Source organism: Toxotes jaculatrix, chromosome 6 (genome assembly GCF_017976425.1).
Source record: "Toxotes jaculatrix isolate fToxJac2 chromosome 6, fToxJac2.pri, whole genome shotgun sequence".
NCBI classification, from domain to species: domain Eukaryota; kingdom Metazoa; phylum Chordata; class Actinopteri; family Toxotidae; genus Toxotes; species Toxotes jaculatrix.
In genome coordinates this window covers 10,556,335-10,622,201 of record NC_054399.1, presented here as the reverse complement: position 1 = coordinate 10,622,201, position 65,867 = coordinate 10,556,335, and the positions used below count along the sequence as shown (strand labels likewise).

The 65,867-nt window shown below is 41.0% G+C and overlaps 3 protein-coding genes across 6 annotated transcripts; 1 reads left to right on the top strand and 2 right to left on the bottom strand.

Annotated features, from left to right (window-relative positions):
- Window positions 1–18,630: 18,630 nt before the first annotated feature.
- Window positions 18,631–29,570, top strand: ncln (nicalin). 4 transcript variants are annotated; one of them, XM_041039903.1, is made up of 15 exons: window positions 18,631–18,908; window positions 19,632–19,822; window positions 20,435–20,579; window positions 20,787–20,881; window positions 22,647–22,727; window positions 22,983–23,086; window positions 23,819–23,907; window positions 24,357–24,496; window positions 24,851–25,029; window positions 25,582–25,669; window positions 25,765–25,803; window positions 26,103–26,263; window positions 26,593–26,646; window positions 26,866–26,944; window positions 27,733–29,570. In XM_041039903.1, exons 1-15 carry the CDS (start codon window positions 18,734–18,736, stop codon window positions 27,793–27,795), a joined length of 1,683 nt encoding a protein of 560 aa, XP_040895837.1. In that variant the 5' UTR covers window positions 18,631–18,733; the 3' UTR covers window positions 27,796–29,570. The 4 variants fall into 4 exon arrangements, with proteins under 4 accessions (XP_040895837.1, XP_040895836.1, XP_040895835.1 ...); XM_041039902.1 differs by having other exon boundaries at window positions 26,100–26,263; XM_041039901.1 differs by having other exon boundaries at window positions 24,851–25,077.
- A 3,524-nt stretch (window positions 29,571–33,094) lies between these two features.
- cers1 (ceramide synthase 1) lies at window positions 33,095–57,175 on the bottom strand. The gene is made up of 7 exons (XM_041039904.1): window positions 56,052–57,175; window positions 39,993–40,152; window positions 37,726–37,906; window positions 36,801–36,962; window positions 36,426–36,573; window positions 36,142–36,296; window positions 33,095–33,798 (listed from the first exon to the last, which is right to left on the bottom strand). The coding sequence occupies exons 1-7, from the start codon at window positions 56,289–56,291 to the stop codon at window positions 33,756–33,758; spliced, it is 1,089 nt and encodes a 362-aa protein (XP_040895838.1). The 5' UTR covers window positions 56,292–57,175; the 3' UTR covers window positions 33,095–33,755.
- Window positions 57,176–58,272: 1,097 nt separating this feature from the next.
- cope (COPI coat complex subunit epsilon) lies at window positions 58,273–65,026 on the bottom strand. Its single transcript, XM_041041239.1, has 10 exons — window positions 64,907–65,026; window positions 64,672–64,734; window positions 64,429–64,529; window positions 63,532–63,684; window positions 63,134–63,187; window positions 62,761–62,842; window positions 61,816–61,971; window positions 60,495–60,563; window positions 59,264–59,338; window positions 58,273–58,617 (listed from the first exon to the last, which is right to left on the bottom strand). The coding sequence occupies exons 1-10, from the start codon at window positions 65,006–65,008 to the stop codon at window positions 58,564–58,566; spliced, it is 909 nt and encodes a 302-aa protein (XP_040897173.1). The 5' UTR covers window positions 65,009–65,026; the 3' UTR covers window positions 58,273–58,563.
- Between the last annotated feature and the right edge of the window lie 841 nt (window positions 65,027–65,867).

The following is a 65,867-nucleotide window of genomic DNA, read 5'->3' as shown; positions in this document are numbered from 1 at the left end:
ACGCTATCATTTAACAATTAGCTGGATCAGAACATTCAGTTCCACCGCCTGTCAAGCTTTTCATCCTTTCATAGCAGCACATAATTATGGTGGGAAATTTACCACTCGAAAGTTTTAAAACAATGGATCCTTGATTTCAAACAAAGGCAAACATTTTTAGGTAGCAACTGTCAGTTGTGCCCATGACATTTAATCTAATGTTAGCAACACAACTTGCACTAAACACTAACAAAACACTGTCTCTTGTCGACTTTCTTATCTCTTATCTCTGCAACTGGCTTCATACACGTTAACATGCTAAAAGATCCATGCTAAGGCTGCATAACCCAGGAAAAAAAACTTAGCATCCTCACCAGTTTATGATCCATCTACAAGACAAAAGAAATAAAGAGGCTGATTTGTTTTTGTATTGTAGGGTAGAGCTGGTTAGAGGGAAAAATGTAAGACCAGACTGTTATTTAATTCTAACATAACTCTGTATGGCTGTTTAGCTCACATACTTGTTTTCACTTTTAACATTACAAGAAAAACAACCTTTAGGACAAAGACTAACCAGTGTGTGACTCAATCTCAGATAATATTTGCCAGGGTTGATGGAGTGTTAAACTTCCCCATGTCCAGGAGCAGTACAGTACAGAGCTGCTAACGCTAGCTCAAACAATATATATACAGAATACAGGATGTGCTCATCATATTTTTTCTTTGCTTTTACTTCTACATTACACTTGTAACCCCAGAAAGTAATATAATTAATGCTGTGCTCCCTGGCTTTTAAAACAACACTTGGTTACTCCTGTAGGTAATAAGGTGGTTAGCTGGACATGCTATATGCCTGCGTCATAGGTTCAATACACTGTTGAGATTAACTCTTACGCTTTTGTTCTTGTGTTTTTGGTCTTTGGGCTATAGGAAACAATACAATCCATTTTCTTTCTCTCTTATTGCTTTGACTAAAGCCCCATGTGCACCACTTCGACATGTGGATGCTGTGCCTAGTTACGGTTGCTAAGCTATGATCGAATAATTGTTGTTCATGGGGAGGGTCTTAGCAAATAGACAGCTGTAAACCAAAGTCCATTTTATGCAACCAGAAATAATCAGTCAGGTGTCATTCATCATAAAAAAAATGTTAAGAATAATTCTAGCACAGAAATTTATGAAAACATAAATGTCAAGAGTTAAGAAAGTCACATCCTCTCTTGTCTCAAAAGCTCAGGCATCAATATGTTCAACAGAGAAAATCACTCTGTCAACAAAACCAGTGGAGGGGTGACACTGTTTCATCAGCAGGCAACAGCAGCAACAGCTTTGGACTTGGCCTTTAAGTCTGACACTGGAGAGTGACAGGAGGCCCAGTGGGGAGAGTGTCCTGTAAGTCACAGATTTTATCTCCACAACAGTGAGTCCAAAAAACAGCTTTTCTGTCCTGCTGAAGTGTCTTTAAAAGCGCAAAACTTTCACACTCACTGTCCAAAAAAAATCTCTTAGGATAACTCCACTGGATGACTCCACTTTGTTAAAGGGTAGAATTGGATGTCATTGTAATCCTGTAGAATATGTGACAAGTTAAAGAAAAAAACAAAACAAACAACAACACTCAGCAGGGACATCCTAATGATGTCCCCCTGAGGCAGAACCATGGCTCCCGGTGGCTCCAACTGCTCCCTGCTGTAAATCTAAAATGATTAGAGGGCAGCAGCACAGATTAGACTGTATTTCAAAGACTATTACATGTCCAGACATAACATTCATTAATTAAACTCTTGTGTTCTGTTTGAAGTTAGATAATATCTTACAAAAGCAGTTTGGGGAAACAAGAACTGCAGCCCCTGCAATGTTCTTGGAGCCGTTTGTCCATCTCATAACTCAGCTACTTTATCAGTGCGATCTATCATTTCGCTGCACAAAATTAGACTTCACTGTCTTTTTCTGGGCTTGGTTTTCTCAGTTTCTGAGCTCAGAGCAAGGGAGGCTAATGATGCATGAGTTTCTCTTAACAAATGGCCTGGGTGTGATAGGCTAACTACAAAAAGACATGTTTACCTCAGCCTCATTAAGACCCTCTACCTTGGATCTTAATGTAAAAAAAATCAGATATATTTATGGTGTTGAGAGCTATTAGTTTGTACAGTTTGGTGCAGAACCTGATAATAATCCAAATCTGGTGGAAAAAAATGCTGAATCTGCTTTACATGCAGGGTTGTACTTACTAAATTTTATCATAAATAAATCATTTATGTTATTTGACTACTTCCTTTTTTTCTTTTATTTTTGGTATTATAAGCGCTAGATAGACTTAAAGGAGATGTGGCTGTGGTGGAGGTATGCGCTCTACTGAGCGCTAGTCTAGTTTCTTAAATACTTCTAAAAGTACCCAGCCCTGCAGAAAGTTCAGGTGTTTTGCCCTGGTTTTGAGATGTCTGTCTGAGATTGATGCCTCCACCACAATTCAGTGCAGGTTAGCAGCATTTGGATTCTGGTGCTTAAAGCTGCATTAATTAATATTTGATCTTAAAGTAACATTGGATCATATGACTGTGTATGATGTGAAGGAGCTCAACTGAGACTAACCCACAGAAATTTAACACCTGACTTGTTCCCTTCAAAGTGTTTCAGCTTCTTTCAGCACATTGGTTTGGGTTTGCAACCCACAACTTCACCCATAGCTCTCAATGCTTTCATCAATCCCATTTACAGCAGCTGTTTTCAGTGAAAAAGCTTTACTGTACACTACTTGCATAGCACCGAACAGCAGACAGACAAAGTTAGCAACTAGCTGGTGAACATAGCAGAGCAATCAGCAGCTATAGTGCCAGATATTTCCCTCAGGAGTTGGTGGAGACCAAAAAAAGGGCTAAAAGGAGAATGATTAGTGGACTCACATTCATCAGGTGAACAGGAACACCACACAAATTTAATGTTCATGTTGCTCCATAACAGCTAAATGTTCACAGAGGCAAATGTTTGATAAAACTGTTTTTTATAGCCAAAGAAACAGCCTCCAAAAGGCACAACATAAGAAATATTTGAAACTGGTATCAGGCTTAAAGAAATGGACCCTGTTAAAAAGGCTGACAGCTCACTCTGTGGATTATCCTGAACAATATATGAGCAATATTTCCAGAAAGAGATGTAAAAGTAATTTTTCAATGCTTTGAGCACCACAAAGAAAATTCTATTTGCCTGTACTGTTGTGGAGAGGAGGCAGGAATCTTAGCCGCGGATAAACCCTGGGCAAATAAAACCTGCCTGTAAGAAATTACTGACCCCTCTGAAAACTGCAGAAAATTAATCAGCACTCATGAGAAGAAAGCTTCACAGGAGGAAAACAGACGTGGCATGACAACATTAATCATAGATCATGTAGGTGATGCCGTCTCAGCACAAAACAGGCCATCTTTCAAGGCACTAATGGGTGCTCATTACTCAAGCCGAGGTGCTGATGTTTGCCTGTATTTCTCATATTTTCCCTCTGGGGTTATTTGTTTGTTTAAACTAGTCTGAAGCGTTCAGACTTTCCAGCAGCCTGAGCCAGGATAAAGCAAAGAGGCAGGGTGACCGACTGGGATCAAACCCTCATTTTCAGTGACTAAAACCAAACATTCACAAAATACCAAGCAGATTGGTTTCGCTGCATGCAGTGAGTTTTACTTTGTTTCGCATTTGTATTTTAGAGCTTATACAAAATGTCAGATACTGTTTGTATGATGTGGCCTTGTTTGAAGAAAAAATATGTTAATATTTTGTTACTGCATATCAGGACACTAGAAACATTAATTCCAGCGTGATTTGAATTGGGGCCTGCGTTTTTAAAGGTAATGTCACATGGTTTAAAAAAAAAAAAACCCTTGAAATGGCAGAGCTGTCATGTCTTTTGTGGCAGGTCCAAGTCAAGTCTTACATCTTGTCAAACCAAGTCTCAAGCCTTTTCTAATGTATTTTGGGCGACATTTTACACCTTAAACAGATTAAATTGGTTTTTGACAGTAGAGAGATGCCAGCAAATGATGAGACAAAGATAGGAAATGACATGCAACACAGGTTCCTGTGCAGGTTCCTTACACACAAAGAGTGTGAGTAAAATGTGAGCTGTTAAGACAACTGAAAAATGACATGCCTCCTGTAAGCCCCAGGGGCACTACTATGTCTAGGTATCAAAGCACAAGGCTTGAAAAACAGCAGCAGTCAAATCCAAATCAAGTCTCATGTCCTAATTTTTGTAAGTCTCAGGTCTACAGTTCTGTTTTTTTTTTTTTTTTGGCTTGTTATTGCTGAACGGTTGTTTTTGTTAAGACTAATGATATTTGTAAGTCTCAAAGCAAGATTTATGCATTTGTTAGGGTAAATATTTTTGCTGCATGTTGCTCCTGTCCTGACCGTCTTCATGTTTTGATATTGAACCGCACACTGCCAGAGCGGAAAGATCGAGAGGTGAGGCTGATGATAGACTGAAGGAGACAGACAGCCTGGCTGCCTGTCTTTGACTTTTCCAGGGTGGGCTGAAGACAGTGCCAGCGGGGATGCCATGCATGGTGCTGTGCCGGGAAAAGAAGCCTACGCAAGAAATGAGGGAGGGAATGTACACAGACACACATTTATGCACACACACAACAAACGCTTGTTATGTCGAAGCATTTCACTGAACAGGGGCATGAACCCAAAATTTGCAAGCACACACACACGTGCACAAACCGACAATAACACAGACACACATGCACACAAGGACATTTCCATGGACACCCAGCTACAAACTAAACCCTTATGCAAACACTCACACACACATACACACAACCTATGCAAATGAGCTCCAGAGGCTCCATGGCATGTGGCAGATGCCCAGTTCTCCTGCCCACATCCTGTTTCCAGACCGAACCAGCACTCGCCTCTTCACGTAGGGCAGCAGAATGGCCCCAGATGAAAAATGACACCGACAAAAGAGTGTTTTTAAATGTTCATAACTTCTTTTCCTCTCTAAATATGAAATTCTGATTACTTCCAGTTCACGAGTGGCTCTATACATCCCTCCCTGTAAATGCTACTGTACGGAATGAAAAATATTTTTTTGAATTTTTTTTCTCCTCTCCCTTTTCTGCAGAGGTGAGAGTGCTTGATTCAGTTTGTTGCTCAAGGGCACTTTAAGCATGGTGGAGGTTTGCTGAGACAGGACTCAGATCTTATACCTAAAAGCAGGTTTCTGACGCTGTAGAGGTCCAGGTTTTTACAGTACTGCACCTTTTTTGTTGCATCAATAACTTCAGTGACCGTTAGAGCACGTTCTGTGAAGCTGCCCTCAATTGTTGACCACATATAACGAGAAAAACTCAAACACAAGCCAATACATACAGGCATGCTAGATGACTCTTGAGTGAAAATAGACACATATGTTCCCTAAAGCTCAGGCACTTTTTGCTGTAAGCCTTTAAAGAGAGGGATTGTGTGTGATGCATGCTGCCTTGAGGGCTCTCGGTTAGAGTTCTCGCTCTATTCTTTCCCATACTTCACAAGCATAAGGTCAACTGCAGCTCGGCTTACAGCAAACTGTACAGCCACATGCATGCATCTTCCCCCACTCTGTCTAATGCGATGGATTACACATCTTTTTTATATTTTATGAGACCATTTTCTGTTTCCTTCAGTCGACTTTTTCCACAACAGAAATTTTGATTTGTCATAGCAGGAGAAGCACAGGTGTAACTAATAACATTAACAATGGATCAGTTACAGTTTGATGTCTCAGTGAGCCATGACAGTGAGCCAGCATGCACAGCACCAGGGCCCCGGGCATTATGAATGTTATTAATTAGACGTGTGCTTCTCCTGCTATGACACGAGAAGAAGAGCTATTGAAAAAAGGGGTGGCAAGATATTTTATAGACAAAGAAACACACAGTGAAGTGAAGCAAATTAGCCACAGGAGAGAATCCCAAAGGTTTTTCTACCCCTAATCCAGTACAGTACATCTTTATGTAATAACTATATCCAACTGAGGATGTAGAAAATCAGCTGCATTGGGGATAAAATAGAAGGAAATAGAAGCAAACAGCGGGAAGCAAGTGGAAGTGGGGAGTAGAGTTACAGAAGAGAGAGTCATACAGGAATGAAAGGATGAGGAGAAGGAGATGGTGGAGTGACAAGCAAATAAAGACACACACACACACACACACACACACACACACACACACACACACACGTCAGCTGTATGGCCCATCCCAGCGGCCCTGCCTGTGCGAGGGGCTCAGGGGGGGGAAATCCCCAGGGACTAACTGAACTCTTCGCTCCTCCGCTGCCACATCTGGATGACACACCATTGCCCAGCATCAAAGAAAAAGGACGCAGCATACGGCCAGACAGGTGGCTGAAGAGTACGGCTGGGACACACACATACAGTATATACATATAGAAGCAGGAAAGAAAATATGTCCACAGGCCTACACTTATATACGTACACGTACATGCACACGGGTTTAAAAACAATAGCTCATGGTGTTCTTATCACTGGCTATGTAATGTGTGTAATTTGTGATCTGTTTTTTGTTTTATTATGAAGGGGGTTACACTTGTGTAGCACTTGAGTCCTACACAAATTTCCCCATGGGGACAATCGTATCGTATCGTATCATATCGTGTTGTATCATAATGACAAACCAAACTTTCCCCTGGCACTGAACTCTTTTAGAAAACAAGAGCTCCTCACCTGAGACTTCCTCCACTGCTTCTAAGATTTTTTCATCTTAGATCACCAAAACACTGAGTCATAATCCAGTAAACTCAGTCCTGTAAAATGCAACTGTCTGATTCATTCCTCACACCCTGGCTTCACGTTGCACCTTCCAGCCCCTGAGATGGCATTAATAGATTTGCTGTAACCACTGCCTATTTTCTGTTTTTACCAATCTATCACCTCAACACATGGACACTGCACAGGCTGAACTAATCACTGCACCGCAGGAAGCTCTCTGAAGCGCATGTTGGACTGAGCACCCAGTGGGGCACTCTGAGCAGAGTCTGGGGCTTTCACCCAGCCCAACGCCTGCCGTTGGTGATGGATGACCTGTGAGGAATGATGAATCGACTCCTGTCACGTCCTCAACACATCCTCATCTGGGATTCAGCCGTAAGGAGAGCAGAGCATTGCCATCAGACTACATTGTACTTTTAAAATACAGCTCATACTTCCTGAGTAGAAATGATTATCATAGTAACACGTTGTATTGTGTATTGTACTAATAAATAAGTACAGTATGAATTATTATTATTTCTCCTGTGGGTGATGTTACTGTATTCTGATATGGCATTCTGATATGGCATATATATATATATATATATATATATATATATGCCATATCAGAATGCCATATAATATATATATATATATATATATATATATATATATATATATATATATATATATATATATATATATATATATGCCATATCAGAATGCCATATAATATATATATATATATATATATATATATATATATATATATATATATGCCATATCAGAATTTGACTTCTGTTTAAACTTTTTTGAAGATAGAAAAAAGTCAAATATAACTTTCCTGGATGCATTATAGGCACTATTTATCCTAGGGGTTTACATGTGGATTTTAATATAAGCATTTGGCAGAATGCACTGAAGAGTTTTGTAGATACTGCACTTTATGACAGATTTCCTGGTTCTTGTGCAATATTTCCTTCCCTTTTATTACTTCGGATATATATTTTCCATTATTAGATTTCCTTTCGTTGCCTTCTGTATTAATTTATCCTCAGTCTTGTAATATGTTGTATTTGTGGAGTATACAAAGGATGCACTCTAAAGCTCGACTGGCACATTGCTCCTTTGAACTCGTCGGTTTCCACTCCCTTTCAGATCTGGTGTCTCTGTGCGGCAAAATACCACATTTACCGACATATATTTTACATGGCTTGTAGTGGCTGAATCCAGACAGAAAAGCGAATGCACAGTCTCTGCCAAAAATAGTGAACAGATTTCTACCACCTGCTGTTGTTTTAATTATCATCTGACAGAGATTCAACCTCATATCTGCCAGCTGCACTCCATTTAACCAGGTTTTCCCACCCTCTTCACTGCATTTTCCTTATGTATTTGTGGTGTGCTATATTTGTTTCCTTTCTGTCAACAAATATATAAGAAATATTTAATGTACATCCATTGACTGAAAGCTTATTGTCTTTATCATTACAGTAAAAGCTTTGCATGTAGCTGAACTATAGAGAGCCTTCTTTTCTCGATATGTGAGGTTTTTCTTGCACTTCAGTGTTGTGGCCGGTCACCTTTTTAAAAATACCTGTAGAAGGCCTCACCTGAAAAGAGAATTGTGTTTTTGAACTGATTTCAACAGAACTCATGGGTTAATGTCACAGTTAAGTGTATTCCTGAATTGAAACAACATTTTCAGTTCTGTCAAGGTAACACTTCAGCAAACTTTCATATTCCGTACATTCTCTGTGGTATTATATATAAAGTAAGTCATCACTCTGAGCCTACAGCTGACACAAGCCCTGTTCACACACCAGATCAGCTCTGGTTTAACTGGTTGAACTTCACACTCGCTTGCTTTCCTCACTCATTTCATCACGTTTTCTTCATTTCCTGTGTGCAGCAAGCAGATGGGTCTGAGTTTTTTTTGGCTAAGGCCTGAGTGTTATCTACGCTGAGTGAGAGAAGGGCTTCCTGGTAGCTTCAAAGCCAGCAAATTTTTTTTTGAGCTCCTTCAAACCAAAGAGCTTCTCTGCTTTCTTTAATCCAGTTTCTCACTGAGGTGGTCAGTTGGCTTTATGAGAGTCAGCGGCACAGATGTTTTGTGTTTGTGTGGAGAGATCAGGTTAACGCCTCGTTTTGATATCGTGTAAGCAGCTAGATCGATAAGCTGTGGGTCAGTACTGAGACATCCACAGAGACAGACTGACTGAGAGTGTGGGCCATGTGGCGAAAAAGTCTCACTTGACACAAATCTCACTGCAAGTGCAAACAGAAGCAGACGGAAACCATTCGCTCTCTCCTGCGTGCCCCGGCCCAGATTACTTCCTGAAGGTTCGCTAGAATTTCAATCATGTCCCCCCTCCTCCTTACTCCCTCACTCGTGCATGTGGCCAGCTGATATTTATATTCATAACAAACAATGAATCCACACAGATAAGACAGGATGATAAAGAATAACTCAGGCAGTGTTGCTCAGGAGACAGATACCACACTGGAACAGCCATGCTGTGACGGACTGCTGGCAGATATTGGACTTTCCTCATAAACTTCAACCGGCAGGCTGGATGGAACAACACAAAGTCTTCAAGACAACAGACCGTTCAACCCTCTACATCATCCTTACAGCAGCATGGCCAATTACAAACCAGATGTGGTGAAAGCCCGGGGATCAGGCCTTCCTGATTGGACCAGATCGACATCTCTGGTTTGATTCTGCTGAGTGAATCTGGGGTCGGCCAGAGAGAGTACCTCTATAAATATCATCCTGTTGTTTCAGTTGTGCTCTCATGTTGGTCTAAAAACATGTTAAAGGAATAGTTGGGCATTTTGGTAAATACACTTATTTGCATCGTTGGTGAGAGTTAGATGAGGGAACTGATATAGCAATCATCTCGTCATCAAGTGTATTTCCCAAAATGTCGAAATGTACCTTTAAACAGAATAATTTGGATGAACACTGAGATTACTGTGATGTTCAGTTCATTACAGAAGTTACTTTAGTCAGTAATAAAGATGTGTAATTTACTTTTCTTGTACTTTTCTTTCAACTTGCTTCATCTAGCCTCAAACACCACAAAGTAAAGCCCTACATGTCCCAGAATGCTTTTCAAACATTTGGCTGTTGGCTTTATGATCAGTTTGAAAAATGGCAATTGAGGCAGCACTGAAAAGTGTTTTTCTTTCAACAGATGGAAGAAGACTGATCACAGAACAATCAGACTGTTTGCAAGAAGAAGCAACAGCCTGCTGTAATAATAATGTATGAACAGACATTGAGATCTAAATACGAGAACACACGCGACACTAACCCCTTTTCTTGATTCCTGTTTCTCTCCCTTCTTCTGAACCTGGCTGGCAATCAGTCAGCAATCAGGCCAATCAGGCCGGCAAACAACCAAAACAAACAGCAGGAGGGTGAGTGATGGTCGAACAGTGCTCCCGTGGGCCCGACGTGACCTCCAAACGAGGCAGCCTCATGACTAATTGGTGTTTAAGCCCAATCACAGTTAGCACACTTCCTACTCCTGTGAGCTTGCTAAATGGTTCTATTCTCTCTGTCCACCCCCCATTTCTCTCTCTCTCTCTGTTTTAGCTCCCATTTCTTTCTCTTTCTTTCTCTCTCTCTCTCCCACCTGGGTCTCTAACACACACACCCCCCCTTCATTCTGTCTGTCTGGGCCAGAGGGAGGCACCGTGGGAGTTTAATTGCCTCGTATTTCCATGAAGCCAAGTTCATTACATTAACAGCTCCGGCCCACGCTGCATACTTCTAACCTGCTGCAATTTGTTTTTGTATTTATTAGGCTGGCAGAGAGGCGGATTCCCGCTCAGCTGGGTAAGAGAGAGAGAGCGAGAGAGAGAGCTGGATGAGGGAGAAGGTCAGAGGGAGCTCGGCAGGCACAGGCGTCCATTGTGATGCACCAGCCGGGCAGATGAAAACATGACAGGGAGGCACAGGCGAGGAGCACAAGGCCTGCTCGGTCTGGGAGAAATCAGGGTCGCTCAGGTGTGGATGCGAAGGTATGAGGTAGTGAAGGAATGACGAGGAGAAGGTCAGACGCAGTGTTGACTCAAGGTGTAAATATCACTTAGGGAAGGATGGAGGAAACTTTTAGAATAAATTGCCACCAACCTTTGTCAAGTGACCACCAAAAAAAAACCCCAAATGAATTAAAATGTTGCTCTCTGTCTGCTGGAGTGTAAATAGGTAAGTTTGCAAACAAACTTGCCACAACAGCTTTATAAGGTGATAATATTTAAGTCCCCACCAGGACATAAAAACATAAAAATGTCTTCAGTTCCACGGCCCCAAAGTTTCCAAAAAATGTATTAAGGCCTCTTTATTTGCTGGATATCAAAGTAAAAACAACTGAACATGTGGCGATAATTGTTTAAATTTCAGCCACTGGTGGCCTGCAGTCAAATCCTGCCAGGATCTTTCATCCTCTGCTTCCCCTACCGACCTTTTTGTCTTCCTGCTGTGTAACCAACAGTAAAACACAGCACGTTGTTCTTAGAATAATATGTGCACATGATGCAGAGCAACAGTACTGTGGATGGTGAGCAGTGAGGCTGACTGGTCATTTTTATACTCGTGTGCACAGATAGATATATTGATTGTTTGGCTGTCAATCCAGACTTGATGGACAGACAGAAAGAAAGACAGACAGGAAAGCATTAGACAAGATTCTGTCCCATCACAATACAGTGCTTATATTCCCAGCATAATGCAGAAAGTTATTGCCACATACGCACACACCCATGTCTCCATTCATGAATTTCTCTCTGTCCCCGCCCACTAAATGTACAGTTCAGACAGTCCTGACGGTCAGTCACAACACGCACACCTCTTTCACAATCCCAGAGTTCCCAGTTTGCCACACATGCTGCAGTGACATGCTTATATAGGATTGGAGAAGCACACAGGTTTAAAAATAAGCTTCTAAGAAGTCTGTATTGCAAAAGTGCGAATCAACCACAAATCCTTCGATGTAATAATTCAGAGACAATATGTACCCTTGACTCTTGTGCAATGACTGTGATGATACTGTAGGAAAACCACCAACTAATCTGAAACAGCAACACTAAATGAATCCACTCAAAACCTCACGTCAGAGAGAGAGGTATCAAGACAGAAAGCGTGAGAAGGCAGAAGAGGAAAGAATAGAGAGAATGGAGCAGAAATAGAGAATAGAGTAGAAAAGAATAAGAAACGGATTTATACTGTTAAGAGAAGAGGAAGTTAACAGTAGAAAGGAAGACAATAGAGAGCGCAGAAGGAAGAGCAAGAGATAGGTTGAATCCACTGGTCAGCATGAGTGAGCGTCTCTGAAAGTGGATATGAAGGCGGATGAGCCACGCCAACCTCCTCTGACCGCATTAACAAAACCTAATGGAACGGCTGGCTCCAAGAAGCCTCGTCATCCATTATCTGACTGTTGCCCTGCGCAACCAAATAGGTTCATGGTCTCGGTGGCTGCAGCTCAGCTGTCATACACTATGTTCTCCCTTTTTCTTTGTCTTATTTCCACTGGCCCTAATGAAAATGATTGGTAAATCAATTGCCTGGTACGTAAAGAAGCCAGGGTAATATTGCCTCCACCAAGCCTGTGGCCACAAATCACTGCAAATCAGCAGGAGGGGAAAGGAAAATAATGGTCATATTTTGTCTTGAGGCAGCTGTTGTCTCAGCACACACACCAGATCCAGCATTACCAGGTCATGCTGAGAGAACAAGTACAGTTCAAACCCTCAGACTGAGCTCACAAATAATATATACATGTATATTTTTTTTATCTTGCATATTCTTTTGTTAAATGAATAGCAACTATCCACTATAACACAAAGACGATTCAGGTTCTGCCTTCCTAAGTTTGTTAATCAGGCTATCAGTATGTGATTATATTTACCAAGTGGTGGTTAGTAACATAAAAGTATATTTACTCACACACTGTACTAAAATTCACTTTTGAGGTACTTGTATTTTACATTTAAGTTACTTTATTCTCAACTTCACCACATTTTAGAGAGACACATTGTTCTAAATACTCCATTCCCTATTATTTGGAAGCTGTAGTTACTAGTTATTTTACAGATTTATACATTTATAAATTATATTTTTGTGCTTTACACCCACCCATCTATGTATACAGTGTTAAAAAATTGCTCCACTTTGACAAGCTACAAAATTAATAATAATCCAATGATTACAAAAAATAGGGGGTCAGTCTACCTCCATAATGAAGGCTTTTTTGATGCTTTAAGTGCATTTTGCTTATAAAAGTTAAATACTTCAACTACAGTAAAATTTCGAATGCAGGAATGTTACCTAGAGTTAGGCATTATTCAGGATCATTTTCACTGCAGATTTTTTTTTCATGTTCTTTTGAAATAGAAATACACTGTCTGTAATGGGAAATACAGGTGAATAGTGCGCACATGTAGTACCAGTACGGTACAGGTGGTACAGGGACAAAGACACAGTCTCTACAGAAATGGAGAGGCTGTCTGCACACTCTCAGTCCTCATCAGGGTGAATAAATCACAGGTTGTATATACAGATAAAAAAAAATTACAGTTTCACCTACAATTAGGATTTTCAATTAGGAGGTCACACCATACAAAAACATCCCTATCAATTTTATATTTACAAAAACAACACACAGCATAGCCCATAAAGGACATGTGATACTCAACATTTAAGCATGCACAAAATACACAAAAATATTTAATGAGCTATCGTTTTTTGCCCTGTGGACAGTATATAGTCTGTTTTGTTCACGTGGATGTTTGCCTCACAGAGACACAATAAAATGGGGCCAGGTTCAAAAAAACTGATTTAGTGTGAAGTTACTCTCTGGTTCACACTCAGATTCAGATCCATCTTCTGACCACTCTGTCACCCCGTTACTTGTTCGCAGATCTATCCATCAAGCAAGATCCTGAAGCTTCTGTTCATTTTAGCAGCTGGTGTTTTAAGGAGTGAATGACTCAGACGACCTACTCCATAGATCTTAGTTAGAAAGGTCACCATTGTATGGTGATAGGGGAGAGCTCAGGCCAGAGAGCACTCCCTCTTACAGTATTTCTTTGGTATTCTGTGATTTTTTTTTTTTAATTCAGACCTTGTCGTTGCGCGGTTTAAGCACTTCAGTGTGGCCAGTGTTTGAGCAACCTGCCATTGTGGTGAGAAAATGACAGCATCCTCTAAGAATGGGAAGGGGCAATAAACCAGGGAGGGAGGGGGCTACTTACACAGGCATGCTACACAGAAATTGCTTACTTACTGCTAGGTAGCTAATCTCTCGTTAATCCATGGTACTTACCCACAAACATACTGACTGCACCTTTTGTGTGGTCGCACAGAGAAAGTGTTTTTCTGTGGCCGGGGGTCAGGAGCAAAGGCTGGTCTGATTCAGGACATTCCCAGGAGCACTGGAAAGAAATGAGGACACTGAACAGCTCATTCATTGTGTCTCCCTCTCGCTCTCTCTCCCTCTGTGTGTGGGCTTTTTTTACTATATTCCTGGGGACCAAAAACCGAGAACCAGCTACAGTTGTGGGGTCCTACAGATTTATGAGGACCATGATGCTGGACCCCATAAGTTTAAATGGCTGTTTGAGAGTTAAGACTTGGTGTGTGTGTGTGCGCGTGTCCGTTTGTCTGCTTGTTTTTATGTCCTGGTGGACTTAAATCTAACCTGATATGCACACTAACCTTCCGTGTCACTGTGGGGGCGAAAATGGAGTGGGGTTCCCTTTGACCGTTTCCGCATCACACAGGACGAGGCAACATCAAGAGAAAAATGTGACCACATGCATTTTTGTGAGCCACTGTGTCTGATGATCCTGTGATAACAGGATGTTGTGAATTTTTAGGAATTAGACTCATGTGATACGTCCTCTGCCGTGCCGCTCACGCACGATCCGCACAAGAACATTATTTTCCTCTCAAAAACAATTGTTCTTTTCTACTTTTGTCTTTATATTGAACAGTATGTGTTCCTCAGACCAGACGGCAAGTCATCTGAGCGGATCTCCAAATGATAATTTCTTAGTAATGTGAAATCATTACAATGAGTTTCAACGTCCACGCTAAATTGGTTTTGTGCTTTGTGTGCTGCTTGCCCTCTCACAAGCCTGGGCATGGATTACTCATGCAACAGGAAATAATGACGCCAAGGTCCATTAAGTGGGATGGCAGGACATCATATCAGCATTAATCTCCCACTTAGCAGAGCTGCCCCAGGAGAGAGAGAGGCAGGGAGGAGAACAGAGAACAGAGAGAGAGAATATGATTTTCAGCTCTTCCCAACTGGAATTTTAATTTTTTTTTTTTTTGATCTATAAAACTTTGGTCAGAAGGTTTGATGGAAACAAATCTCTTCACCTGTTAGTCACAAACAAACAAATTTCGCTGTGCATATTAATGCTCCCAACAAGAGGAGCCTTTTAGATCATTTTATAATCCTCTTACTTTTCCCTTAAAGTAACAGTGAATTTCTTTTTCTTTTTTAGTTTATCTACATGCCCCCAAGTGCAGGATGAGTCAGCAAAAATATTTTCATATTTTACAGGAGGAGAAAGCGAGGGATTTATATATATAATGTTTTCTTACACTTAACTGACATATGCTGACATGGAGCAAGACACTTAAGGCAGTGCCACAGATGGACATTAGTCTAAAATACATAATCTGGTACAAAACATCTCTTGAAACATCTTGAGATTTATGCATTTGTACATGGTCCCTGCCAAAATAAATTAATAACATGAAATATATTCTGTATTCCACTGTGTCTTTAATGTCATCTCTAACTGTGCTGTCATATGTAGTTCAATAATGGCAAAGTGGAGAACTGAATAGGTCATGAGCTTAGAGGGAATGTGAGGGTTTCAGCAATTTGTTGTCAAGTGTAACTTACAATTATGGTGGAAATCGGGTGTGGATATAATCCTCCAGGATACAGATCAGCTTCATTTTAAGATTCTGGCTTTGGCTCCAATGTCAGCTCCTGTGTTGGACAAACAGAACAGGACAGCAGAACTAGGGCTGTAATTAAGAATTATTTCCATTATTGATCAATTTGCTGACCATTGATTAATCTGACTGCTCCTAAGTCTATAAAATGTCAAAAAACAGTTAAAAATCTTTCACAGCCTAAGGTAACCTCTTCAGGTCTTGTTTTGGTCTGAAAAAAGTACAAAACCCAGACATTCAGTTTACTGTCACATATGATGGATAAAAGAATCTAAGGAGCAGTGACCAGAAAACATTGGGCATTTTTGCTTAAAAATTAGTTGAAAAGAAAATTATTCGATTATCAGAATAGGTGCAGATTCATTTTCTAATCATGGCAACTCAAAACAGAACCCTTTCCTATGGTGCAAGTGGAAGAAAATGGCCACAGATACCATGTATGATTGATAACATAAAAACTATGTTGAATACAATTCACTATCAGTGTTATTTCAAGGGTCCTGCTTTTCTGTTTCTTTGCACACATTTTTTTGTGCATTTATACAAAAAAAAGAAAAAAATGTTTCTGGAAGTTGTCAAACAGCCAGATGAAAGCCTGGTGGGTATAACCTAACCAGACACAGAGTAGGTCATGCAGGCCTCATGACCACAGTACTTCTGAAATCCTGTTTATGGCCCTCTATGTGCTTCGTCTGAGTACTTTTGTGTGTGACAAACGATAAAGAAATTAGCTGATGCAAATCACTTTACATGAGGAGGATTACAACCAAAGTCTGAACCTTTATATCAGTATCAGTTCATTATAGTCCACAATTGAAAGATGAAATGGACTGACTCGAAACCCAATCATAGACACTTTTGCCAGTAAGTACTTCAATTTGACACCATAATTAGAAACCTTAAAAATAGAAGGCTATGAAAACACAGTTTTTTTTTTTAAAAACATGGTATAGACACATATTTAATGATTGACCTATGCTTTATTTGTATGTTTTAATGTTCTGGTTTGTATGAACAGTTTCGTTTGTACATAATGTTATGTTAATTAAATGTTAACATGGGAAAAAATGGGGGGGAAATTTAAAAAAAAAAGATTTAAAAAATTGTCTAACCGACCAAAAATTTCACGACACCCTTGCAGTACTTCGGACCCCCTAGGTCTCACGGACCCCCTGTGGTTCAACACCTCTGACCAATACATTACAGCATAGACTGTATAAAACATGGACGGAACACCCGTGACGTCACCCATTGGTTTCGGGGAGTCGGTTTTGTGACCAAACCATGGGCATTTGAGCTGCGCCATCTTGGATTTTAGTGGGAGCGTACATTCCATATTTGGCGGAGAGGCGTTTACGAGGGTCAGCCGGCCAAGAACCCGGCCACTTAGCTCAGAGCAACCGAGCTAGCCTAAGGCTTATTAGCTAATCAGCTAGGCTAACAAGCAGCTACACGCAGCTACATCCACCACACGACAGTCCCCGAATCCGACCCGACTAGCTCGACCCCGTGTAACCGCGACACACAGCATACAACAGAGACCAAAATGTTGCTGCTGTGTTTAAAACATGACTGTTTCAGATAGAGAGGTTTTAAGTCGAGCTGCAGGGTTTGGTGGAGTTGTGGGGGAAATTTTATTTCTAGCCTATTATTTAACTGTGAAACAATCATTATTATTTCATATTAATAAAATATATTAAAACGTTAAAAGAATATTATTATTGTAATAATAATATATTAAAATGTTTAATATTTACCGGCTTTCACCGCTGCCTCCATCCACTACTTAGTTACAGCAGCACACAAACAACAGCAGCCGCTTACTGACGGAGCTGCTCTGTCCATGCAATGTCTGACTTTTTAAACAGAAAAATGAGATGAAATAAAATTGTAGCCCAGTACTCCCGCAATAAACGGACTCTGAGAGCACGGAACACACCGCAACAGCGTTCCTAACATTAGCTGCTCCGGTCTTCTATCTGTATCAGCAGCGACCATAAATCGGCAATTAAGTCATAAGCCAGCGGCAAATACGCTAATACATGCTAATTAGTGCAAACATCCAGGTAAAATAGTGAGAAATTTACTTACCGAAAAAACTGCGACACAGACTCCTTCAACGGTCGGTTAGTATAGTCTACACTACAACAAGCCCTATATGTCACAGAAACCTATCCGAACATTGGCAAACAAACACGGACACTGCAGCCCTTGTCAACCGCTGGGGGTAGCCGGAGGCCTCTGAATGTAGCCGCCTAGCTCAGCCGATGCTTTAGCAAAGAGCAAACTGCCAGTGTCTGTCTATGGGGCTGTCACTCAACGTAACCACGCCCTAATTTGTGTACGAATTTTAAGCCTTAATAACGCTAAAACGGTTGTGGTACAAAAAAAACAAACCCACAGCGTTCACAGAGGTGGAAACTATCAATTGAGACCAAAAACAAAAAATGTACCAGGCTGTTAATATGTTTTTTTAGGCTGTAAAGTTGGCTATTTTAACATGAGGGTCAATGCAGAATTGCTCACTTCTGGAGCCAGCTCCCAGCGGCATCCGAGGAACTGCAGCTTTTTGAACGCGGAAGTGATCCTCACTGCTGAGACCTACAACTCCCCCCTTGCATTACAGTTGTGGTATAGTGCGCCATCTAGTGACATTGACCGATACTTGTCCCTTCATTTGTAGCTGTCCTAGAAGATCCCTGAAGGACCGTTGATTCAGTTTTGAAATTGGATAATCAGACTAATATTTTAAATAAATATTTACCTAAATATACATTAAAATCTAGTGGTATGTTAAAAACAAACAAAACAAACAAACAAAAAAACAAAACAGTAATTGTGCTGAATTTGCTGGTGTCCTAGTCCAGATTGAGAGGTGGCCTAGTTATTTGCCTGATTAGAAGCATTAGCTGCAGCTGCGGTCGGTTAGCTGAACTCGGTACCCGGCTGTCAGTGCCTGAGAGCGGTGACAGCTAAAAAAATATTGTTCCATCTCGAGCTGTACGGTTAAGACAAACGCCAAAATGTTCGAGGAGGCCAGTGAAGTGTTTGACAACATGTTTAAATCTTCGTTTCCCCTAACTTTCATCGTGTTTATCCCCGCGGTGCTTATCCTGGTGTCACCGCTCCCGGCCGAGGCGGCACATGAGTTCACGGTGTACCGCATGCAGCAGTACGACCTGCAGGGACAGCCGTACGGTGAGTCGGCTGTTTCTCCAGTTGATCACCCGGGATTAAATGTCAGGGTTACTGAACTGACTTGGCCAGTGATTAGATCGGTCTCCAGCAGCTATTTCAACTTAGCCTCTTAGCTGAAATAACGTTTAAAATGACTGCACGCAGGGTAGCTACAGCTAACTAGCTGCTAATGTAGCTTAGCGTCAATGACCAAATCGAGATCATTACTACTTAAAATGAGGTCAGTGTGCAATGCTAACGGGTGTTTCCCCTTAATGTAAGTATTAAATCACCATTAGCCTAACTACACTGACAAACCCTACCTACACAGAGACTAGGATTAAATGTAGGCTCACAAGTGTGTTGACTCCTCTTCCTCTTACTTTTTACTCTGATGACAGGATGTGTGATAGTTGATAGTTTATCTTATTTGATCGTTCAAATACTGTATAGCTGTGAGAGCAAGTTTAGTCAAGATCCAGCTTTCTAACCTGAAGCACAGTGTGGAAACCAGTATCCTCTTCCTCTCTCCTCAGTCCACGCAGTGGGACACATTTTGTCCAGCATTTGTGATGAGATTGAATGGAAGCTACCAAACTTGACGAACAGATCACCAATCCCAAGCCTCTTCTTTGTCAAGCAGCTGATTCGGCGTATTTGACTATTTCACGCCTGTTCCAGTTGACATAAAGACAGGAATCCATGGATGAGGGGTGATTATCAGTGTCTGTGTGGTCTCCTCAGGTACCAGGAATGCTATCCTGAACACCGAGGCCCGTACTGTGGAAGCAGAGGTACTAAGTCGTCGCTGTGTTATCATGCGACTGGCAGACTTCTCCTACGATAAGTACCAGAAAGCTCTGCGCCAGTCAGCGGGAGCTGTGGTCATCACCCTGCCCAAGAACATGTCTGCTATGCCCCAGGATATAGTACAGGTACTCACACACACACTCGCCATTGTTACAAATGAGACTTCCTGAACCAGAGTCACACAGTCAGCTACAAACCTGTCTGCTTCAAGTTGATTTGTTTGGGCTAAGTGTCTTGTTCAAGGGCACATCCACAGTGGTAAGAATGAAAAGGCAAGTGGTGTCCCAGTTCATAATTGGTTTTACAGTGCCACCTCTCTTATCTCTGCGTTCTAAGCTTTTCCAAGCTCAGTGTGACTCTGAAAGGAAGAGAAGGAGTTCAAAGAGAGAATTGTGACAGAGCCCCCAGTTTTTAGGGTACAGTGTCATCTTAAGCTGTAGCAGAGATTTAGTACTATCTCAGTAAGGCAGACTGCACGAGTTGTGACTAATTAGTCTTCCCACTGTATGAGTGGGATAATTAATCCTTCTGGAAAGCAGCACTAGTAGGCATTTGATGAGTTACTCATTTGGTTACATAACTTAAAACCACAATTGGTGCATTTCATGTTCCACTCAAAATGTGAGCGGGCAACACTGAACTCTTACTGAACAACTTTAATCCATCAGCTTCTCACTCCAACAAAATGGTGTCTTATTTCGTTAAACATGATGTTCCCCTCTGTTCATCCCATGTAGCAGTTCATGGAGCTGGAGCCGGAGATGTTGGCTACTGAGACCATTGTCCCTGTGTACTTTGCCATGGAGGATGATGAGCTGCTGTCCATCTACACCCAAACCCTGACTTCCTCCTCCTCTCAGGGCTCTTTGTCAGCAGCTGAAGGTAGAAATTCATCCGCTCCTGCTGGTGTGATCTTGTGTTTGTCTGCATTGTATGCACTAAACCAATTGCAACACAATTTACACACATTAAAAAGTCAGGTCAGGAATGATGGAGTGGGTTGGACACTCTCCATGATATGTCAATACACAAATCAATCCATTAAATCAACATTTACAGCTTTCATGTTACTGTTTGTTCTTTCTGCAGTGCTGCTGCACACGGCCACAGCCAATGGCTTCCAGATGGTCACCAGTGGAGCTCAGAGCAAAGCCATCAGTGACTGGGCCATCACCAGTTTAGAGGTGAGAAACTGAGGATAAGAAAAATGATCTCCCAAGTTGTCAGTTGTTTAGTCAGTTTATTCATATTCATTATTTATCTTTATCTATGGGTCTTTAACATTGTCATTTTCTACTCAAGAGCTAATTTGAAATAGAAAACAATAGTTTGTACACTGTTTTCAGACAGAGGCCTGCAGGATAATGTTACAGTAACATCAGGCAGAACAGTGTCTTGATGGTTAGGACTGTTCCCTCACTGCAGGAGGAGCTTAGATTTAAGCCTCTGTCATATGTGTGCGTTGTTGTTGTTGTTGGCATAATTGTCCTCTGAGTGCTTGATCCAGTTTCCTCCCACAGTCAGCAAGCACAGATAAACAAAAAAAATAATTGAATGAGACTGTGCATCATGGTTTCATAGCCATTTGCAAAGTATTGAAACAGTACTCTTTATTCTCAATATTAACTTATAGTTCTGTATTTCATTAAAAGAAAGATCATGTTTTTAATAGGTTATGTCATTGAATCACTGTGGATGGGGTTTGTTCTAAGATACCGAAAAAGGTGCAGTTGTCACCTCCCACGGTTTGTGCCTTAGTCACAGGGCTAAGCATCTGATCTCCAAAAAAAAATAAAGCGGGCTAGCTGTGTTTGGAAAAAATCCCCAGAAGGTCATTCCACAAGATTTACCGCTGTTTTGAAGGTATTTTTTTAATCATTAAAGACCCGTTTCTCAAGTCCAATGTGTTAAAAGGCTCTGTGACTAACATGTAATGGTAAAGGTTTAAAGCACAAACTTTACCTGGTGCTAGGTCTCCACTTTTTTTGTCAAGGTAAATAATTGATAACTAGACCTTTATGGTTGTTTTGTGACTTTAAGCTCTGGCAATGTACTATTGTACTGTACAATGTACAGTGTGTCGTGTGCTGCCTGCTGCAGTATCTTACTGCCCAATGTGTGTTTTCTGTGTTTGTGGGTGGTCTTAAATCCCTGAACAGAAACTGTTGTGTGGACTGAAAGCCTGGAGGTTTGAGATCTACAACAGTATTTTGTGTTTATTTGGTGTTTGCGTTGTTACACAGTGACGACTTAAATCTGTGGCAGTGTAACTGTAAACAATTTCAGTTTAAACTAACACTATATTTGCATTTACAAATTCTGTTGCATGGTGACTGACAGGACTGATCACTGCTCTGCGCTACTGTTTTGTTTTTGTTTTTTTGTTCTCAAGGTTGAATTTTAACTATAATTATTTTAATCCAACACCCTTTCACCATGAACAAGTAGATTATTTAGCTCAGTGTGAGACCACATGAATGTCACTGTACAGCTGTTTTCATTCAGACTTGATTGCTTTGGTATTTCTGTGCCGTCTTCTCTTGTTATGGCTCATCAGGGGATTTGGATGGCATTGCTCAATGTTTTAAGGTAGTGTTAAATCACACAGTTTGAGTCACAAAGTGCACAAAATAATAAAGCGGTGGAGGCGTGTTAGTTCAGGACTTTCTAATCTGAGCTTTGTGTAAAAAACCAGGGGGGAAAAGTGGTTTAGTCACACTGCAGCGGATTAGGAGGCAGACTGAGGTTTTTCTCACAGCTCTGTGGTCAGGAGGTCGACTGTGAATGTAAACCCACTTCAACTCTGCACAGTCACGCTCCCAGGCAGTTTAATACACACAGTAGCGTTGTTTTAGCTGAAACCATAGCTAGAAGTATTTCGGTTTATGCTCTGTTTGTATTTCTCCCTAGTCTAAACACTCTGTTGTTTTTGTTGTTGTTCTTTACTAGGGTCGTTTGGCTGGAGTCGGTGGAGAGGACCTGCCCACTATCGTCTTGGTGGCTCACTATGACTCATTTGGTGTCGCTCCAGTATGTTCACCGCTTCTTTTTTCTTACACATCATCCCTGACACCTTCAAATCATTCGGGGAATTTAGAAGCAGAAATGTTATGTCTTCAAATATCTGTAGGATTTTGTTACATTGGACGACTTATCTTCCACACGAGTCCAAAAACTCAAATTTCATACAATAATAGTCCAGGAAGTAACACAGCTGTCAGTAAAAAGAGAGCAGGCCAGAAAAAGGATCTCACCCTCTGTCTGTGTGTGTGCTGTCGTGTCCAGTGGCTGTCTTACGGAGCGGACTCCAACGGCAGCGGAGTGTCCATGTTACTAGAGCTGGCTCGTCTCTTCTCGAAACTCTACACCTACAAGAGGACGCACGCTGGGTGAGTAATGACACCAACACTCACATCCATATTGTCCAACCTCAAACAGCCCTCACAGCAGTTTAGACTTTTGACTGTTTTAGCTGCATAACAAGCACAATATCCTATAATGTTACACAGTAATGTTAGCACAGACACGTCAGTGAGGCTCCGTGCCGCTCACTCACTTTATGCACTGTATACATGATGAAACAGGAGAAGCCGTATTGATTACTGACCCCTGTGGTTCATCTTAACATAAGTCTATTTGTGACGTTTATCCCATTTGATATAGTTGGTGTCCTGCTCTGGATGCTTTTTGAGAACTAAATTGGACATTATCTGTGCACTCTGCTGGCTGTATGAATCACATCTGACTGTGTTAAACACTGAAAGCTGTCAGTAATAAGGTACAGGCTCATTTTTCTCTCAGTCTAAATGTACTGAACAGTGGCTGAGTGGAAGGCATCACTTCTTTGAGACACTGAATGCTGTTACTAAAGGAGTAATGGACTTTACTGTAACTGCACTGCTTAAGACAAAGTTGTCTGTCTAGGATCAAAGTCAGCACTACTTGCTTGACATGTCCATCATTTTAAAGCATGCCTTGTGATTTATGTTCCACAGACACTGATCATTTCTGAGTACAGCTCTAGCCCCTATGTCCGTGTATCCTAGTATCACACATTGTCCTTCATCTGCTTCTCTTCCCTTGTAGCTTTGAGTCATTTGTGAATCTGGTTGTGTTTTCAGGTACAACCTGCTGTTCTTTGCATCTGGTGGTGGGAAGTTTAACTACCAGGGCACCAAACGTTGGCTGGAGGAGAATCTGGACCACACAGGTACTGTTCAGTGTCACTACACAGTAGTGTATTTTGTTCAATATTCAATTTTGTGGCCATGGGTCAATTTTAATGAAAATACTCAAAGCCTGAATCAAGAGTAAATTGCATTCAAAGCATTTTAAAATGCAAAATAAAAAGTAATTCAAGACCAACTTATTCCCAAGCCAGTATGAAAGTACACATTAAAATACATCTGTTAACCAAAGACAATTTAGACCAAAGAATTACATTTACAAAGTGACACCATCACTATAGTGTATTGTGCTGTATGTGCTGGTTTGATAGGACCAGCCCTGTTTTTATTTCCCTCTATGTACAATATTTGATTGTATGTCTGTTAAAACCTGTGGTGTGCCCTACCTTTTCTTATCCTCTATTGTTCCATTATTGTTAACTTATTAATTAACCTTCTCTTCGGTTGAACCTCTCCCTCCCTTTGGCAATAGACTCCAGTCTACTGCAGGACAACGTAGCCTTCGTGTTGTGTCTGGACACTCTGGGCAACGGAGACTCTCTGCACCTCCATGTGTCCAAACCTCCCAAAGAGGGAACTCCTCAGTATTCTCTGCTCAAGGAGCTGGAGACGGTGAGTGTTGTGAGGCTTGATACACCTTGGTCTGATTTTCCATTTTTCTCTCAGTGAGTCACTTGGGTAACCAGATTTAGATCTCTCACTAGAACCAAAAACAGGTCAAAATACGTTCTTATTTTGTGGTAAATATGAGTGCCGCTCACAACCTACAACCTAGGTTGTGACGACGTGAGTTGTGAAGCAGAGCACATGCACTTGCCTGAAAGAAGCTGTTTGAATCATTTTGGCGGTGCCTTAATTTTTAAGCCTGTAGTTTCAGTTTGGCAAATCATCACACATCGAGGGTAAACTGAGCCTATAATTTTTGACACCCGCTGCGTTTTTCTGTCCCCTCTCACGTCCTCCCAGGTGGTGAGTAGTCAGTACCCGGAGGTCAAGTTCTCCATGGTCCACAAGAAAATCAACCTGGCCGACGACATGCTGGCCTGGGAGCACGAGCGCTTCGGGATCCGCCGGCTGCCGGCCTTCACTCTGTCCCACCTGCCCTCGCACCGCCTGGCTCAGCGCTCCAGCATCATGGACGTGCGGTCAGTGTCCCCCTCCTCTCGCCACGGAGCGGGAGAGCCCCCTGCTGGGTGGGTTCATTACTGCAAGTCTCTGAATCACCGAAAGAAAAGAGTTTACGTTCTAATTGCTTTCATTCATGTCCTAGGTGTTGTAGACTTTTTTGTACCCCTTCCATGACCAGAGCTTAATTTCCATGATTTTGTGACCGTATTTGTGTACTTTTGTCAGTTCTGCAGTGTTGGAGGTTTAGTTGATGTCTGAGGTTTACATTTGATGCCTCTTCCGTGTGGTAGTAAAACCTTTGCTCTCTCTTGTCCACTCTCCATTCTTTAATACTCCTCTGCCGCTGTAGCCATCCATCCCCCGTCGCTCCATTTGTTAATAACCATTTATCCTTTCTGTTTTTATTTTCTACACTTGATCTGTACGTGTTCTGTTCTCAGACTTTCTGCATTCCAGCCTGCCCGTGTGGCTCTGTAATCAGTCTCTCTCTTGTCTGTGGTTTCTCCTCTGATGTTTTGGAGTTTTTCCTCCTTCTCTAACTGTCTGCGAATGTGTGCTTGTGCTTACAGGCCTCATGTTGATGTAAAGAAACTCAGCAGGAACACCAAGGTGGTGGCAGAGGCACTGGCCAGGGTCATCTACAACCTCACGGAGAAGGTATGAACAGATGGAGAAACTTTTATCAGCTCCGCACGCTGTACCTGTTTCCTTCCTGTGATGTGATATTTTTATTCTTGTACTGTGCTGCACAGGGCGCCCCGAGAGACCTGCAGATCTTCACTGAACAAATGGTAAGTCACCAAACTTGTATGCACCTGTGCCATGAGCCTGAGTGAGGCAGAGATGCAGGTGAAATCACTGGGGGTTGAAGTTGTTTTGGGTAACGATGTGATTCTAAGGTTTTGAAACAACTGAAACCTAGTGAAGTTCTTATGATGGCACAGTGGTAACAAGAAAAACCATTTGCAACAATTGGTGCTACTTATTTTTTTTCAGGACGTAATTTTTGTTGCCATTCAGAATATTTAATTTAATGAATCTCCGCAGACTAAATGCTGCTGTTGTAATGTGGTTTGTGTCACATCAGCAGGTGCAGGAAGAGCAGTTATCAGCGGTGGTGGACTGGCTCACAGCGCAGCCGCGAGCCGCCCAGCTGGTGGACAAAGACAGCAGTGTGGTATCCACTCTGGAGTATCATCTCGGACGCTACCTCAAGGATGTCAAGAGACACTACGTCAAAGCTGATAAAAGGTAACCACAAGGGTGGAGGCAAATCAGAAAACACTGATTCACATTTATTAACGTGAGCGGCAAGTCTACAGACAAAAAAGTTAGCGTTTCCTTTATTAACTCATCTGATGTAACGCAGTCTTGAAAAAAGCACTTGATAATAAATCAGACGGCACTGTACTATCAGCCTGTTTTCTATCAGCATGAATTAAACCACTGACAAAAGAATTTAGATGCTTTAAATATATTGTCATGAAGTTTCCAGAAATGACAGAGCTAATAAAATGTATATATTCTGATGTTTTCTGTTCATGATGCCAAAGTGACAGTTTTAACTTTCTCCTCCTCAGGGATCCAGAGTTTGTATTCTACGACCAGCTCAAGCAAACTATGAATGCTTACAGGTACGCCTCAATGAGCTTCTCCTCCTCTTCCGCCTCTGAGATGCTTCAGTGCGGCTCATGTCTGTAAAGTCATGAGTTTGGTCCATACTAGTAAAAGATAAAATCACATTCTTAAAAACAGCCTTCATGTAGTAAGAAAAATTGTTTGACTGTAGTTGTCTTTTAATAATCGCTCCTCTTCTCTAACTCTGGTGATTTTTTTTTTTCCCTCTCCCTCAGAGTGAAACCTGCTATTTTTGACCTCCTGCTGGCTGTCTGCATCGCAGCCTACTTAGGGATGATGTATCTGGCCATCCAGGTAAGTCATGCAGTCATCTGTAGCTCCTTTCAGACATGCACCACGTTACATAAATGCATAAATGTGATGCCATTTCGGTCTCATTTGAATGAGTTCCCAAGTCTCTTTATATAAAAGCCATAATGGCAGTTCAGTAGGTGGAACCTAGTAACATCTCTGCAACTCTTAAAACATATGGGCTGCAGCACAAGCTTAAATACACAGAGAGGGAGGTTGAACATTTTGTTCCACTACTGTAATAAATGTATCATTTAAATATCATCTCCTGTGCACAAAGAAAATAGTTTAATAAAAGTCAAAGTGCTGAGAAAAATTAATAAAATAAATAAATAAATAAATAAATAAATAAGAATTGTTGATTAAATGAGCATCCTGCAAAATGATTTCCATACAGCATGTGGGTACATAGACATTAAATGAGTCATCTCATTAGTAGTTTAATAGTTTATTCAATCATCTAATTTCCATTTACTGCTGTGTTATGATGTTAATACTATTAATAAAACCTATTTGTCAGATAGCTGATTAGAGAATACTGGACCACAAATTGAAAAGGATTTCTGTGACACACTAAGGCAGTGTAATAAAACAATAAATCCACCTTTCATTAGGATTATAATGTTCAGTTTTTATTGAATCTGTTTGAAAGTGGTGTTGATTTATTTTAATGGTCATTTTGGAGGCTGTAATTTGTTTAGCTGTTTAACTGTACTGGGTTATACTGAGAAGTGTTCCTAATATTTTGTCCATCCCACCTCTCTTGTTGGCCTCATGGTCTCTCTTTACAGAACTTCGGAGTCCTCTACAGTGTTGTCCGTAGAATCACCCAACCCAAGGCGAAGGCCCACTAAGCCAACACAACACCTGTTCTGTTCCAGACCCTTTCCCTTTTCCTCGACTCAAGAAACTATAGCCAGTAAGAACACAGAAGCTGGGCCGAGCTGCTGTTCTCGTGATGGTTTTCAAACCAGCAGAATCATTTCCGTTTCCTTCATCCTGATCCACAAACTATGATGTCAGATCCTGTCCTGCTGCCAGTTTAATCCAATCTGGTCTCATGGGCCAGAATAATCAGGAATCATTCTTTTCTCCGCAGGTGTCTTGTCTTTCATTTCAGATAATCCCTTTCATTTGATATATTTCATTATTTCACTCTCATGATTGATTTTTGTCCGCGCCTCAGAGGTCTAGATGAGATTAAGTGAGAGTTGGTGATGTTGCTGTACGACCGATCGCTCTTCATTCCTCTCCTCCTCATACTGTACAAGCGATTGTTCAGCCAAACTGACGTCACCTGTTTTCTCAGGCAGCTAGAGGGAGAAACTGACCACACAGAGTTTAGCCCAGAATTTATTTCGTTGAGACGTGTGTTCCAACCTTTGTTGTTAAAGGACAGTTTCACATTTTATCAAGTCTGACTCAATGCAATGCTCACATTCCCCTAAAAACTTTGACCTAGCAACTTCATAGCCTGGATGGACATGAGGAACGATCACATTGATAACACTGTGAATGTAGATACCGGTGTGTGAGCTCTGCGTTTAGGCAGACTGGAAAAATTCTGAACTCATCCTTTAAATTCTCAGAGAAAATGACTCCTCAAATACAAATACTGTTTACGGAAAACACGAGTTGTCTAAATAAAATGTGAAGTAGTGTTTAGATAATCCTGATGGTAGTGAATTTATCAAAAGAAACATTAAGCTGAATGGGAAAAAAAAATCCTTGCCAAATAATTATTGTCTGTATGAAACTTCCCCTTTCTTGCCATTAAATGTACGTAGTTATAGAAATGTAAGGAGATTCCAGCTTGAAATTTTCCTTGTCGCCTTTTTTTCTGGGTTGTTTTTCTGTCGCTGTGTGATTTAATGTGTCTTATTTTCCTTTTTTTTTTTTTTTTTTAAACTTGATTAGTTGAAATTAAATGGTGAAGTACTCTGATCTGAAAACTCATGTTACAGAAGGTCCCATGCAACAATCATGTTTTCTCGTCTAATCAGAGCACGTGTGTGTTTAGTGTGTAAGAGTGCAACGCCAACATATCATGACAAGATAAATACTCCCCCTTTACTCCTTATCATTTGGACTCATGTGTGGCAAAAAAAAAAAGTGACTCAATCAGGAATTTTACAAGCCGTGATAAGATTTTGGTCAAGCTAGCACTGCAGTGTTTATACACTGGATGTCTTAAAGTGGGCAATAACACAAAGGGTGTTGGATCAAATGGGGAAAAATATCTTAAACTCCTCCAGAATGTTAGTGAGAAGTTGGTGTGTAAATTCAACAGTATCATCGTGTTTCCTTGACTTTCTTTCTGCCCTAGTCTTGCTTTGTTGTGGGTGAATGTTCTTCCCTTCAGTTTTTGTATTTTCCATGTGTTACTGCATGACCTGTGACACCCCACCCCCAGTCGCCATGGTAACACTGACAGGACTTTTGATTTACCAACATGAGGGAAATGCTGCGTGTGGTACATATGACTTTTTAATTTATTGAACCCGTTATCATTTGTGCACTGAGATGATCTCTCCTCTGGTCTGAACTCTGTTTCACCTCATCCACAACACTTGATCTTCGCGATGAAAATGATATCAGCTGTGATTAAAAAATAAACGATAAAAAGAAATTGCAAGGAACACGGTCTGTTGTTTACTGACATGTTTTATTTTATGGGGGGAACTAAAAAGGGAAAGATAACATTGGCTGAATGGTATTAAAATTGTATTACAAAAGAGCAAGTCTTTATCAAGTGGTCAGATTTTTAGAAAGTGATCAAATTTTAAAACAGGTTGGGGGGGGGGGGGGGGGGGGCATTTGTACAGTTTGTATTAATGGTCCAAAAAATATGTATGATTAAAATACACTTAAATAAGAGATTCAGTTAATGATTCTTCCCAGAAAGTCATAAAAATTCCCAAATTCCAAATTCTCCCTTCCCTTTTCTAAATTTGATCTGCTCATTAACAATAAAAATAATACTAATAAATTACAGTGCAATTTATAGGAAAGCGGGGCTTTTCTGCCTGTCGGTCTCTACTAGCTCTCCTCTCCACTCATTACCAGATTCCCACAAACACTTGCCTCATAATTTGGGTGGACATTTTGGCACAATCATCAACGCATTCATGGAGATACTTCGTGTCATAATGGCGTCACGCCTGTGAGACAGTTCAGATGGACAACTCACGTTATAATTAACACAAAGCGTCCAACACAGCCTTTGCAATTGGGTGGCTCTGTCAGTGCTGCTGCATTACTACTGTCACTCCCTGATCTTTTCTGTGCTGATCTGTGTGTTCAAATGGGGAGTGACAACGTCAGAGCCTAGATACCAACTACATCCTACTCAACTCACTGCAACACAAATGCACTGCAGCCTTTGCAATAAGGTGGTCCCATCAATTAGGCTAATTTACTGATATGTTTACATTTTTCTTGGGTTTTTTTTTCTGTCACTCCCTGATATTCTCTGTGCTGAGCTTAGTGTCTGCTAATGGGGAGTGACAAGGTCAGAGCCTAGACACCAACTATATCATATTCTACCCACTGCAGCCTTTCCAGTAAGGTTGTCCCGTCATTGCTGCTGTTTTATTACTATGTTTGCAAACACAACTTTTATCATCACTCCCCGATTCTGTGTGCTGAGCTTAGTGTATGCAAACAGAGAGTGACTTGGTCTGACGTATACATTCACAGAATAAACCTGTCCCCTGGTGAGTTGTCTGACTGAACTGAGCCTCCCGGGCAACAGTTTAAACCAAAGATAAACTTAACTGTAAGCCAATGTTGTCTCCAATGCTTAAATAAGAATCAGCCAAATCCATTCAGAGGGAAAAACAAACAGACAACCTCTAAATCTCCTTCCTTCAGTTTCGGATAGTTTCGTCAGTTCTGGGTAATCGTTAGGGGTGGGCAATTAGATTAAAATCCTCTTCACAATATGTTAATTTATAAAAAATAATGAAACAGGAATGTTTGTTTTTGGTAAACCTGCAAAGTTAAAAAAAAAAAAAAAAAAAAAAAAAATCAAAGTACTCATGCAAAAAAATCAGATTGAAATCAAATTTTGACACAAAACCGATTGTTGATTTAAAATATTGTTCACAAAAGATGAACACACCCAGAGATGTTAAAAGCATAGTTAGCACAATGTTAATAATCTAGCAAAATCCCAATTTTAAATATTGTATGTATATAGTATCATATCGCCCACCCCTAGTTACTCTATAACACATCACATCACAGCACTGTTTGTAGTATGACAAAGTGGGAGAGAGGTGGAGAAACTGAAGGTGCACCTTTTGCACACAGCACCATACCAGACTTTAAGGATGAGTCACACCTAATCCAGATCACAAGTCTTTGTGGGTTTACTGAAAACCTGACTCACCCGTCACCTGCCATCATAGAACAAAAAATATCAGCAAACTTTGGATACTCTAGTCTCACAGTTGAGTAGGCAGGACAACTTCCTGCCAGACCATCATGCTAGTAAAACCAGTGAGCCACGGGACTCTGGATGTCTGATATATTACACACAGCAACATGTTTGATCAAAAAAAAAAAAAAAAAAAAGATAAAATAAAATGAGTGTGAGCCAGTATTCAGATTAAAAAGGAAGAGATCTGAGACTAAATCCAGATGTTTGTAATGTAGATGAAGAAACAACTCTCCCTGGTCCCTGGAAACATCTGATCTGAGCAGACTATCACCAATTCATACACAGCAGAAAAACAACGACTGGAATACAAACAGTGCTCTCAGAAGAAAAAAAAAAAAAAAAAAAAACAGCAGCAATTCCAAAACAAATCAACAATTATAACCCGAACTACGGCAATAACAGTGATAGCTGAATGTAAAATTAAAAGTTAGTTTCAACTCCCCAGGCGGTGACGTGGGGATTGTGGAAGACAAACAGATGAACTAAAACAGAACGGACGCTTCTCCCACGGACAGACGACATCTGCGGCCTGCTCCAGCAGCACAAGCATGCTGTTCATCGAAACAAGAGCTTGAATTTGATCGAGAAGGTAGGAAGAATAGAAATATCCCTTATTTTCTACAGGTGCAGCAGCTGTTTTCACTAAACACACGTAGCAAAGCAGTGGGTCCCGGGGGGGGGGGGGGGGGTTGAATTAAATAGCTCCCTTTTACTGTAGTTTAATTCAACGTGCTCGAATTACAGATGACATCAAAAATCTTCCCTTATGTGGGATTTCCAGGACGAAATACACTTCAGTCTCATTTGTTCTCAAATCTTAGTGTGCGATTGAGATGTGTCTAAAAGAGCCACATTTAGAGGCCACGTGAAGGTTTTTCATACACTGCTTTGTATGTCTATGTTCAGTGGTCACTGCTGCTTCAAAAAAAAGATCACTTTTAGGATGAATTTTAGACATTTATAAAGATGTTATCATTACATATTTAGAGAATTTTTTTTCTTCATTGTTTGCTCGTAAGACAACTTCATAGCATATTTCCAAAATCATTCCAACGTCATGCATTCCTGAATACCATAATGTGTGCATATATAATGTATTTAATCATACTGATTTTTAATCTTTACACAAGTTCTGGGCTATTGTTCCGATTTTCTGTGAACCTGCTAGCCACCACCACCACCCGTGAACTGCTTATAAATGTAGCTTCAAATCCATATTGTTTATACAAACTAAATCGCGAGGATGACACCAAAACCCAGTCAATCAATTCTAGCTATTTGCTGTCATTAAATCAGCAATCAGCTTGGTTGCCTTCATGTCAGTGCAGCAACAGATGCTTTGCAACACACATTGAGGAAAGACGAGAAAAAAAAAAACAAAACAGCTTTTTCCGTACAGGAATGCCAAGTGAATATTCCAAATGCCTGTTGATCATCAGTATGAGAGACAAACTGAGAGGTGAAATGTTGTGAGATTAAAAGACCTGGCTACATCCATACTCCCCACAACCTGAAACACCTAAAACACACACACACAAACACACACACACACACACATACCTACAACAATGTGGCTTTTCCATTCAAAGTAATGGATGCAGGGGGCTTAGAGCTGTGCGGTCGCCACCACTGACTTGTGCAATGATATGAAAATCAATACATGTGGTGAAACAGCACCAGATAATGACAGACAAGCTCTCCTCTCCGGCATCGCTGCAGCCATAAAGAACAGTACTCAGAACAATGTAAAGTTTTCCTGTGACTGTTTTTTTTTTTTTTTTTTTAGCTCCCTCTCCTCATGTCTTGATGGACGGAGTTTGAAGATGGGGGAAGAGGACGGAAATAATTTGTTATATTTAACTGATGGCAAACAGAGCTCACCCCTACAGAAATATCACATTGCTTGTTTACCAGGTTACTGGAAGTCTAAATGTCTACAGACCCACAACAGGCCTGAACCTTTTCCTTGTCTGGGTGCTGGAGCGCTGTTGAGGTTGCTAGTGATGAATATGACACCCTGTACTACTGTACGTGACAATCACAGTCCAAGTCTCACTCAAACTGGTTTGCTTCTACTGAATCTATCAAATGTAAAGTTAGCAACAATAAGACAAAAAGTCACCTGAAATAACATTCACAGTGCTCTAATAAAAACAACACTGAAAACAAAACGACAGTGATGAAATGTTCTAAAACAAATAAAAAGAATAAAAACTCATCGCGCCCCTAACTTGGGATTTTCCTTCATTTTCTCTTTTTGTGACGCTCTTCCCTTCAAAGCCACGTTTTGAGCGTGAGCCATCCCAGGAGGGCGCCTTGTCTTGCTTGTACTTGTAGCCTAGTGCCAGGTGGTGGCGACAGAGATGCGCATTATAGATGCTTCTCTTTGGTGACCCCGTTCTGCACGTGCTTCCTGCAAAGAGAGAGAACACAGAGAGTGAAGGGAGGGAGTCTCCAGAACGAGGAGGAGAAAATAAAGCCCATCAGGTGAGGTGATCGGCAGATGTGAGGCACGAGCAGGCAGAGCGGATATCAGCGGTGTTCAAGGCCAGGCAGATAAGGAGCGCCACATAATCACATCTCCATATGGTCACAGGCTCTTTGATCCCATCTGTCTATGAGGGCCGCTTGTTACACAAGCTGAGCGGGAGATCTGCTCTTTCTGCATCTACATCTGCCTTCAGGAGGGGAGTACAAGTCAACAGGGATAAACTCTCAACCTGCTCGAGTTATCAGATCTTTGGATTGTACCATAACAGGACAGCTTCGACTGTCGAAAGATTTTTTTTTTTTTCTGATGACTATTCCAAACTAATCGGGCAGACTCGGGGGCTTAAAGTCGTCAGCAGTTTCAGGGTCTTCAGAGATGCAGTGGTCAAAGGCTGCTCTGATAATCATCATCAGATGATAGGGGTCCACATGACAGTCAGAACAAGGCTAAAGGCAACTCCACAGATAAAAACAGATGAATCCACAACTTCAGATAAAGGCACAAACAGATATAGTTTGGTTTTAGTCAAGTTAGCATTTTCTTGTTTAAAGCTCATTACTGAGAATTGCTGAGTACTCATTTACACATTAGAAGAGGCCACTGTATTACAAAATGCAGCAGCTTCTGTGGCATAAAAAAGTTAAAATAAAAAGAGCAGTGTTCCATAATATTCTACTGCATCTCCTCAATAGCAGTTAATTCATTATAATGCTTAGGATCAGTCAGGAAAGGATACTAACTTTTGTCCATTGACCACAATGACTGACCGACTCAAAATACTGATCAATTTTCTGACGTGAATGTCAGGTTCTGCATTTAAGGGGTGGTGATGGACCGAGGATCTGACACACACCACTCACACTGATAGTCAATTCCAAAATGAATACCATAGTTCCCTGTAAAAGTCACAAGCTAGAGTATTTAGTTGGCAACAGAACCAAAACCCTACCACTATGACTGCACTTTGCCTCTGCAAGTGTCTCATAGCAGTAGTACGGTCATTTGTATCTGGGAGAACTTAGCACTGCTGTGTAAACCATAGACTGTATAAGACATGGACTTAGGACCCGTGACGTCACCCATTGGTTTCGGGGAGTCGGTTTTGTGACCAAACCATGGGCATTTGAGCTGCGCCATCTTGTATTTTAGTGGGAGTGTACTTTCCACATTTGGCGGAGAGGCGGTTACTCTACGGGTCAGCCGGGGTCAGCCGGCCAAGAACCCGGTCACATAGGTCGGAGCAATATTTAATATTACCGGTTTTCACCGCTGCCTCCATCCACTATCCACTTACAGCAACACACAAACAACAGCAGCCGCTTACTGACGGAGCTGCTCTGTCCATGCAATGTCGGACTTTTTAAACAGAAAAATGAGACCAAACAAAATTGTAGCCTAGTACTCCCGCAATAAACGGACTCAGAGAGCACGGAACACACCGCAACAGGGTTCCTAGCATTAGCTGCTCCGGTCCTCTATCTGTACCAGCAGCGACAATAAAATCGGCAATTAAGTCATAAGCCAGCGGCAAATATGCTAATACATGCTAATTAGTGCAAACATCCAGGTAAAATAGTGAGAAATTTACTTACCGAAAAAAACTGCAACGCAGTCGGTTAGTACAGTCTACACTACAACAAGCCCTATATGTCACAAAAACCTATCCGAAAATTGGCAAACACACGGACACTGCTGGAGGTAGCCGGGGGCCTCTGGATGTAGCCGCCTAGCTCAGCCGATGCTTTAGCAAAGAGCTAACTGCCAGTGCTGTCACTCAACCACGCGCTAATTTATGTAAGAATTTTAAGCCTAAATAACACTAAAACAAATTCACCGCCCCCACAGTTTTCACGGAGGTGGAAACTATCAATTGAGACCAAAAACAAAAAATGTACCAGGCTGTAAATATGTTTGTTTAGGCTGTAAAGTTGGATATTTTAACATGGGGGTCAATGGAGAATTGCTCACTTCTGGAGCCAGCCCCCAGCAGCAGCCGAGGAACTGCAGCTTTTTGAACGTGGAAGTGATCCTCACTGCTGAGACCTACAACTTACCCCTTGGTGTAAACCTGTCATACTACATCAGTCTTACTCTTTACAGTAGCTCATGTCTGTATGTAAATTATGTTTTCAAACTAATATTTTAGTGATGTGGGAATTCTACAAATAACATCTTAAACTGGCAAGTTTCGTTTCCTGCCAGAGGACTCTCTGTGAGGCCTCTCTGTGAGGCCTCTCTCTGATAGCATCTGAAGATGCATCTCACCCCTGGGCGGAGTTGTGATGTCCAGCATCATCATCGCTGTTTGCTGCCTGAGGGTCTTTATGCAGGCCTGCCTTGCTGCTGTCCTCGTCCTCGTACTCCCTGACGTCATTCACCTCCTTCATTTTTAGCACCTTCACTACAAAAATAACAATGAACTGCAAAGGAGAGGGGAGGAAAATGGGAAATATAAAAAGGATCAGACAAGCAAACATTGGCCATAAATGCTTTGCAGTTTTGAATATATATGTGTGTTTTGGTATTTGTGTATCTGTGTGTGTCCTCACCAAGAACCAGTAGATGTTCATGAGCAGAAGGGCAAAGAGAAGAGCGTTGAAGAAGAAGTAGAAGGGGATGTTGGGCACAGATTGGAGGCTGGACACACATGTGGCATACAGCACTTTGAGAGGGAACCAGTAGAGACGGAACCAGAACCTGACAGAAACACAATGAAGACCAGAAACAGAAATATCATACATGTCTACTTATTGTCAGTGTGTCCATGAGTGAATAAGAGGCAGACAGAAAAATTATAGGGCTGTCAAGATTACAAAACATTCGGCTATGACAGATAATAAATGGGGCAAGAAGAGACGAGGAGAGACAGAAAATCAGTCAGAAACCAAATGTGTGCTTGTGCGTGTGAGTGTGTTGAGCCTCACCAAGTGATGCTGAAGCTGACAGAGCCCATGTTGGACAGAATGTCATTGAGCAGGTGATAGCCTCCACCCCTGGACTTCAGGTAAACGTTGAGCTTAGTAAACTCCAGCTGGATGTCATTGATGTCGTGGAGGAACAACACCAGGATCCCTACGTTGTGGTATCTGAGGGGCAGGGAACACTTAGTACAGTATGTGTATATCTCAGCTTATTTCTAATACAAATCCCAAAAACCTTCATAGGAAAACTGCAAATGTAAACAGGACATTGTACAGTCAATGCAGTCAGCAAAGACAGGAAAAAAAACCTCAGTAGTGATTTAATTTATTTCAAGCTCTGTCTCCCAGGTCTAACAATCAATTTTCTTTCAGTTGCTGTGCATTTTATTTTTATTTCATTAATGGAAATGATTGCACTGGAGTATTTTTGATTTTGGCTTAATCAGTTTACCTGTTCCTGTTCTAGTTTTTGCTGATCTGTGACAAATGTGGCTCTTATATCCTGTTTTCTGCAAAGTAACTGTTTACAGGCAGACAGCTGAAAGCCTGTGAATAAAGTGTGTATTACACTGGTGTTTCAGTCCTGATGTTTGTGTGGTCCCACCAGAAAAAGGAAAATCAACCAACCAGATAAGTTTCTGTTCTGCATTTCCTTTGGTGCAATAATGCATGAAGCAAGATTTGATGCTGCCAGGTGTTGAAAAAGTGTTAATGATCTTCAATGGCCAGACTGTATTTCAGTGAATTTGCTGTGTAGTTTAAGTCTACTATCATGCATGAAATAAAGTTCTGATTATCAGACAGAACAGCTGCTAAATTATATTTCTTTGTTTTGTTTTCCGAACATTTTTATGCTCATCCAAAACCTGTAGAAGTCAAAAGTATGTTTTGTTTTGTTTTTTTTACCTCTACAGGCACAAGAAAATACCTGAAGGCGTAAGAGAAGCTAATGAGTGCCAGTGTGATGATATGGTGCACCACCATGACAGCAGAGTCCTTCCTCCATGCGTCCATGTAGACTGTAGCATAGATGGAGTGGCCGTAGAAGCTGCCCTGGATCAGGTAGGCGATGGCGATATCTATAGGCACTGACATACCGCTCTTCCAGTCTGGAGGAACAGGCAGGAGACATGGTGAGCGGTTAGGAACTGATGTGAAAGACGACATTTGTTTTAACCTGTTTGCATAAAAAGGCTTTTTACATCAGAAACTACTGTAGACTACTTGTTCCTTGCACCAAAAAGGTTGTTTGCAGTCCCATTTCTTTGAGATTTCAAATGTGAAGTTTGTAAACGGTACATCAAATACATGGTTGAGACTGCCTGGCCTATTTCACATAAACAACTTTAAATAGATTTGAGCCTTTCTGTCTATAGGTGGCACTATAGCAACACAAAAACATAAAATGGTTCAGTGGTCCCACAGTAAGTTTTACCCATTTACATTTGTGCATCTATGAACACACAAGTCTCTATAATTTGGACTCAATAGATGCATTTTGATCTGAATTCAGGTGCAGATTAAAAATTAAAATGTTTCTATTGTTGGAATAAATTTTAATAACTGTGTAGGCTTTGGCAGAGGTGTGCACTCTCAGAGATTTTGAGAGTGGATTGCAACTGTTGCTGTTTCTTGTTGGGGGTCTCAGCCTATTGCTCACCCTATAAATTGTGACTGTGTTGCAATTATCACAAAGTTGGAAACGGGCATGCCAACAGGCCTATTTACTTGAGATTCACTGCTTATCAGCACAACCTCAAATGGAGGAGTTTGTCTGCCTCTGCCAAAATGTGGTCTACTGTGCTGTCACCTGTTTTCTAGCTGTGCGAAATCAGGCCATGTCTACTAAAATCAGTTTTTGTGGTGAGACATAAATATCTGACACACAGATGTCTAAAAGATAAATTCTAAATCAATCAGCAAGTGTTAAAACGACACAACTCAACATCTCGCAAAACTCTCATGATGCATGATTCAGCAAGTGTATGGCCTGTTTCTAACAAATTTCACATTGCAAATGAATTTTTTTTTATGTAATGATAATTTTTAAGCTGAATAAATCTGCTTTAAACTCATGTGATGCAAAAACCTACTTAAGTAATAAAAGGATTAAATGTTAAATGTGTTCATTATATCGTGATTCAGTGTTTCAATAAGTCACTGAATTTTTTAAAGTGGATTTGTAGAATAACTTCAAAATATTCCAATTTACAGTTACTATGTCTACTGCTTTACCATTTAAGACTTTTAGTTTTGTTTGTTTTTTTTAATAGTAATATGGTTATGGTTATTGTATCTTTAAATTAACACAGTATAACCAATATATCCAGATCCTGAACTATATACAGTGTCTTCCAGTATGGATACCAGATGTAAAAGATCAGCAGGGGCAGTTAGTATGGGAGGAGGCTGGAAGGATCGGTTTTACCCTCAAGAGAATTAGAGAGGGTTTCTAAAGTACCACAGGCGAAACAGGCCAAATGTATGTTAAGGCTACTGGGCTTTTTCATTTCTCTGAAACCTATCAGATGTTGGACGGAAACTTTCTCCTCTGATGTTTGAGTAAGGTTTGTCTCTTGTGGGATGGGGTTACGTTCGGGCCCTGTGTAATGTTTATTGATTGGACCTTCCGTCATTAAACATTGAGAAGAAGGCTGCTAGATGGATCACAACAGAAGAGCTGCCAAGGGGAGGCATGGGAACTAGAGCCCCTTTTTTCCCCCTCCTCCTCTCTTTTCTTCAGGACACATACTGTTCTTTTGCTTTCTCCTCATTTTCCAAATCACCCTCTCCTTGTAGCTTCACATCTCTCTGTCTCCCTCCTTTGCGCCCTTACAGTCCAGCCACATTACTCTATTCTGCACACATCTCAGGCTGACAGGCATTAGATGTGATGCAGTTATTAAAGATGAGCCTGGTACTGTCAATCAGCCGGTGCTTGCTCCACTCAGAGCACTGGAGTTGGACGGGAGCCCTGACACCTCCATGTCTGATGGGAGAGGCAGAGAGTCTATAAAGAGATATATCTAGTATGGACCAGCTTCAAACACTGAAAGGAAAGGCTCTAGGCTGAAGTGAATACAGTACATCAGTTTCAATTCAGCTTATTCAGAAAATACATCTTTTACTTCATTTATACCCTTTGAATGTCTTTTATTTTAACGTGATGAAGAGTTGGACAGATGTATATCTTACTGTAGAAGACAGAGGGCGGGTCATGGAAAAAGGAGTAGGAGCTGAAGAAGAGCAGGTAGGTGCTGTAGGACCATGACATGGTGTAGAAGACCAGCTTCCACGCGCTCTCCGGCATCTTGGCAGCATCTTTGGGCAGCAGCCTGCACCACCGTGCTAGAGGCTGCAGCGACAGAGCAGAGAGAAGAACGAGAGTCAGACAGGGGAGAGGAAGTGCGAGGAAGTCACACTCAGATTTCATTTAGCTGTTTCTACAGGCCTGCAGCTGGGTGAACTGCTGCAAGGTCTCTGGCCGCAATAACTGATTAATTTAGATGGTGTTCTTTTACAGTGCAGTAAATTCAATATGAGAAAACAATTCAATACGTGGCGTTGCTCACGATCTGTTGATGCACTTTTATGGCTTCTCAGCTGAGAGGACAGCAGTTTCTGTTTTATTGTAAAGAATTGTTTTTCATTTATGCTGTATTGTCCAAGCTAAGAAAAAAAAAACACAGTCTTTAGCTTTTTTATAGCTTTTTCAAATTTCATCTTATGAAATGGAGACGAGCTGGGGCATTTAGAGAGAAGTCTTCAGGAGGGAATCTGGCTGGACACCAGATGTTTTTTATAGGGGTTGTAACCGTTGCAACAATGTGAGGCACATTTTTCTGAACTAATAAACATGAGCAGCAGAAAACAAATGGGCCTAAGTGGGAGAGGACACTGTTCATTCTATCTTCATATAAACATGAAAAATACTGAAATACTCAAGACAAAACGCAAACTAAACAAGACAGCGGAGACAACGAAAAACATGAAGTGATACAGACGCAATGAAACACTGAAATTTGTCTGGTTGACCCAAACACCAATCTTACAGACTTTAGTAAACTTAGAATAAACTTCAGGTAATTGTTTATTGATTTTTACAGTGTTTTATATTGAGATGTCAATAGAAAGTGTAAGATGACCCACTATTTTGCCTGATGTCAGTGCTACTAACAGTGTCAGGATGTTGTTTACATGTGTTCTTAAGTGTTTATCTCATAAACATTCACACATGCTCTCCCTCTCTCTGTATATGTGGCTCTCTCGCTAACACACATGTACACATGAACATTACAAACATGTGACTGCCCACAGAAACGTGTGCTTCACAAGTCTGTTTATGGTTTGCTATGCAAGCAGAAATGGAGGAAGTCAGACAGAAGGCTTCTGACATACTGATGTAGACTGATAATTTGACCCCACCCACCAACTGACTATGAGGCTATGTTATCTTCCTCCTTCGCCTCCCAAATCTTACTGCCTCCTCACTCCCACCTTTTTCCGTTTTAATTTTCCCTCAGCCACTCTCAGAGTTGTGACAGCGGGAACTCTGAAGGATAATCATTCAGTTTCAGCAATCAAGGAAATGCTGAAGATGTGACAATTAATTGATGTGATAATTAACAGCGCAGGCAGACATGTAAAGGAAACACAGATACACGCACAGATACATAACAATACATAAGACAGGTACATCAGTCAGGCAGTGAGGCAGGCAGGTGTTCAGTGTTTCATAGCTGTGCCAAGGCAGGAAACCAAGCCTAGCTCACTGCCTCATGAACAAAATGCCACACATACATACACCACTTTGGAGAGAAATGAAACGGTGTAACTGGAGGCAGGAAAGTGAAAGTTGCCCGTGTCAGTGATACAGTACATTTCAATCAGTTACTAAGCAGCAAGTCTACAGGACATGATCCGACAAGGCTCAGTGACCGAATACATGACAAATTAATGGAGGGAGTGTTGCTGCGGCTAAATGTAAACCCTGCAGTCTTAGACAGTCACTTTCTCAGGAATTCTGTTTGATACTTTTCCTGTCTGTGTGATACAAAACATGACACCATCACTCTGTCCTGTCTTTTATCAGTTTCTTCTGACCTAACTTTTATTCCTTTTTCCTCCCTGTCTTTTTTCCTTTCTTTTTTTTTTTGCTTCTTTTGTCTCACTTTCAGCTGTTTTCTGGATTTGAAACTGCATCACGCACAAGGGAGTCAAAACAAGAAATGGAAGGAAGCTGACAGGGAAACACTGATGTGAGATAAAGAGTAACAGCAACACACTTTGTGGTTCTCAGTCGTGACAGATGTAGAGACATCAGCACGCAGGGAGCACATGACCCCACTGGGGGCTGCTGATTGGTTGAGACTGCAGCAACATGTGCTGCATTTTAAGTAAGTCATGACCTGAGCAGAAGAAACTCACCATATTCTCTCAAGTCTCTCTGTACATCTCTATCAGTCCTTCTCTTTCAGCCCTGCCAGCCTCCGTCTCCTCCCTCAATCCTCTCCCCCTCCTTCGCCTTTACTTCTCACTCCCTGCCTCAACTCCCTCATTCCTCCTCTCTCTCTCTCTACCCTCATGACTCCCCCCTGCCTGCGACATTTATTTATAGAAGCCAGCTGTCAGCACACAGAATGCCCCCCACCACTCCGCCGACACACACAAAAACATAAGTCCGCGCACACTCATGCATGCTCACAAACACTGAAAACAATACAGGCTAATACAGGTTACTGCAAACACCAGCCATGCCACTGCAGCTCATGTCTTACCCGTTAATCACCATCTCTCTCACTGCTGCTGTTACATTTCTTACTAATGCTCTCGTATACGCATCCTATCTGCGACATTTACCTCTATATTCTTCCACCCACTGTTTCACTCTGTCCTGCTTGTTTCTATAACTTGATCTCTGTGCTATTCCCTCTGTGTCATCTACACCATCTCTGTGCCTGCACTGCATCTAAACTTGTGCAAGTACTGATATTGTCGTTATGAAATAGCGTTAACCACATATTACAACCAGTGTGTAGAGACAGTCAATACGGTGTATTTCTGCAGATTAGGGCTGAACTAATCGATCACTTGGCATCAGAAAATAATTGAATTGAAAAAGCAACAAATCCTCACATTTGAGAAGCTGTTTGGAATTTGTATTTGAAACATGGGAATCTTTTGTCAGTTGATTAATGGTTTAATTAATTCAGCTCCACTGCAGACTGTACTGAGAACTGGACAACTTGCAGTTGGCAAAATCATTGTTTGCCATTGTATTTACCATGCTGGCCTTTGGTATAACATTGGTTTCTTTGTGTAGACAAGGGAATTCAAAAGCAGTGTTTAAATATACTTGTAACAGCCGGAAACTATTTACAGAAGGGAGTCCAAAAGAAAAACAAAACAATGTTAAATTAAAAAGGCAAAGATCAACTCACAGGACAGCTGTCACCAATTTTGGTTTAGACACACAACTCTACATTACTCACTAAATTATTCATAGCCACTCATAGATTAGCTAAAGAAAATAACTGTGTTTATACTCCTGTTTAATCTCATGTCACTCTTCTCTGATGCATTAAGCCAAACAGGAGATGATATGAACTCACATTAGTAAATATAACAGACAGTCCCACTAACACTAACATTATAGATATACTGTGTAATGCTGACCACTGTGTGGAAAAAATGCAATGTGCCAACATAGAGGGCTCAAGCCAAAAAAACCCACAAACCACTAACAAAAGTTGAGACATCAGCCTACGAAGCACTGTGTTGGCCAAACAAATACATACAAGTGCACATTGATACTAAATTACTTCCTAACATCAACAGTACATTCTACAGCTTACTCTGTGTTTGTTGGTACAGAAGCTCATCAGAAGATTTTCGGTGTGATAGCTTTGTTGTTGTGAAATCCTTCCTCATAGCATTATGAACAGCTGTGCAGTGTTTTAGTTTCTGATACGCTTTTAAATGTGTGGATCTATTATGATGTCTATAAATTTTTTATCATCTTGATTGTCTGTTCTGTAAATTTACTTTGTTGCTTTTTTTTCTGTGTACATGACATTCTGATATGACATCCTCTGTTTGTCATTCTTCCCCTGGATTTTCTGGGGGAGTTTTTCCTTATCAGGTTCGAGGGTCTAAGGACAGAGCATGCTACCCGTACTGACTGTAAAGCCCCCTGAGGCAAACTTGCGGTTTGTGATATTCCTTCCTGGATTGTATTTCATCATTGTATTTCATCCTCTGATCTGTAACTGTTGCAACACATTCATAGGAAAGCAGCCCCTTGCATTTTTGAACACAGTGCTGTTTCAGAATATGGAGCAACAGCTTTTAAGGTTTAAGCCACATGAACGCCTGTTTTCAAAGAATAAATAAACCCCAAACCCAAATCTATGCAAAGCCTAATGTTTGCAGGTAAATATTGGGGTACTAAATTGTTTGTTATTGGCTGGCCCTCACTGTCAAGTGATATCCCCCTGAGTGATGTGATCCTGGCACCAAGGAGAGCGGATCTGTGTTTCAGGTTTAGTCACTTACAGTGTTCACTGGGGAAATATGATGTTTTTGCCTCTTAGTTTTGAATAGAGTTGGTCTCTCTATATTCTAGTCCTGGCCAAGAGCAGAAAGCAGGGACATAATCTTTGTTTCAAATGCAGATTCTGAGATTATATAACAACCTGCCAATGGTTCCATTCTTGTCTCTGTGTGCCACCCAGCCCACTATCTCTCTGGGTCCTATCCACCCACTCCATCCATCTACCCTTTAGTTTTCTATGCCAGCATTACAGAGTGGGGATATAGTGGGTCAAGGACACTGAGATAATCCACTCGTCCTCTGTCAGATAGATGACAGGGCCTTGAATTACACTCAGCTGGGACTACGACCACCATTCAGCAGGCTCCCCTGCTCTCTTCCCCTCTCTCTGACAGACAGACGCTGGCTGAACTCGTTCTCTAGCTCGGGGCATCACTAGCTTTCATTTCGCTGTCCACTGACTCTTTCTCCCTGCTAAAGAGAGAGAAGCAGAAGCAGAAAAGAAAATGGGAGAGAAACAGCGAAGAAATTACAGAGGCAGAGTGTGTATGAGAGGAAAAGAGTCAGCGTGAAAGAGACTTGACGACAAAAAAGTGGTTCCCTTAGCAACCAATGCAGGGATGCTGGCAAAGTCCCACAGTGTGGATAAAAACTCCCTCCATCTCTGTTCCACTTCAGTTCTTCCTCATCCGTCCTGTCCCCTCTTTCCTCCCTTTCCCTGATAATCTGCAGCTGCACCGACACTGCTCTCCCGTTCACTTTCCACTCTCTAAAAGTTTTTACCCCTCATCTGCCCTTCCTGGAAGCAAGTGACAAGAGGGGAGAGAATGGGCTCCGCTGGTCTGTTGCGTAAGAAGATAAAGTGGGCCAGTGAGTCAGGATACAGGCTCATGTGTGGATCTGTTCAATAGGGCTCGCTCTCTCACGCACCCTCTTTCATTCCTTTAGCTCTGTCTAGCTTCGATCTCTCTCGTTGGGTCTGACGTCACTCTGTCCACCTCAGTGTCACTTTCAAACCCAATTCTGTCACGCACGCCCTCTGCTCTCTTTGCATCTTTTTCCAGACCGGGTGAAAATAGGATTTGCAAAGGCTAATCCAGAGGATGGCTGGATTTTTAGACTCTATATCCATAGGCAAGTAAATATAGCCTATTTATCTGTGATTACCAGTTTATACAACACTATTCGAGGTGTCCTATAAAACCAGCTCACCATGAACAAAGAACAAAATCTGAATGACTTGTGGAAAAAACACAAAATCACCCACCACTCTAATCATATTGCATATACACACAGGAACAATCTACACTGCACTGCTCCTGTTATGTGCCAGTCATATCAGTGACACCACATGGTTTTAAAACCTGTTTCTCATTTAAATATATTTGATGTAGCTTCATAGCTGCAGGTGAATTAACTTTGGTGAAGTCTGGAAATTAAACATTCTTGCAGAGAAAATCCCAAGTGAAAAGCATTTATCTTTCTCTGCACCTATACTGTAGATAATAGCCACAGACATCCTCGGTCATGAGGTTTAAGCTTGTGTGTTTTCACCACAGGAAATGAGTGTTTAATAGGGAAGTGGTGGAGGTTGCTATTTTATGTAAAAACATGGGAAGAAAATCCCCACGATCCCCATATTTATCCCCATGTTACACTGATTTGTTTTTTGCTCAACTAACTGTTTTTTTTCCATTAGGCACCGGAAGGCAACTTATAGTACATTTTATCTGACATGGTTACATTTAATGTACACTGTCAGTTCATCATTATTAGCTTGGTAAATGAAAGGTGAAATGCAACATTATGAAGTTTGCATGTACAGAGGCCACTCCAACAGTGCCGCAAAACTGATGTTGAACCAAGAGGCAGGGTGAACATTTGAACTTGATTTGATTACACAATTAGACCAGCCACCGTCGCCACTGAGCTAATTTGCACACACGTACGTGACTGGACAAGCACTGATGATCCACCTAGCATCCACGAGTGACTAAATGACCACAACTTATGAATGAAAGCCTACTGCAGCCGTCTGTAGTAGCATGGAAAAGACACGCTTTCTGAAACACTTGGCTTTGCTAGCTTTAGCGCACTAGTTACCTCTGACCATCACAGATTAAGCAAAATTTCAGGCACACTGGAGCCTCTCTTTTTCAAAACTGACCAGTGTTAATTCTAGCCACTTTACATGGAAGATGATAACAAATTCAGGGTATATGAAAATATAGAGACCGTCTTAAAAATGCCATCAATCTTCAATCATACGAAACAGAGCATTTAAATTTCAAACCTGTTGATTGTACATGCGCATACATGTCTTTATCTAGCTCTCAAAACAAGAACAGCATCAAAGACCTATTCTGAGTAAAAATTACACCTGCAATGGTTTCACTTCCTGCTGTATACATAAAATATACTCAAAGGGTTTGGGGCTTTTCTGTCTTGAGTGTGTGGGAATGCATATGATTTCCCAGCACATATGTCAGAATTTGTGTGTGTGTGTGTGTGTGTGCATGAGAGAGAGAGAGAGAGAGAGAGAGAGAAACAGAGCAGCTGCACCTGGTCTGGCCTATTAGTTGATCCCAGTGGAGGTATTAAAGCCACAGTTGGTTCTCAAATTAACTCCTGGAGCATCAAAGAAAATTAATATGAACGTCACACTTCATATTAACTTAATCCACTTTCAGTGGATTAAGTTTAAACATACATTTACTTCCACTACTATAATCACAAACTTTTTATTTTTTTTTAAATAATATCACAGATTAGCAGCCTTGTTCACTGTGTCTGAGCCAAAGAGGATTATTGATGTACATATTTAGTGTAGGCTTGTAAAATCAAAAAAAAGAAAAAAGAAAAGAAAGCGTTTTTTGGCCTTAGTTAAAATCAGCTGCTAGTCCCAAAAAGCACGCTTTTACACCTGCTTCAAAAGAGCACATTGATCTTATAAGAAAATGTACCATGCACACTTAATTAATACTACTTAGTTCTCTTGGCCATTCATTCACCAAACATGCAGTGGAATTTTGGCTGAAGATTATAGGGGGAAAACATTATTTATCTACCCTATTATACTTACTCCACACACAACAGAAATAGCATCCAGCAGCACAAACACACTGTAGCATTAAGTAGCATACAGTGCGCTCTTTATATGATGCAGTTGTATATTTAATTTCTTTTCATTTTGCTATGAGCAGGGACATCATAAAGCTTGTGATGTGTAGTCATATGGTTTTTATTTGTGTCTTATGACTACTGAAGCATATAATCATCCCAGTGGCATCTCAGTGTTTGTCTCTCTTTATAGACGTTCCTGCTCTGCAGAGGGAACAAAACTTGTACGTGAATACACTGTATTTTCGAATCCACACATTTCTGAAGTAGTAAGAGCAACAGAAATAGAGTCTAAAATAAAAAAGGTACTGTCTCAGTGAAGTGTTAAGATATTCACTCAAGCTGCTCCCTGTCCAAACTGACAGCTAGAAGACATATGGCTGTCATTCATAATGCAGCATCCTTGCCATTGGCAACACACAAAGAATGAGGACTGACTGTGTGCATGAGTATAAATGCGTGTGTGTGTCTGTGTTCAACAGGCCAGGTTCATGAGCTCACCATAATTATCTACCCACAGACAATCTAAAGCTGGCTTACAGCACACACACACACACACACACACACACAGTAAGTAACGTTGATTACTAGAAATGTGAAAATCAATGAGGTGACATAGAGCTGAATAATCACCAGCCTATAATGATATATCCATTCATTCTTTTTCTGATGATATTGATTTTCATTGACAGTATCAATCAACATTTCCATACCCAAAATCCAAAAAAGTCACCAGAAATCATAAAAGTCGTGATATTGAATTTTATTGTTGAAGAACAGGAATATACTGTACATCAAATGTACCTTATGATTTATATATAGCATCACACTGACAGATCCCTGTTGATTCCCTTCCCTGGTGATCACTAATACTATTAACACTGCTTACTAGGCCACATGGCACTACAACACTACACTAAAACTTATGTGTGTGTCTCAAACAGGCCAGAATCTCCTACAGGTAAGAGAAGTTCGATTCAGGCTGATGATTACAGCCTCTGTATTGCAGACAGTCACCATTACACTAACAATCTAATGGACTTAAACAGTGATCTATTTTAGCTTTCATTTTTCATACTTCATATAAAGTATATTCTAATGGCCTTAGATTCACTTGCCTTTCGCTGACTTTTAAAGCCTCTATATGCTGCATACTGTGTCTGATCACTTCCTCTGACAAAATATCTCGAACAAACTTCAATGGATTTTTATTTTGACACTGACCTAACCCGTCCAGCTCACTAATGCTGAAACATGGCAGCTTTTTCAGTCATGACCCTCTCACAACCATATCCTGCTTGGAAAGCACCTTAGGCTGATGGCAGACAGTTAGGATGCATGCTGGGAAATGAGTCAGTTGCTGATTTGTATGTGACTCAATAAAAAGAAATGAAGTACAAATAAATGACGTCCTCTGAGGGCTTCCCATTAGGCAGTTCACCGTGAGCAAAGAGGAATGTGAATGACCTGGTGGAGAAACACTAATTCACTCACTAATCTTATCACATTGAGAAGGACCACACACACACACACACACACATTATATCTACACACAGGAACATTCTACACTGCACTGCTCCTGACACGTGCCAGTCAGATCAGTGACAGCACATGTTTTAAAAACCTGTTTCTCATCTAAATGTATTTGATGTAGCTTCATAGCCATAGGTGAATTAACTCTGGTGAATTCCTGCCCAGTTCCTTCTGCACATGTATAAAGCAAGAAACAAACATTTATAGGCCCTCTTTCTTTGCGCCTATACTGTAGTTAATAGCCACATTTGTGTGTCTCTGTATGAATTCAGTATAAAATGTATTACAACAATTTAATTCTAATGGCCTTAAATTTAGATAATTCAATTTCACCTGCCTTTCACAGACTTTTTAAGCCTCTATGTGCTGCATACTGATCACTGGAACAACCTCTGTGATCGACGTCAGCGAGTTCCCTGACAGGTCCCACAATCAGCCTTCAGGTATGAGCTAACTATTCATGTGGCTTCGCAAACCCATTACACCACAGGGCAGGTGGGATGAGATAGAGAAGGGAAAATGAGAGGGCAGAGAACAACAGATAAAAATTAGATCGAGAGTAAAAGACAGAAAGATAGAGCGAAAAGAAAGAAAGCAAGATGTGGTGAATTTTGGAAAGAGGACAAGAAGAAAGCCACAGGCAACTATTCTGATCACTTTGAGTGTAGGAAAGTGCTCCCTGACTTATTGTGAGACCATGCGGATGTACCAGTCCCTACCAAAGACAGAGAAAGAGAAAGAGAATGAGAATGAGAGAGAGAGAGAGAGAGAGAGAGAGAGAGAGAGAGAGAGAGAAGGACGCAGACAAAGACAGCGAGAGAGACCGGGATAGAAACTGATCCCAAGAATCTCCCTGAAATGCGACTAAAGTAAAGAGAAGCATCCAAAACATTCTCAACATCCTGTGAACCACAAAAGCAAACATGTAAACACACACACAGATATGGCCCATAACTGCATTAAATATGACGGGCAATCTCTGCAGACCAAAATGAGCTTTGGTTTCCTCTGATACATATTCACAATTAAAGAGTGGCCTTGTTAGAACAGAGACAGCTGCCAAGTGTGAAGCCTACAGTGACAATGTGCTGTTGTTTTATCAAAGACTGTCCTCTGAGTCTATCTGGAGGAAAATAAGTGAGACAGAAAGAGAGAGGAAGAGGAAAAAGACTGTGTGGCCAGCCACAGAGGCTCTGTAGCAGTCAAGGCCTCATAGCACATTCCAGTTGACCAGCAGAGAGTCTGACTGTCACAGTCCACAAACAGAGCTGATTCATGACCCTGCTTTGTAGCTGGTGGTATATATGGCTGCTTCAGCTGTGATTCACCGTGTTAAAAGAGTATCCAACCATTCTCTGTTTCTTCCTTTAGTGTCAGCAGTGTTTGGGATCACAACAACTCCAGGCTCATACTAGATTGTGGTGTGTTTGGTGTGTAGGGATGCAACTAGTGATTCATTTTCATTATTGATTAAGCTGCCAATTAGCCAGTTAGTCTATGGAAAGTCAAACAGTAGTGAAAAAACGATGCCTATCACAACCTCTCAGAGCCCACATCTTCAAATGTTTTGTTTTATTCAAATCAACAGTCTAAAACTCAAAGATATAGATTTTTACAATGATACAAAAAAACCCAGATGATACCTTCAAATTGTTTGTTTTGCACAAACAACAGTCCAAAGCCAAAAATATTCAGTTTGCAACCACACAAGACAATGCCTTAAATCGGTCAATCGCTAGATTAGTTGCCTCTTTCTGTTGATTGACTAATCAATTAATAGACTAATGCTTTCCACTCTGGGTAGGTATATGGAAAACAGAACGCCACCAATTACATCACAGGGAAATCTGAACTGGCCAGCTTGATGCTGAGTGCATTTCAGGCTGGAACAGCCCTGCAGGCAGCCAATTCCAAAAAAGTGCACAAAGACCAGCACCAGTGCAGAAAGACATCAGACATTCAACTTTCAGCAGGCAGGTCAGGAACAAAATGTAGCACTGGCAATAGGCATGTTATAATCTAAACATAATAAAAATGTATGTATACAGTATTCAATATTCAAGATCTTGAATCTTGAATATATGATGCTAATATAGATGTCAACAAATATGATAGATATAATTAGACTTACATAATCACATCTATCAGAGTGACAAATTATGATTAACTGTAGTGCAACCTCTGTCAGAAACAGCAGGGCTGACAGTTTTGTGAACCCTTAAGTGCTTTGTATTTATGATGTATGACAGGCTGAAGCACAGAGAGCCATAGATCATGTCAGGTGGTGGCAAAAGTGCTACTCGCCCAAATACCATGTGGTGATGAATGAGATAGCTGAGTCACAAGAAGAGAGGAGGGGGAAAGAGGAAGATGTGAGTTATAATAACCAAACTTCGGAAACTACTGCTTGCAATCAGTTTACAAGCAAGTTTCACCTGAGTGGGCACTTTTGGCTGAATGGATAGCACTTCCCTTTAACCACAAATCCAGTATCAGTTTTCTCTCTGCGGCTCTAATGCGCAACAATGAGCAGGAGCTTAGTGGAAGGTGATCTAGGATCTGCGGTTGGGGACCTTGTCAAACCTCAGGCTGCTTTCACATTTAGAACAACAGCGGGGGGTGAGGTGTAGCTCAGCTCTCTGCAGGGAGATAAGCTCTGCAACAAGGCTGGAGCTGGCAAGCACACTGCTGCTCTCCTCTTTGAGTGACTGCCTCAGTGTGTGTGCAAGTGTGTGTGCTTGAGGGGCTATGGGAGGCATTTATGAGAGCAGTTATAAACTGCTACTGCTGAGAGGGTTTGACCGCTGCCTGCCTTGTTTGCCTATAATGGTCAGTGTGTTGTCTCTTTGAAAATGCATGTCCTGATGCTGCTAGATATAAAAGTTGGGCAATGGACTGAAGCTGCATGTGCATGTATGTGAAACCATATGTCCTTTTACCAACATATGCTTGTGTGTGTGTGCAGTTGTGTTAATGATTGGCTGCTGCATGCTGAGTCAGCAGGATTGGGTCAAGATACACACTTCTCTCCTCAGTTCCTTCCTTCCTCTGGCTCTAGCTTCCGTGCTTGTTCATTTGTCCTCTCTGATTGCCCCATCTCCTCTTTTTCCACCGTCCTACTCTCACCCCAGTGCCATCATTTTGTCACCATTCTTATTAAACTCTCTCTTAACCTAACTATTTTACCACCTTTTTCTCTATACTCCACTCTCTCGTCCACTGAGCCCCTTTACTGCTATAATAAGAATTAACACATGCACACTTTTGACTGACAAAATGTATGCATATAAATGCAATCCACAACTCATAAACCACCAGATAAACAACCATTTAAATAGTGCAAGTAAACAGAAACAGAAACCTGTGCATGCTTTGATAAGAATGTTTGTGCAGAGTGAAGTTACAAAATGAGGAAGGAGTACAGCTACTTTCACACTTGCCTATGTGTAGCATGACATTTAGAAGATTACTGGTTACAGTTTACAAAAGCAGAGCAAAGAGTTTCAACATTTCTAAATCTGTCATCATGAGATGACTGGTAAGTTTTCCAACACTTAGCTTAAAGGACACATTTACTATTGTTTAAATCTTGGAACATCAGTGTCACTAGCACTAATGGATAAATCAGGACATTATGGTGCACCAGTGTATTTGTGTTACAGTAGGGCTTACCAACAAGTTGTGTTTAAATTAACCTAAATAGGTTCTTCTGTAATCCATGCATTCAAGCATGATGTGAAAGTGATGAAAACCACTCACTCAACCACACAGGAGTGTGCACAGGGGTCATCCCCGCCCCCAATACACTCGCTTTTTCTCACCCTACAGCATGCTCACTGACATGTGAAATGATGGTACCATGTGGAATCTGGTTGCCTTTCTTTGAATAACATAAATACAGAAAGGCTAAACCTACAGACCTCATTCATGGACATCCTTTTTCAAAAACCAAGTCCAATCATCACAACAGCAAGTGTCCATTCAGTATGTTCATTGTATGTCCCACACTGTGCCTGATAGCTTTAGATGTGATTGGATTTGTCATCTGTATGTTTGTAAATATGAATATCCCAAAATAAAGAAGAATGAATTCCTCTTGAACCACGGTTGCTGTCATTATAGTGCCACAGCAGTGCCAGTAACAAAACAGGAAACTAATTATTTTTATGAAATAAGCTCTCTCCAAACTGTACCAGCAACTTCTGTAAGTACAGCCTGATTTTAGAAAAGAAACAAATTCATAAAGTGCCAAAGTTTATGGTGATCTGGCCACGAAACACCCATCTCTTTAACTGACAGCCTTAGTGATGCATAATTAAGTTATTTTAAGCACAGTTCTTTGAAGTCCTTAAATGGCATTCTCATTGCACGTCAGTAGAACAAACATTCATTTCCCACGTTTCAGATCACTTCATCAGTCTTCACAAAATCACAACAGGATATGATTACACACAGTGCTTTGTCCACTGATGTATAAACTAATATTTACCATGTATAAGATCTCATGAGCTCTGAATCTATTTATGTGCACTCATGATTGTCTTTGCTGTCATTTATTATCCTCTGATTGCCACTTCAGTACAAATCCAAGTCCATAGCAATTGTTAACCTCAACACTGTGAAAACCACATGTTCATTACTGACTTAAATGAATTGTGGTTTACTTGACTTTCAGCTTAACAAGTGAGAAAACATTCTATTCTATTCGTGTCAGTGGCATACGCAGTGCTCATTTAAGACCTTAGATATTGTGGTTGCACTCTTCTGAAGACCCACCTCAGCTTTTGTGATATATAACAGCAATACTCCTATTGCATTAGCTCAGCACGGCTGACCTAACACTGAACCCATCCTCTTCATCCCTAATGTAAGCACTGTAATGTAAGGTGGAATTACACATGCGCTAAATAATCAAGGGCATGCTGACTCATTCTTAATTCACCAGCATTAAAAAAAACTCATAATTCTTCAGGACTTATAGTGTCCGGCCTCCATCGGGGTCCCTTCCATACTGTTCCATAAGAGTCAGTGAGTCACACAAACAAATATAATGTAAAAGGGAAAACAGGCCTCATTCTTTGCATTCTTGGGTCACATCTGGCTTCACACATGGGGCCCTGAGCTACAGTGTGCTGCTACAGCATCATCATCTTAGCATCTACCACATGTAGACACACCGCCCCCAACCACGATGATGGCAGAATAAAAAGCTGGAGGCCACATGCAGGCATCTATGTAGAGAGGGCCCCTCCCTGGCAGCACCAACAGGGTGGAGCTACTCGAAAGTTGGATTGTTGAAGGGAATATAGGAGACCTGGGCACAGGGCCAATCTGTCAGAGCACAGCCTGAACATCTGGTCTCTGAGAGACATATTGTGGTTACAAACAATATAGTGATGCTGCTTTTAGAGACACTGCAGTCTTGTAAGTGCACTCTTTAGGTCCTTAACTTAAACAATATCTTTTTTTTTTTAACTTTTGTGGTAGCAGCATGAGTCTAAGGTTTCACAGAGCAGGTTTGTCTCATTTCTGAAAATAGAGCTAGTAAAATAATGTAGATGCACTAATTCATTTGTAAAGCATCAGATAATATGGTGATACTCAAACTGTGGGATGTTATAAATTTGTTTACCATCAGAGATGGCAACTGAGATTTTCCAGACTATTTAAACCACAGTCACCATCCCCCTCACATAATATCTCTGGGTGTATGAGACCACTGGGAGAAATGTTGCCAATCAGTGCTTATGATTGACTGATGGCAATATAATCACAGTTTTGTCTAGTTACTGGCTAGCTACTGATGTTGAGATATAAATTCATATATATATTGGATTTTATCCATATTGTGTATGAGAATCAGAGAGAAAAGGAAAGACAGGGGAGGGGAGGATGTCTGCATCATTTGCAATTTGACATAAATGCAATGAATGACTTTGCTGCCATGTCCCAAAAAGCACCTAAAATGACTAACAGAAATCTAAAAGCCTCAATATTATACTGACTGTTAAAAATGGAAACAGACAGAAAAGAATATAGAAAGACATGTTTGGATTGTACACTGTGAGCATTCATCACATTAAAAAAACATTCACAGAAAACAGACGATGCTGAAAATGTAAAAATTGGGCTTTGAGACCATAATAGTTGTAATTTGTTACCAGGTAAAGCACGTTTCAGGACAGCTTAGTGGGACTTTACTGGTTGTGATTACTGTAGGTGATGTATGTTTTATGAATTAAGCTTGCAGCTCAATTACATGCACTACAGAATATTCTATCAATATTATCCACACCAAAAGTATGAACACTATATAAAAGGAGTTTCTATTATTTATTTGTTACACCTTATCAGTTCAAATGTTTGCCCAACACAAGTTTAGATATGGGTGTTCACTGTCTAACATGCACACATTTCTTCCCCTAGGAGTCTCCTGTCATCTTTGCCAGCCACACACACACACACACACACATACACATACACATACACATACACATACACACTGTCCAGAGTATGTGTCTTGAACCTTATGGCAGCTACCATATATATTTGTAATGGCTGCCTGGGTTACATGTGTACACTTCCTCACCCAACTTGAACTTGCCACCATCTTGAATAACTTGCTACACTAAAATGAGAACCTATGGGAAACTGTGCGTGCAGCAGCTGTGTTTTTGGCAGACTGTGGTTCAGGTTAATATTTCCTGACTCTACGGCTGCGGTTAAGCTCTCTGAGCAGGGAGGCAAATGTTCTCTCTGACTTGTTCCTTTATCTAAAACCTACAACTAGATCAAGCATTTGTTAACATCTGTTGTACTCGTTCTCATCTGATTAAACCCGCTGCCTCACATTCAGACTGCTGTGCCTGCACAGAGCATGTGCCGTCATGTGCAAGTCCTGAGAGATGGGAGGCACAGAGGCCACGCTTCTGCAGGGATGGGGCTCTAATTGGAGAAATTAGCAACTAATCCCTTTAATTAATGATGCGAATACATTATCCTTGGGGAACTGGGGGATCGGCATGCGTTTGAAATTCTTTGTCACTCACCTTGAACAGACTTTCTGTCAGTCCCCGCCTGATCTGCGTCCACAAGAAGGCGCAAAAAAAGAACAGGGCGATTTCGGTCCAGGTAATGTAAGCGTTATCCAGCAGAGTCCGTTTGGAGAGCTCCAGACCGCAAGTGCTACAGTCTCTCCATGCGCCCACCATGACTGAGGAGGATCTGGTGATCAGGTCCAAGTATCCTGGCATGGGCTCCACTTCCACAGACCCGGTATGACTGCTCATTGTGATGCGACGCAGAAGCAACAAAAACGTAAAAACCGGGAGGAAAAAATTACTCCAATTGAGGGACAGAGCGAGTCCAGGGCGCAGTACAGTCCAGACGGTTTGACTAATCCGTCGACCAGCTTGCTAGCTCACCTAAAAACGCTAAAACAAGCTTATCTAACCCGCTTACTCTCTTCAGTAGCCTAATTCTTTGTTTTCCAAATTAAGACATGGGCCCATTCTTCGCGTTAAGGATAATTTTGTAAAGGATAGCAGGGCCCACCAGCTCTGACCAGACACACCGGCTTTGTGGCTGGATTTGCTAATCATGCAAACCAATTTCTAAATGGGGTTTTGACAATTAATGTGAGCCACTAGCGCCTGTCTGGTGGAGGTTTACTCTGATCATCATTCCGCTACGCACACGGGCTCATCAGCGGCAGCAGCGCGTCCTGGTTAGCCGCCTAGCTAAGTTAAATCAAACGCACACAATAGTGAATGGACAAGCATTGGCAGCAGCTCGCAAGCTAGCTCGCTACTTGAATAAATTAACCTAAAGCGTGATGGGGCACACATGCGTCAACGAATTCAGCCGGAGGTCTGAGGGTTTCTGTCGCCTTTCCAGAGCCAAGCCCAGGGCAGCACATGCGGTTATTGTGCCGCTATGCTGTAAACGCACGGTCTCATCTCTGTCCGTTTCTCCTCTTATATAACGTTTCCGTGCCGCTTCTTGGGCGAGAGCGGCAGGCTCTTGACAAGACAAGTTATTCCAGCCAAAAGAGAGAGGGATAAATGAGAAGAAAATTATCCGGTTATGAGGCTGCCGTGTCTCCGACGCTTCCCCCTCTTCTCCTCCTCTGCCGCCACTCAGCGTGTTCAAGGCTGCGTTTTGACAAGCCGCGCTCCGCGTTCAATGGGAATCAACTGGTCCGTTAAAACGGGGACAACGCACGTTTATGCGAAAAGGAGAAAAAAAAACGGCGAGGGGGCGTGACGTAATTAGGACCGCTATCTTCTGTTTGAACCCCCTGCTGAGGACTGAAAAGGATGGCTTAAAGAGACAGTGCAGACCAACACCGAACACCACTGCAACATAACATCATGCAAATGTGTTAGACAGCACTGAAAGCATCACCGTACATATCTATCATTGCATTTCTTTGGGTTAAATTATGGGGCAAAAAAAAATGTGCAAAACAATCGATTAGTAAAGAAAATAACAGCCAGATGCATTGATAATGAAAATAACTGTTGGTTGGAGCCTTACGGTACTTCTTTGATAAAATAATACAACCAGGTCTGAGGTTTTTCACCTCTCGGTGAATCAGTTTAATATCTGATATTTCCCCTATTTTTATGCCCCCATTGTGGGAATAATAAAGCTGTGTCTTATCTTTTCTGAGTGACAAACACACAAATTATGTCTTCATGACAAGGCTACAATATTGAGGAAGAGTGACCTGTTATAATTACTATTGCACAATAAATTTACAAATAATCATTAGAATATGCTCTGTTGGAACTTCAGTGAATAATTATGGACATTTTCACAATTTCGTGTTATTTTATACACAGAACAACCAATGTATTATTACAGAAAACAACTATCAGACATACTAACAGTGAAAATAATTGTTGATTGCAGTCTTACAGTTCTCCTGTGGTGGGTTAATACTAAGGTTTTCTGTGTTAATTACCTGACAAATATTATATTCTGACTGAATATAATCTGAAAGATTAAGACTAGATTTTGACACAGAGTGCCTCTTCAAGACCAGAAAGTGTATTCTACTTCAGTGGTAAAAATTTGTGAGTAAGCAAATTATGTGGACCTAAATGATATGGAGTGAGCCTGAAGCTTTTTGGGGGCCCTGTGGATCTGGGGTCCTTGAACAGTTGCCTGCTTTGCCCAATTGAAAATCCAGCCTTGAGTTAAATTCACAGTGCCTGGGTGTACAGCACTTCTGTTTGTTCACAGAAGCACACTTCAAACACATCACACGTATTAAACATTTATTATCATTTCAAAGGAATGCTTACATTAAACAGATGTGTTGATTTCCATAACAGAAATGCAAATTTCTAAAGAATGGATACCAAAGTAGACATGTTTCATCTATCACCAAGTGAAATGATGATCTCTAGTCTGGTTTAAATAATACAGACAAAGTTTCATTTAAGCATATTTTTTTTCTTACCAGTAAAAATATCAAAACAAATATAGGTATATGTTTGGGAGAGACAGAGAGGCTGTTTAAGTCCATTGTTGAGGCATCTCAGCAGAAGCAGATTATGCTGTAGCAGTGGGAGCGTACTGAATCACTAGTCTGTCAAACTCATTCTCCTGGAGAAAAACAAAGAGCAGAACACAGTTGAACACTAGGAAAAACATCTGACTATAGGAACAGCTGTGCATCGCATGATTTGTTTGGTAATAGCATAACCTTAAGTGCTTGCTCTGGGGTCAAGCTCTGGGTCTCTGTAAAGCGCTTTGACACAATTTTGATTGTGGAAGACAATATATAAATAAAATTGAATTGAACTGTATAACCCAGTTTTAGCATGCTTATATACATCTGCACACTTGTCCAACTTCGACACAGTGTGTGACAAAGGCTAAAGATTCACAGTTCAATGCTCTCATTGGACTGGCTCCAAGGTCTCCTGCTGCCTGACCATCAAAACAACCAAGCCAGGTTATAAAATTATAACAGAATAAAGGTTATGAAGGCTTGTCAACGACTGTGTAAACCCAAATAGCCCTGGCCACAGGTCAGAGGTATGCCTGATTTTTTCCTCATGTATGTGTTGACTTGGGAACATTTGTTTTGATGTTGTTTTCAATAGTCAATCTTCTCTTTCAATGCAATCATGGCAGTACGGCTGCACAGCAGTCATGAACGGATGGTGTAAAGATAGCAATTAGGAAAGTCTACCACAATTTCAGCGCGAAGAGAACTGAATAACACATCCTGACACAAGCAAGTTACCTTGGCTAAGTAGTCCTTGAGGAATGGGTGGGCTTTGTGTGCATCTTTCAGCTGAGAGAGGTACCGGTTGGTTACCTGAGGACAGAAGCAAACAGATCACATGACTGTTCAAAAGTGGCAACAGTAAATGACCGTCAAAAAAGCCACCAACATGCAGCTTTAAATACTCTGAAAAACAGGTTTTCGGGGCATTTTAAACAACTGTAGAACAAAGTAAATGTTATGAAAGCTTGTCAACATCAAAACCTGTTTTTCGGGGCCTGAAAACACACTTTTCTGCAGTAACTATAACGGTTTTGTGTGTCTTTAGTTTTTCTCACACAAAACAGACAGCAGCATTTGTACTGTTGTCTGTGCTCTTCTCACCATTCTGAAGTGAGTGAGGTTGGGTTGCAGGGTTGTTTGTGTCTGTTGGAATGTCACTGTCAATCAAATATGATCAAACAAGGCCAGGATGTACTTCAAATATTGCTGATCTTTGTACATCTGTGTTCAAAAGTTCACGTAGCTTTGTTCTTGTGTGAGATTTTAGAACTTGATTTGCGTAATGATGAGAGCGAGTGGAGACGGAGAACAAAACGCTATTCCACTCACCGAGCACAGAAGCAGCAGGCGAAGACAATTAACAATATCTCTACTGCTATTATTGTCAAGAAGCCATTTATGAAAGGGACTGGGAAACCTTAACACTGCTTCAATTAGATTTATTCAAAAGTTACTCTTTTCTACCATACCAGAGGATTAGGCGTGTTTGTAAAAAACTGTCTACACAATTCCAGTTAACCTTGAGTGAGACGTGCTAATCAGTGGTTATCACAGTTGGAAACTTTTTAATGATGGCTTTGAGTCAATGGTCAGCATTATATTGCATTACTATCAAGTCCATCAAACTTAAGGAAGATAATTGAGTCTTTATCTCGTGAACTCTGAGTTCCAGGGTGTATAACTTGCACACAGCACTAAACCAGTAAATATGCTGAGAGGACTTTTTCTATGACAGAAGAAAAATGCAATCAAGAAATTGTATGCTTGAATGTGTTTGCCTGGTTTAATCAAGACCAGTGCATAAAATCACCCAGAAGTGAATCTTGCAGTCATAAGCGCAGTGTTAGCGGACAAAGATTTTTTTCAAGACCTCTTTGAACAAGGGTGAGCTTGTCTATAGGAAACTGCAAAACAGATGGCTGTTAAAGCAGTGCCCTCATTAACTGCTTTGTGTCCAAAGTCTCACCTCAGGAGCTTTGCCCAGGTGCTGAGTCAGCACTATGAGGTTGATCAGCGTCTCAGGGTGGCTGCTGTCCTAAAAAGGGGAAGACAGAAAGACAGAGATGACTAGAAAGTGAGAGGCGTATTCTCACTAAGTGAGATGAACAAGTGGAAACTGTTCATCTGACAGAAAATCGTACATTCTGTTTAGCATGGTTCAGTTCTCTTTCTGAGGTAAACAGCTGAATGACATGAGCTTAGGTGGTGTTGCTGGTAGCTTTTGTGCAGTGATCCAGTCTGATCTGCCATGAAAGTTGAAGAGGAGTAAAACACTATAACGTTTGTGTTTATTTGCTCCATTTGTCACCATAATACCATTTGTCTGGTTTAGCTGTAAGCAGAACACGAGCACTGACATTGTTGATGTACAGTCACATTACATTCCTGCTATGTTCTGTGTCTTTAGTGAGAGACAACATAAATGGATAACCATTACTTTGTAAAACTTTAACTGGTTAATGCTGTTGTATGACTCCCACTCAAGACATCACGAACCTGGGGTCTAACTCATGAAGAAGGATTACTAAGTTAATCAAAGTTACCTGGATAACAGACACAGGGTATTCCAAAAAAAACAGGAAGCTCACACAAGCAGATAAACGTTTCACTTAAGTTTTAAGCCATTTCATGAAAATCAAACACCACAACCAAAATAATTACTCAAATAATTACTTGGATATTGTGAACTGTGCACATTGGTGAAATCTTATAATGCCATCTGCTGTTACAATGCAGGCAGTGTACATAATGTTGTTGGTGGAAACATCCACCAAACAGGAAACATTTGGTCTTATTTCTGAGACTTGTTGATGTTGGACCTGAAGTGTTAATGGTATTAGAAGCACTAACTAAATGAGTAGAACCCACTCAAAAAAGCTTCATATTAAATCATTATCATCATCATTTTCAAGTTGTGATATCAAACTGAGTAACAAAGTTAGCTTGTATAACATTTTTAACAATTCTCCCTAAAACTTGACACTTTTTGTTTTCCATAATACTCTCTCTTTAACATTTGCTTACTCCATTCAAAACCATTTTAAATGCATCTTGAAATGAGGTTCAACCGCGCATTCATATAACAAAGCATCTCTGGCACAAGTCCTCTGTTTATCAGCCACTTAATCATGACAAGTATGAATCTAATACCAGCCTCTGCAACAAGCCATTAAGAGCTTTAACTGAATAAACAAGTGCCCGTGTATTTACACCACAGCATGTTCAGTGTGTCGGTTAACATTTAAGAGAAGAAAGGCATAACAATAGAGACTCAGCTGTCATCTAACCTTATCAAGTGCCTCCTGTAGCACTCCCTCAGCCTCCTCCCACTTATTCTGAGCCATGTAACAGGCCGCCTGCCCATTGAGGAGCAGCAGTGTAGATGAGTACTTGTCTGACATCTCTTGGAAAATGTAGTAGGCATCCTGCAGCTTCTCTCCACCCTGAAACAACAAGCAGAATGCAATAAAGTGTAGGCAAGAAGAAACAGAATCTGAGTGTTAGTCAGTGACCATGCTGAAAAGTGCATAAATCCCAGCTGTTTGATTGCTTTGTTGTTTAATGGTGTTAGGGGTACCCACTGCTCCTCAAGAGCTGGAAGCACTGTAGTTATCAATATGAGCAGTTTCAAAGGAACACAGTCGTTCTTACACTGGCCATACCTTTCTATACCTATATACTGCATATTATGCAATTTACCCCATTATGTACTAGAGCCCAACCAATACATATGTGTCAGAGTGATTTTGAAAAGGGAAAATTATAGGGTCATTGTTCATTAACTTTCCAGCGATGCATTTCACAAACTACTAAGCAACTTAGAGTGAGAACACCGCTCGACTCTGCACCACCATCTTCTCAGCTGTGATACTTACTCTGCCACATGTGCTGCAGACAGTGCTGAGACTATTGTAAACAGTGGAGTCAGAGCAGACTCTGCTGGACAAACTGTGTGATGACACCATTTCTAAATGGCCCCAAGCATCATTTTCTTCATTATGTTCCATCCAAAAAAAAAAAGTTGTCATATCAGCACATATAGGACAACATATACGCAGATACCGATATATCTGTGATAAGCCAATATCCATTGATAAACTCGCTGGCTGATTTATCGGTTGAGCTCTGTTATGTCTGGAGGGTTTAAAAATTATTCATGATATAAAATTTTTCATAAATCAACTATAAATCTTAGTGATGTTATACAAATGAATGAATGCTCGTCTTCTCACCACAGAAATATTAACCCAGGCTGTGGCCAGCTGGGTTAGAGTAGCATCCTCATCCTGCTCCTGCATCTTCTTCAGCTCTTTCCTATCAAGGACAAAGAGAGTAAAGTCATCATTAAGAGATGAACAGAGCCCAAATTCAATCATAAAGTACATGCTTTTGTGTGTGAAAAGTCTCTTTTTACTATATAGGTCCAGACTTAACCATACATACTGTGATTTTTATAAGAGTTTACAATGAAGAATACATCCACTTCCGCATGACATCACTAAACACATTCAAAAAGCACCTGGATGCTTTCCATGAGCCTTCACATAACAAAGCTGACCAAACAATTCAATGCAAATCATCCACTGTTTATGTGCTTAGCCGTACCTCGCCAGATCAACACGATCCAGACTCAGCAACACCTGAATGGTCATGGCCATGCTGAAAAAATAAACAAATGATTAGGTCAGTTTGCTCACTTTCATGCTCGTGTCTTCAAAATGAAGGCAAACTCATAAACTCAGAGAGTTTGTGGAATAATGCAGACCAGATGTGGCAGCTGAAACTAGAATTTACTAAATTCTTTGTGTTTTACCACAAAAATGTGCGGTAAACTAAATTTGCTCTGTTATTGTGTTACAATTCCAATGGAAGTAGCTTGTACTTTGCAGAAGGTAACAGACTTTATTTTCTTTACTCATAAACTGTATTCATTTCAAATCAGTTTGAATCACATACAAGATCCTGCTGAGACCTTGTAAAGTAAAATCTTGATCTCTTCTTACCACTCCAGGCTTTCTCCTTGGTGCAGAGTCCTGAGAGCAGCATCAGTGTTCATCTCATGGTAGTAGATGGAGGCAGCCATGAGGAGGAAAGTGGTGTTGGCAGCATCAACACTCTTAGCCATCTTCTTGTCAAGATCAGCAACAATAGTATCCCTGTGATAACCACCAAGTTTCAAACAGTATATTTTGCATGAAACTGTGACAATCACCACAATTCAAAGTCCCTTGTAGACATCTCAAGGTGCAAGTCCCTCAAATAGTGTTGTATGCTAACAACAGCAAAAATTTGGAAGAAAAACTAGACAATTCCCCTGCAGGATATCGCAAGAGTGGTGCATTGCGCTACCGCCTGTGTGTGTTATCGTGCTATTGTGTGTCTGTGTGAGTTATTGTGCTACTGTGCGTCTTTGTGAGTCTGTGTGAGTGTGTGTGTGTGTGTGTCTGTGAGTGTCTGTGAGTCTGTGTCAATAGTGTGCGGTGTGGCAGCACCGCACACTATTGACACAGACTCACAGACACTGGAACACTATTGACTCTGTGTGTGTCTGTCTGAGTGTGTTTGTGTGTCATCAAACACTAGGTCTTCATCAGTACTGTGTGGAGAATTAGGTTTTGATGGATGCTTGAGATCCCCACATCCAATATGACTGTCTTAGTGGTAAAGTCTCTGCTCTGAAAACACGGTCTCAAAACTGTGCATTCAAATGTGATTACAAATCTGACTGCATGTATTGCCTGGTGCTTAGTTTAATTGTGATAGTGACTGAAAGATTCTTCTGCTCAAATTATGATGCAATGTATTGATGTTGACTGTCTGCAGAGTATACTAATAGAGCACATATTTTCACCATAATGTTCAGCTCCATGTTGAACTAAACTTCAAATGCTAGTTCTTACCTTTTGCTTTCACTGGACAGATACTCAGCAAACATCCTGACGGCCTGAAGCTCAGCTGGAGAATTGGCCTTGATGTCATCCAGGACAACACCATACTTTCTCTGCAGTAACACGGAACACAACAGGTCAGTATAAGCACATATTAATATGTGACAGTGAAAATGAATAGAAACTCTCGGCTAATGATAAGTAAATGAGCACAGCGTGATACATAAGATTTCTGCTTGAAAAAATTAGGCTTACCTGGGCAATGTAGGCTCTGTACAAAAACATGTCCCTTTCGGTCTCCTTCTCTGGCGACGACGGCTTCAAAGACAAAACACAAACTGCAGCTAAGTATCGAGCGAGAGACATATTAGCCAAAATATTTAGCACCGTTGCTCGCGAACGAACTATTGGCTGCTGTGAACCAGAGAAGCACAAAATGGACAAAGCAACGCATTTCTCAAACATTCGGCTGTTGACATGCGTTACCTACCTTCACCTTCTGAGCCTCGTTAATACATTGTTGATAACTGCCGATGTAATAAGCGTTTTTTACATCGAAGAGTTCATCAACATCTCCCTGCTGCGCCGCCATGTTGACTAGAAACAACTTCCTGACACGTAGCGAAAACACGTCACCTTCCGTTTTGTTATCGAGGATTCTGGGAGGTGGAGTTCAACAACAAAAACACAGGCGCACACGAGGGAAGACACGCAGTCAGGGGTTTATCATGGGGCAAATCAATAATAAAGATAGTTCCAGTATACTAGATACAGACAATATTCTTACAGAGGTACAACTGTGCTGTTATGTATCAGTTTATTTGTTTTAATGTCAAGCATAAATTTACAGCAATATTTATTTCGGGCACTGCTAGCCTTCTTAAAATAACACATCCGCATACATGCAGAAATACATTATTATGGCTGTGATCCCCAAAGGGCTGGCAGCTAGGCTGACTAATCTGTTTCAAAGGCATGAGTGCCAGTATTGTTGTGCTTGTGTAGTCTCATACACAGACTAGATGTGGTATACTTAGAGCCAATTACTCAGCTGGTCGACTGACACAAAATTAATCTGCAACACCTGACGGTGATTAATTACTCTCACTTTTAAAGAGAATGGCTAAAAATTAGCTGCTCTTCTTTAGTCTGATGTCACACTAAGCTGAATGTTTTTGAGATTTGGACTGTTGATCAGACAAACACGATCTGAAGACTTCAGCCTGGACACGAAGAAATTGTGATGAGTATTTTTACAGATCAGACAATCAGTCAAGAAAATAATTGGTAGATTTATATTGTTACGGCCCTGTGTGTTGGCCTTTCAGGGAGTTGTGTTGCTGCTGTTCTTTTTTGCTTTGTGTGTGCAGGTGATTGCTGGGCGGAGCTGAACTTGCACTCATGCAGCACACCTGAGCTGGCAAGATTGGAGAAGGCTTATAAGGGCCCAG

Bases quoted from the DNA above. Each gene is read 5' to 3' on its own strand.
- ncln (XM_041039900.1), top strand. From the start codon at position 18,734: ATGTTCGAGGAGGCCAGTGAAGTGTTTGACAACATGTTTAAATCTTCG. The intron at 25,078-25,581 runs GTGGGTTCATTA...TTGTGCTTACAG, and splicing joins GCGGGAGAGCCCCCTGCTGG to GCCTCATGTTGATGTAAAGA. The intron at 26,945-27,732 runs GTAAGTCATGCA...CTCTCTTTACAG, and splicing joins TGATGTATCTGGCCATCCAG to AACTTCGGAGTCCTCTACAG.
- cers1 (XM_041039904.1), bottom strand. From the start codon at position 56,291: ATGAGCAGTCATACCGGGTCTGTGGAAGTGGAGCCCATGCCAGGATAC. The intron at 40,153-56,051 runs GTGAGTGACAAA...CTGTCGCTGCAG, and splicing joins TGACAGAAAGTCTGTTCAAG to CCTCTAGCACGGTGGTGCAG. The intron at 36,963-37,725 runs GTATTTTCTTGT...CCTGCCCCTCAG, and splicing joins AGCTTCTCTTACGCCTTCAG to ATACCACAACGTAGGGATCC.
- cope (XM_041041239.1), bottom strand. From the start codon at position 65,008: ATGGCGGCGCAGCAGGGAGATGTTGATGAACTCTTCGATGTAAAAAAC. The intron at 63,685-64,428 runs GTAAGAACTAGC...TGGTTATCACAG, and splicing joins CTGTCCAGTGAAAGCAAAAG to GGATACTATTGTTGCTGATC. The intron at 61,972-62,760 runs GTGAGAAGACGA...TTGTTGTTTCAG, and splicing joins CCTGGGTTAATATTTCTGTG to GGTGGAGAGAAGCTGCAGGA.